Here is a 72,089-nt window from a genome sequence, read left to right on the forward strand (position 1 = left end):
GAGCTGGCACAAACCTAGAACAATGGTAATTTAAATTGAATTTGCATATACAAATTATATAAAAACTGAACTACTGGAAATGCAATACATTAATAAATGCACTGAGCATTAAGTTGATTTTTTTATTAGCTTTGTAGGTACTACTATGTAGGTAACATAAACACTGCTTTTTAGGAAACATACTTTTTCTACATAACTAGTCACTAACAGCATTTCTGTGGACAGTGATTATTTAGAAATCCTGTAATCTAGTATTAAAAAATTTGTTGTAATAATGATTTTATAAATTTTATGGCCCCTGTGTGTTTTCTAGGGAGTCAAGCCTGGTCCTGTCAACAGAATGCTGGTTCTGTCTGCAAGACCTAAAGAGAGGAAGCTTGCTGAGGGGTTAAGGTACAACATAAAAATTCTTCAATGTAGTATTTTACTTATATATATTTTTTTTTACACGTTTACACTTCAAAAAGTGTAAACAATAATTAAACCATTGGACGCAAATTGATTTTTGTTGAAATCTTTTACTATTACAGCAACTATATTATTATATTAGAATTAAGTATTGCAGATAGCCGTAAGGAGCAATATTTGCTTAGAATTGATTTTTAACAGCATTTTAAGGGCATGTTTTTTTAATCGTATAAAAAACACTTACATCTATTCATGTCAAATTCATCAGCTCATACTAAAGAAGATTAATATAAAATGAAACATTTGAAAAATTTACATTTAAAAAGAAAAATATGAAAGATTAGACTGATTAAAACTAAGGAAATGTATTTTTTGCTTAATACTTTTATTTTTTTATTTCAGGAGTACCCTTTACAAGGGTGTCACCAGTGAGCTGCCTGACCTCTCAGTCCTCCAAGTAGCAGAGGCATATAAGGACTTTGCCAGTGCTGTAGCCCCTTTGGTCACCACTATGGAGATGTCGAATGATGATCCTTTGGTTGATTCTGCCTTTGGCAAAGTTCAGTATGGAAGTGTGCTGTCATACCAGCAGCCAGCAGCAACAACACCCAACATTACTCTCCATCAGGATGCCCCACCACCGCCACCTCTGCCACTAGATGGTCACAGCCTTGACTCATCTGTTTGCTTGTTTGTCCATAGTGAACATGGACAACTACACATGAAGTCACTGGCAGTAAGTTTGGATATGGCACATAAGATAGAGCATGCCACCAAAGAACAAAGTGCATCACTTGATTGGCACTCTGTCCGAAAGCCCCGGGTAACAGCGTCACGTTTTAGGGAGGTTTGTCATGTGCGTGGCCAGAGCTCAGCTGAACACCTGGCTGAAAGAATCTACAAGGGAACTCGCCAGACAGCAGACATGAAGAGAGGTCTTGAAATGGAATCTGCTGCAATTGAGGAATACTGTCTGCTGCGAGAAGTAAACTACCACCCTTGTGGATTCTTAATTCACCATGATGCACCTTGGCTGGGGGCCTCTCCTGATGGGATTATTTTTGACCCTAAAGAGCACCATGTTTTTGGTCTTTTAGAAATCAAATGTCCAAATGTCAAAAGTTATGTGGACTGTCCTTACCTTAAATTTAACAATGGCACACCAGAACTGAAACAACAACATGCATACTATTGGCAAGTTCAAGGACAAATGCTGATCTCAGGATTGGACTGGTGTGATTTTGTCATTTATGCACAGGATGACATGATGGTCCAGCGCATCTACAAAGACCTCAAAATGTTTCAGAACATTCGAGAGAAAGCCGACCATTTCTTTTTTTACTTTTACCTGCCAAGATGCCTACAGATGTAAACAAAAAAAAAACAAAAAAAATCTGACAATCATTTAATAGTGTTTTAATATGTATCAAAGTTTTTTGTATTAACACCAAATCACTGTACAGGAAATGTTTATCAAAGTTATTTATATTTACATGTTAACATTACTGCATTGCAGGCATCACTGTACAAAAGTTATTTATATTTACATGTTTACATTACTGCATTGCAGGCATCACTGTACAAAAGTTATTTATATTTACATGTTTACATTACTGCATTGCAGGCATCACTGTACAAAAGTTATTTATATTTACATGTTTACATTACTGCATTGCAGGCATCACTGTACAAAAGTTATTTATATTTACATGTTTACATTACTGCATCGCAGGCATCACTGTACAAAAGTTATTTATATTTACATGTTTACATTACTGCATTGCAAATGATCAAAGTTGTATATATTTACATGTTACTATTTGAACAAGAATAAATCCAAATTCGATCCCCAACCAATGTTATCTCATCTTTAATCCTTTGCCCATGCTTTTACTAAGGGGCCATTTTGGTAATTAACAAGGAGGCAAGCAACAGTGTACAGCTGGTTGATACTCCCTGTGATGGAAAGAGGGATGACTGTGTCGAACAGCTTGTGTTGCTTCACCCTGCGGATGAGACGCTCAACGTGGACCCTTAGCCGAGCAATGGACTGTGTCTCCCTCACTTCATCGGCTGACATCTGTTCCCGCTTCGACAGGTAAGCAGGTCTGTAAACTTTGCATGGCACACAGTCATCAACAAGAAAACCTTTGTCAACCATTATCGCCATTCCATGTTTCAACAGCGACACAATCCCAGACTGCTTAAAAAGCTCTTTGTCACTGACAGAACCTGCATACAGGGATGAAACAAAGGTGATTGCACCATGTGGTGCCATGCCGATTAATCCCTTGAAGGTGCAGTGGGACTTGTAAGTGGAGAAGACTTCACTTTGAAGCAGGAGAGAGGATGGAGTTTGGCAACGCAACTCTGTGCAGTCGATCACCACTTGTGTGTCTGGGTAGTCCTGGAACTCATTGGGAAGATGAGCCTTGACTTCCACCTCAGACATCCAGATGCGGACAGACCCAAGAATGGTGTACAAAAAATTGGCCCAGGTTGTAATAATTCGGCTAACAGTGGACTGATGGATGTTGAATCTGTGGGCCAGATCCTGCTGTTTTAAGCCAACAGAGAGGTGGACCATGAAGAGGAAGAACTCATCAATGGGCTGCAGAGACTGACCCTGTAAAAATAACAAGATTTGACATTTATTTACATATAATGTGTTGGCTTCCACTGAAAATGTAAAGTTAAGTTTTGTTCTTCTATTTCTTTATTTACCCATGCACTGCCTGTTGTTCCAGCTTCACTCCTTATTGCTCTTGCTCTTGACACACGAATCATGTTGTGGGATGCAGGCTCAATGAGTTTCCAGAAAGCCATTAAATGGCTGTAAGTCACGAACCTAAATGAGATGTAGGACTTTTTTTTTTACATGCATATAAATCATAAAATCACAAACTAAAATGAATTACTTGAAGGAGAACACACACACACACACACACACACATATATATGGTTATATGGCTTTATTTTAAGGTGTCATTGTTACAGTGTAATTATACAATATTAATAGTAATATTAATTAACAACATGTACTTACTATAGTACCTAAATACTGCATAATTTACTGTTTTTACTATGGTAAGTACATGTAACGTAACGACCCTGTAAAATAGTGTTACCATTATATATGTATGTATGTATGTATGTATGTATGTGTGTATGTATGTGTGTATATATATATATATATATATATATATATATATATATATATATATATATATATAGACACATACATATATACACGTATACACACCCACAAATATATACATACACGTCATGCGTCATATATAGTTATATCATATAAATCACAAATTAAAATGAATTACTTGAAGGAAAACACACACACAAACACACATATATATATATAGGGTTTAAATCGTACCTAGTGTAGAACCTTACATCATCGTCGGAAGCAGCAAATCGCCCCAAACAAAACCTTTGACTGACCGACAACTCCTCCACCTGTCTCCTTAGTCGGTCCACCTCTTTACGGAGATCCTCAGTTTGATCCAGTGCATGATCAACTGCCGCGGGTTGTGGAACTGAACAATAATCATGTTCCAGATGCTGGGCATCCATTGGCATAGGGTCCTCATCCACTGGAGTGTAATCCTCCCTTCTTTGCCATACCCCGGTGCGCCTTGGTTCAGCAACGGAGTAGCCGTTCCACTGGAATAAGGTTGGTACAGCTCCCTTCCTCAGCAAGCGGCGCCCTTTAGGGGTCGATGGCTCGATCAAGTCTTCACTTATAAAGTGACGACTGCAGACCCTTGTATGAGAAGTGATGTTAAATCGCTCACGTCGAATGCTGTGAATCCACTTTCTGCGTATTTCTTCGTCCACAGGAAAAGTGTGGAAACTTAGTACAGAGTTGAACTTTGAGGAGGCCACACATAACGGGACACAACAATGGTCAGTCGAACTACTGTCCTCACGACGTTGATATTTAAACTTTCTGAAAGCCATTAGTAATGCTTAACTATATGATACTATAATATAATATAATATTAATATAATATAATATAATACTTAAATTATAAATCGCCGTTTTATGAATGAAAAATTATGAATGAGTTTTGCCGGTAGTACACTTCGTTGTAGAATGCGCTAAGCGGAAGTAAAGACCCGGTCTGAGATTCTACCGGAAATACGTAAGCAGAGTTCGTGCATAGAGTCAATTATATTTATCTGGAAATGTGCACAACAGTGATAGAAGTGTAGATGATTTAACCGGATCTAATGATCCACACAAACAGGAGTAAATCAGATCCTGCCTGTGGATTACGCACACACGACTCTCTGCTGTGAATGAGATGAAAGAGGAAAGAGCTCGTGGATCAAGTTCATCTCGTCTTGTTTGTGAAGCTGCTGCTCCACCACGTGCAACACCCACCTCCACCCCCTCGAGTTTCCCGCCACGCCCACCGACCCACGATTCAACAGAGCCCTGACGAATAAAAACACAGACCCTGAAGAATAAAAAAATTAATCATGCACTGTTCAATATTTTATTCAGATGTTTAAATTGAAAGTGGTTGAAATATTAGTTATCCTTACATGGGTTTCCCCAACAATTAAGAAAAGGGTCCTGGAAAGGTTCACTATAGCCCTCCCGCTCCTCCCACTTTTACCCACGCTACACGTCACCGAGCGCTCCGCCGATGACGTCACCAGAGAACGCAGATCTGATTGGTCGCGCGGGCTCCGCCGGCTCTTCAAAGCCCGAGCCGAGCGCATTGTGCAGCGGTGGGCGGTGAAAGGCTCCAAAACAGCCGAGGGACTTATAAATCCAAAGACCTTTCACAGGTGATGGCAACTTCACTTCTTGGGGTGAGTATAGGTACGGCTCTTTAGAACAATCTAACATTGCTTAAACTTTATTTGCTTTATATTTTCTTTAGGCTTCAAGCGTGTTTGTGCGTAATCATGCGTAATGCTGAAATGCGCTCGAGGAGCAAATAGTAGGCTACAATCCTAAAAATAAGTGTTCTTTGAAAATAATATTCAACAAAGAATCCTGTAATTATAAAGTAATAATTACTGATGTTTCATTAGGTTATTCAGATCAGATCGGTGTTTTGGTTCCGGGGTTCTTTAAAAACACCAAAAACATTGAAGGTTTAATTAAATGAAATGGCATTCTAGCTTCTATAAAACGGTGAAACTAGTTTTGGTTCTATGTGGAAGCTTTATTTTTATTAAAAGGACTGCTAATGGCAATACAGATTCTGAACAGTTTGCAAGAATATTAGTACAACGGATTGAGTTTAAACAAGTTCAACTATATCTTAAATTGTCGCAAAGAAAATCAATTTAATGCAAAAGGTAAAATATCAGTTCTTTATGATTATATTACTTCGATTGCATTGCTTCCGTGAACAAATCAATTGTCTAGGAAAAGTTTAAGGAAAATTTGCCAAACGGCCTGCGTTTAAAGTATTAACTCTTTATTTCACGTGTAAAATTGACCATATTTAGATATGCATGCGGCAAAGGGAAACGTCATTGATCTCCTATCAGCTATAAACAATGTGTTTGGGATTATGACATTTATTGCTCTTCTTTTAAATATCGCCTTTAGTGAAAATGTGAATGTTTTTATGGTCACAGGAGGAACCGAGGGTTGGATCCACTCCATTGGCCATGTTAGCAGCGACCTGTAACAAAATCGGGAGCTCGAGTCCCTCCTCGGACAGCGGCTCGTTTGGGAAAGGAGGTTTTCACCCGTGGAGACGCGCAGCGCCCAGCAGCTGTTCTCTCTCTCCGTACGGCGCGCAGCGCAACGACTCGTTCAGCGCCAACAGCTCGTTCTCCTTAACGGGCACCAACGCCTCCACCAGCCCGTTTGGAAACGACTATCCTGTGTTTCAAACTTCAGTGGCCAACAGTTCTCCGGACGCGAGTGCGCAGTCGGTGTTCATCTCCAAAGTGGACACTCTGCAGGGGATTTACCCGAGGATGAGCGTCGCGCACCCGTATGAGACGTGGTTCAAATCCGCGCACGGTGGCATCTCCGCCGGGGACGTGAGCGCCGGTGGCGGCTCCTCCTGGTGGGATGTGGGCACCAGTTGGATTGATGTTCAAAACGCGAACGGCGCCGCGCTCCAGAGCTCTTTGCATTCACCCTTGGGTGGATACAACTCAGAGTATTCCTCCCTGACTCACTCCGCGTTCAGCACCAGTCCGTCTCCGCATCTCCTCACAGGAGGCCAGCACCTGATGGACGGATTCAAACCGGTTTTATCTGCCACGTACCCAGAAACCAGCCCAGGTCCTAACGGCTCAGTGCTAGCCGGGTCTCCGCGCTCATCCAGCCGGCGGTACTCCGGCAGAGCAACCTGCGACTGTCCGAACTGCCATGAGGCGGAGCGCCTGGGGCCCTCGGGGGCCAGTTTGCGCAGAAAGGGCCTCCACAGCTGCCACATCCCGGGCTGCGGAAAAGTATACGGAAAGACATCGCACCTCAAAGCGCATTTGCGTTGGCACACCGGCGAGAGGCCGTTCGTCTGTAACTGGCTGTTCTGCGGGAAGCGCTTCACCAGGTCCGACGAGCTCCAGCGGCATTTACGCACACACACCGGGGAAAAGAGATTCGCCTGTCCGGTGTGCAACAAGCGCTTCATGCGCAGCGACCATCTCAGTAAACACGTGAAGACGCACAGCGCGGGAGAGCCCGGCTCCAGCGGGGTCAAGAAGGGCAGCGACACCGACAGCGAACAGAGTGTACCGGGCAGCCCAGCCTGCCAGTCACCCGCACAGAACGGCCTCTGAGAAGAGATAGACATAACACGTGTTCTTAAAGATAAAGGTTCCCCTAAATAGCTTTTTATTCTCAAATTCCTTCGAAAACGGGTATTTTAAAGAACCCATAACACTGATCTGAAAACTTATGAAACATGCCTCCAAAAAAAAAAAAAAAAATACAACCCACCATTTTTTAGAGTACATAAACACACTTAATAAAATGAAACGTTGCAAATGGTCTGCGATAGAACCAGAATTTTGGGTTCTTCAAAGAACCTTTCAGTGAAAAGTTCTAAAAAGCATTTTCTTCTTAGTGTAAAGAACGTTTGGAAAATCTAAAAGTAGCCTATTTTTTTCCCATAACAAACAACATTCTGCGTAACGGATGCTAAAGGTTCGTTTTGGAACCACTGATGCCAGTAATGAACTTTTATTTTCAAGAGTGTGGCAACTCAAGAACTGAAGTGTTTCTTGTCTTCAAAGAACCATGAGTGTTCATTAAAGAAGCTGTGTTTTTAAGAGTGTGCACGTGTGAACACTGATCTCAGTTTATCAGACGCCACTTTTGATTATATTTGACTACTGATTTGAATATTTAGACTGAATTCTAGACTGATTTTTAAATCAGCAGAAGGTCTCTCTCAGGTGTTCTTGTATATTTGAAATAGTCCTTTCTGGATAATAACCTCGTCTTGCAGATAAAGATGAAACAAACTGCAGAACAGCGATACTCGCGCTGCATCTACAGATTCATTCACACATGTCTATTGAGGCACTTTATTAACTAATTAAGAAAATCAATGGGTTTTATTCCTCATCAGCTGCACACGTCTTATTATTCTGTACTTGTCAACTGAACTGGTTTATTTTGTGCTTCTTGATTTGGAAACGGAGAGTCTCTAATATTACGCCTATTTTGGAGATAAAAAGTGTGTTTTTGTACATTTTAGTCGTGCAGTTGATGTCTATGACCGTGAATCTGAACTCTTCTCAATGCAAAGTGAAATTGTACATAGGATTATAATGAAACTCTATTTATCATCGAGTTTGATTTGTGCTTTGAAGTCTATCAGAGTCGCTATATTTATAATTTCAGGATCGAGTCGAGTCGATCAGGTATTGGTTTATCTTTTTTTATTATTATTATTATTTAATTGAGCATGTGTGTTTGTATTTACTGACCGTTTACTTTAAGATAATAAAGTCAAACATGACTTGGCTATTTGGACTGTTTTTGGGGGAAGTATGTGTAAAAATAATGATGGTTTGCCACAAAAAGTGTGTGTTTTAACGCTGTTGACGTGCACATATTATACAATACGCAAGGTATGAGATAATTAAAAACGTACGTCACATGCTGTGAAGAAGCAAAGCAAGGATGTTGATTGTTTTAAATGATTTAATAATTGAAAACAAACAGAAATGATTAGAAATGAACTTAGACATTGTTTTCTTTTTAACATAATTAAGTAAAAAAAAAAAATGCATTATATATAATATAATAAAATTATTTATTTATAATTATGATCCACTTCTACCAAAGTTTAAGTTCTTTAAAAATAATCTTGATCTAAAAGAGGCTGTGCATTTGGAAGCGACTTTACTTCAGAACATACTCACACTACAGTAGTCATTACTAACTTAAAATAAATTCCTAAAAAAGATTAAAGTTTTAGTTTCAAATCTCTCATCTCTGACATTTCATTTCATACAGCAGCGCTTTTATTATTATTTGGCGCCTCTTAGTGGTCTCTGGCGGAATTGCAGCTCTAGTTTAATTAGTCTATTATTTATCCTCTGCTTTACCAGAATACAAATGAAATCTGTTAGGAATAATATTAGGAGACAGTATTTATCGTGTTCACCGCTTTTTTTCAACGCGGAAGCATATTCTGTGAATGTGCGAGACTTCCGATTCATATGCTAAATAGGCTAAATATCAAACAAATTGTTGTAAAATTATAATACAAACCCATAGGTTCATGATTACGACAGTAAATTAAAATAAAATGACAAGAAACACCAGTTGGACTGCTTTATAGTGAAACCGGAAGTCGTGCATGTATAAGAAAAAAATGGCGCTCCCGCTCTTACGTTTAAAGGTGGTATGAAGATAAAAGAGTAGCAAAACTCGAGAGTATGTCGAATTAAATGTGGGAACGATATTTATACGTGTATGCTGAAAATTAAATGTAAATATTAGTAATTATACAAACATTTATTGATCAGTTTTTCACATTCAAATCAATGCTCTGTTTTGCTAATCTTTCACCTTTCATGCTGATTTTAAAAACAATTTTAAAAAGGTCAGTATTTTTAGACTAGGTACAATATGTCAAGATAAATCAATTGAATAGGGTACCTTTTAAATAATTTGATATGCAATCTTATTTTATTTTTATAAACTCATGATAATGAACTTGAATGATGGGAGCATGCAACTGAAGAACAGTGTTATGATTTCTATTTATTCATTTATTTATTTCATTACACAGGCTACAAAGCATAACCAGAATGGCTGGTGTGACGTTTGCTTTACACAAGTACATTCACATATCAGTCAGAAATGTGCGGGTACACATGCTAACAATATTGCTCTGTAGGCAACCAGGGGTGCATTTCCCAAAAGCATAGTTGCTAACCTGTTAGCAACTTAGTTGGTTGGCAATGGGAAATTGTATTGCAACCAACAAAGTTGCTAACTTAGCAACTATGCTTTTGAGAAATGCACCCCAGATCTGTTCAAAAACAAAAATTCTAACAAAAGAGAAAGTAAAACAAATACTAAAAATAAATATGTTCTCCCAATGTAAACAGTGTGTTAAAACAGGATTTATTAGAGCCACAGGAATGCTATGGATACCTCAAGGGTTCGTACCATCACTGCGTTACAGGGCCGCTGTCCGGGACACAAGGGCCCTCAGTAGTACACGACAACAGATTTAAATACCGACCAGCAGCTAAGCACAGATCTGCACATACAGTAAACTAGTGTAGGAAGAAACTTCCTCAAAACTCCAGTTGTATAAGGAAACAAATTGAGCTGGGAAAAGTGCTGGAAAATAACTTAGGCTACAGTTCTGGGATATCTGCTTAAATATGAACACATTCAATAAACCCCCAATGCCATGTTCACTACAAAATAAATAAATAAAATTAATCAGAAAAAAACCCTGCTAAAGTTGTTAGAAATGGTTAAGCGTGTGTTGAACACTAGATGGGGTACTAATCCCAGTCAGCATTACATGGTTTCCTAAACACTATGTTCAGAAGTGAGTACTGCATACTGCATACTATACAGGATCAGCTCGGCGCGCCATTTTTAATTTGAATTTGCGAGACTTCCGGTATCAGTCGCGTCCGGTTATTTTAGCTGTATTATTGCTTATCATATTATTTTAGCGTATTACTATAATCATAAACACTATTTTGTAGGCTAAAAGTTTTACTTTTACTGGACTACACACATAAAATAGTTCATTTCCGTGTCGCAAAATAAGGTGCATACTGTGAACATTGCTATTAAAACAAAGTAATATAATAATAATCTGCTCAAATTATAATTACAGAATTTAAAGTATCCTACTAAAATAAAATATAAAAATTAAAAAAAGAAATGTAAAATAACTTCATTTATATTTAACATTTCTATTTAGCTTTCATCTATTCATAAACAAACATAATAAAAGCACGTAAAATTACTAAATTGTAAACTGAAATGAAAATGATACAAATCTACAAATTATTTAATTTGATTACATGATTAATTGATATTAAGTCCAAACAAAATATCATTATTCTAGAAGTGTAAAGCCTGTTGCATTGGTCTGTGTATTTCCTGCATGCATCCTGCAGAAATATTACGCACAGTGTGCAAGTACTCTATTCTGAACACAGCCATATAGACGAATAAAATAAAACAAGTACAAATATCACAAACACACCTACACATCCGCTCACAGACACAAGCAAACAGTAACTCAGCAGAAAACTGGCCTATTGAGGTGAACGCGTCATTAAGGGTTTACCGTACCATCTCTTTTTCTGTGTGGCTTCAGGACAAGAGATTTAATGCCATTCAACATCACAAATGAGAAACTGAATGAAAAACACCGTCAGAAAACCCACGCTGGATATTGCTCTCGTGAAGTAAGTGCTTAAAGAGAAAGATTGTGTTTTCATTCAGGTAGTGCTTTGGTTCTAGACGACCTTTGACCCTGGTCATCACTGCCAGGCGTCGCTCGGGGGCTTCTTGGGCATGTGTGAGTGCATCTCCACGGGGAGATTCGGCAGACTGTCCCGCCTGTACGTGATGGTCTTCTCGTTGGTCGTGGGGACGTATGAGTTCTGCATTCAGACAGGAAGAGAAATGCATCTTTTATTAAGGAAGCAAGCATTCAATTGATCAAAAGTGTCAATAAGGACATTTATAATGCAACAAAAGATTTATTACAAATAAATGCTCTTCTTTTGAAATATTCATCAGAGAATCCTGAAAAATTAAATCGATCACACAAAAATATGAAGTATCAAACTGTTTTCAATACTAATAATAATAATCAGAAATGTATCTTGTGCAGTAAATCAGTATATCAGAATGATTTCTGAAGATCATGTGACGTTGAAGACTGGAGGAATGATGCTGAAAATGGAGTTTTAAATCACACAATAAATTATATTTTAAAATATATTCACATAGAAAACAGTTATTTTAAATTGTAATAATATTTCACAATTTTACAGATTTTTACTGTGTTTAAATGAAATAAATGCAGCCTTGGTGAGCAGGCTTTTGTGCTCCACAGACACTAAAACTAACACAAAGTATTCAAAGGTTTTTTTTGTGAAATAATGTATATATGTATGTATGTTCAGCTGGCAGTACAAAATATAAAAAATGTATAGAAGTAAAATTTAAATATGTAAATTAAAGTGAAATAAATATAACAGAAAAAAGATATTACATAAAAAAACTTATAAAATGTAATTAGAAATTAGAGATGAATTGTGTGCAGTACTAAATTAATTAAAAAAACTGAAATAAATATAAGCTTAATAGAATAAAACAGAAATAAAAAATACACTAATTGAAAATAAGAAATAAATATAATAAAATAAAATATAATAAAAATAAATAATAGAATAGAATAAAATAAATAAAAAAACTAAAATTACTTTGAATAAAACTGGAAAAAAAAAATATATTTTATACATATACTAAAATAACATTGATTAGGTCAATATATAAATATTCTTAGTTTTTTTGGGCGGGTGAACATTTCTTTAAAATTGAGCTCTGCTGTGGTTGTCTCTTACTGAACACACACAGATGAACTCACATTACCTTGCGGCTGTGGTCAAACTGTGGATCAGGGTTGGACTGCCACGAGCAGTTTCCAGCTCTCAGCAGCTGTCGGACGACGGCCAGCATACCGATCCCCAGCGTGACGGTCAGAAGGAAGGTGCTGAGGAACGTCTTTAAGTACCGCCGACTCCAAACACACACTGTTACACAACAGAGACCAGATTATAAACAACACCAACATCAGCCAAAGTCCACACATGACTGCACTGTGCTCATCTCTGATCCCACAGGAGAACATCCTGCTCAGAAGTCGCCCTTCAAACAAACCATCAGTTCTCGTAAAATGTTAGTGTTTAGTCAACAGCAGACATACAGTAAGAACGAACAGAGGAAGATAAATAAATGTGGAGCAGATTGGATGAGAAATGCTTGAGTTGCCGCATAGAAATATAACAGAATATAACAGAAATAGAAAAATGTTAGACAAACTTGAACGTAAAATTTGAATGAAAATTAGAAATATTTTGCTGGCAATACTAAAGTACTCAAATTAATAAAACTAAATGAAAGCTGAATAGAATAGGATAGAATATAGAATAGAACAGAATAACAGTGTTAGAGAAACTTAAACTTATACAACTTCACTGAAAATTATTAATCTTTTGCTGGCAATACTAAACTACTAAAAGTAATAAAACTAAATTAATGATAGATAGAATAGAATAGAAATGTTAAATAAACTTTAACATACAACTTCACTGAAAATTATTAATATTTTGCTGGCAAAATTAAACTACTAAAATTGCTAAAACTAAATTAAAGCTGAATAGAATAGAATAGAATAGAATAGCAATGTTGGAATAAACTCGAACTTCAAATACAACTTCATTGAAAATTATGATTATTTTGCTGGCAATACTAAACTACTAAAATTAACAAAACTAAATTAAAGTTGAATAGAATAGAATAGAATAGAACAGAATAGAATGTTAGATAAACTTCAACTTATACAACTTCACTGAAAATGATACATATTTTGCTGGGAGTACTAAAGTACTAAAATTAAGAAAACTAAATTAAAGCAGAATAGAATAGAATAGAAAAGAGCAGAATAGTAATTTATAAAGCTGACTAGACTAGACTAGACTAGACTAGAATAGAACAGAATAACAATGTTAGATAAACTCAAACTTCTAATACAACTTCTCTGAAAATTATAAATATTTTGCTGGCTATACTAAAGCACTAAAATGAACAAAACTCAATTAAAGCTGAATAGACTAGACTAGAATAGAATAGAACAGAATAGAATAGAATGTTAGATAAACTTCAACTTATACACCTTCACTGAAAATGATACATATTTTGCTGGCAATACTAAAGTACTAAAATTAATAAAACTAAATTAAAGCTGAATAGAAAAGGATAAGATAACAATAGCAATTAATAAAGCTGAATAGACTAGACTAGACTAAAATAGAATAGAATAGAATTGCAATGTTAGATACTGAACTTACATAACTTCACAAAAAATTATAAATATTGCTGGCCATGCTAAAGTATAAAAATTTATAAAACTAAATTAAAAGGAAATAGAATAGAATGGAAAAGCATAGAATAGCAATTTATAAAGCCGAATAGACTAGAATAGAATAAAATAGAATGGAATAGAATTGCAATGTTAGATCTTGAACTTATATAACTTCACTAACAATTATATATTTTGCTGGCAATACTAAGGTACAAAAATTAATAAAACTAAACTAAAAGGAAATAGAATAGAATGGAAAAGAATAGAATAGCAATTTATAGAGCTGATATACTAGACTAGAATAGCAATGTTAGATCTTGAACTTATATAAAACTTCACTGAAAATTAGAAATATTTAGCTGGCAATATTGAAGTACTAAAATGAATAAAACAATTAAAGCTTAATAGAATAGAATAGAAATGTTAGATTAGAAAGGTTTCACTTACAGTAATAAATCATTAAATATAATAAAAGTAAAATTGAAAAAGTTAAATTACAGATAAGTAGAAATATTCAAAAATAATATTGAAAATTATAGAAAAGACAAAACAAAATATTTATATCTATACAGACAAAATGCCAAAAAAATTAATAAATATTAAAATGAAAAGAGAAATGTAAAAATATGATCTAATTCAAAATATTAACAAAAATATAATTGTCACATCAAAACAATCCATACTATTAAAGCTCATTAAAGCAGGATGGATTCTTATCGGCTCTCAGTGTTTTTAATTCTCTTTCAGCCGAAAAGAAAAAGAAACATTTTGAAAAGATTCCAACGATATCGTTCCTGTGTTGTTATTGTTTATAGTTGGACGTGGACGTATATACATGGACGCTTCTGAAAGGTTAAATGGTCCTGGAAAAAAAACGTTGTACTTGTTGTTTTAGTGACAAAAATGAGCGTATCGGAAATGAATAGGAAGCCAATTTAATCTAGTGGAAGCATTTGGTACTGCACCCAAAACAAAATCTTACTGAAAGCTGATTTGTTTGTCGTATCAACCTCAAATTTGTTTTGATTCATGGGTTTGACTTTCATGCCGTTTCAGAGTAAAACATGATTTGGAGAATATATATTTCATATAAACCTTGAAAATAGTAGCCAAGTGCCTTCTTTAAAAAGAGACCAAACTTAAATCAGTGCATTCAGGATTTAAGTCAGAAATGTCATTTACTATGCTCAAAAAGTGGCTAACATAATTAAGCTAAAATATAGTACATTAATTTTATTTAAGTAAATATGGGTTATTTTTGACCACCACGCGAGCAGCACCTGAAGTTATAATGATCATCTGTGATGTGAACGAGGCTTAATAAAGCAGTAGACTCTCCGTTTAATCACATTACTGTCACATCAGAGCAACAGAGACACTGTGGAGATCTCAATAGTGTTGTTTTGCTCTCCTGCACATTCTCTCTTATAAAGCCTCTCTTCTGAATGGCGTTTGGGACACACCAAACGCCCCCTCAGTGCTGCACTGAAACAGCACGAGCCTTTGTGTGTGTGTGTGTGTGTGTGTGTGTGCTGCTTCCAGATCACCATGGAAACCTGTTAAATGTCAGTGTGTGAGTGGATGGGAGCCACTGAGAACAGGAGGACTGGATGTGTGTAGTTCAGCTGCTGCTGATGTCGTAACAGCACACAACAGAAACATCTGGCCGCTGTTTAGCTTAAGAATGAATTATTGGATGCTTTTGTCCTAAACAAACCCTTTCCCTGAACCTCTGTATCTGCCTGACACGACTGAACCAGCACAGTGAAGAATTTGAAAGAAATACATTTTTTAAATGCATTAAAAATGCATCTGCTTAATATATCAGAAGTTCTTTCTAGACATCAATGAGGACTCCTTTTGGCAAGAAATCAGCATGAAGAAGAGTGAATCTCCTGAATGTTGCCACTACAAAAATTTAAATAAAAATTAATAGATAAAATACAAAATTAATACAAATTTAAATAAATAAACAAAGGAAAACACAAATTAAATAAATGAATGATTAAATAAATAAAGGTAAATTAATAAATAGTTATATAAAATAATAAATAAAAATAAATTTACTTTTGACTTTTGAAAATTCACAAAAAAACTAATAACTAATATTTTAATAACTAATAAATGATAATATACTAATTAAATAAACAAACCATAAGTCATGAAAAAAAAAAATAGCTTGTATTCATCATAAAATAAAATAAATCAATACATTAATAAATTAAATATAAATAAATTAAAATGCTGAATAAATAAATGAAACATAAAAATATTAAAGAAATACAATATAAAATACCAAAAAAAAAAAAAAAAAAAAATAGCCTACACTTTCAGTAAATCACTTTGATTTACTACAAAATAAAATAAATAAAAATAAAAATAAAAATACAAATAAATCTTAAAAACAATGAAATAATCCATTAACTACAATTAGGAAAGAAATTCCAAAATTCCAACAAAAAAACATTGTACTACTGTATTGCAAAAATTCACTTTTAACATTATGTAATGTGGAAAATAATGACTGTAAAATATTTATATATTAACATAAAACTGTAAAGTATGTATACGTCATGGAAAAGCAATCACTGTTGAACTGCATTTGATTAAAATTTAAATAAAATGTAAATACCAAAAAAAAAAAAAAAAGGATCAAATGAGAAAATCAACTCCTAACTTAAACATCAGGACTCGACACATTAGAGCAATGAGAATTAGATGGGAAAATGTGCTGAAAATAATGTCACAAACAGTCTTAAAATAAACTTTCATTTTCACATTCACTGCGAGTGAAACATGATTTCTAATTTGTCAGTGCTGTGGAACAGAGAAGGGAAAAACGGAGGAGGAGCGGATGCAGAGAAGGACTGATTTCCTCACCAGGATCAGGACTGATGTGCAGCTGAGGCCGATCCGAAGCCAAGTCCACCAGGAATCGGTGCTGACACTTCTCACTGCTGGGATACAGGCAGTGTTTCCCCCGCAGCAGATCTGAACAACAGCACAGTTCATTCAGACGCACCGCAGCCTCCTGTGTTTCTCTCTGTGTTTGTGCTGTAGTACCTGAGACGTCGTCCACATACTGCACCGCCGGAGCACAGCTGTGATTACAGAGCTGCAGAGCGTCTGACCCCAGGCCCTTAGACAGGTGACACCTCACACAGCTCCTGAGGATTACACCATTATTAGGACAGAACACTTTTAGGATGCAGATAACACAGATTGAACACTCAGCCAAGCTGCAACTTGTTGCAGAAAAGTAGAGTAGATCATGTACAATTATAAAATTATTATTTCATATTTAAAGTTTTGTAACATATTGTTTGCATTTTTTAAATAACCTTAAATTAATAAATAATAAATTAAGAATTATAATTAATTATATAAATCAGGGTAATTTGCTAAAACTAAAAAGGTAAACCAATAAAACATTTTTTTCTTACTTGAATTAAAATAAAGAATAACTAAAATGAAATAAATAAATAAATGCATGTTTTTTTTCAGCTAGTTGCTGAATTAAAATTTCTTATTTTAATTTAGTCTAACCAGATGTAATAAGATGCATTTATTAAAAATTAATAAGAACTATACAGACATACATACATAATTATTTTGTTTATGCATATATATATATATATATATATATATATATATATATATATATATATATATATATATATATATAGTTTATAGTGTATATATGTGTATATATAGTGTATTATAATATTGTGCATTATAATTTAAATGTTTTTATTCATGATGTAGTCTTAATCCATATGATGCATGTGCTAAGTGAGCGATCATGCATCCCTAACAATTTTCACGTGACCGACACTTTAGATTATGTTGTGAATTTAGGCAATGTTCAGAGCGGCTCAATCTATTTCTATGACATTTGCCAATGTTTGGCATAAAGCCAGAGCACACTGCACTGAATACAGCATCCCACAATGCAATGTGATCGATCTGACCTTCAACTTCCAGTCGGAGGAACGAGCTGGGAACGTTATCAGTGGCTCATTATTTCATTTCAGCACAAACAGTGGAGACATTTAACATGTATTATAAAGAATACTTGGATTTTAATTCAGAAGATGGGTGATCATGCTAAACTTTAAGTATGCAAAAATATTTAAGAATTTAAATGACACATGCAATGTGATAAGGTTGTGTACTTGATTGTTGAATACTGCATACTATTTTACTTGCAACTCTTAAAAGTTATATACATTAAATGCTGTGCATTCTGTAGTACACTAGTATTCTTCACGTACACCAAATGCAAAATCAATAATAGCATACAGCATGTACTGCGCAGTATACAGTACACTTGTTTCCCATTAAGAACAAAACCTAAAGTGCCAGTCCAACAAAATTCAGCATGAAAAATTATTTTATACAAAAAATATGGGCAACAGGATATGATGTCATATTCCCTGTCTGTTTTTAATAAATATAAAAAATATTATTAAATTAATTTAAAATAAAATAAAAATTTAAAAAAATTAATTATGATTGATATAATTAATTATAATTATTTTTTTCTTAATTATTAATCAAATACAGTGTAATAACAATAAAATGTGCATCGCAAGTAACCCAACAAATGTAGTTAATTATTACCTATATGTATAATTACTCTGTAACAAGGACAATTTAAAATAAAGTGTAACCATTCATTTAATAAAGCTTTAAAATAGTTTAATCAATAAATATCTCTGATCTACTCAATTTTTCAGGACGGTTACATCCTCTATTGGTCAAACGTGTTTTTCTTTATAAATTCGCAGTTTAACTCTGGTGTGCAGCTGAAGACAAAACCTTTTCTCTTGCATTCCTGCGTTCACATGCGCATGAATGAAAGTGAATAGAGGGCAAAGTCTAGTGTGAAGCCCCTTTAGAAAGGTATGCAGCTTCAGTGCGTGTTTAACTGTGTGATTGACAGCTGTATTAGCCAATCAGTGCGAGCGGTTACCAGTGTGATTGACAGGAGCTGTAGCAGATGGGGCATTTCTCACAGAAGGCTCCAGATCGCCGAGCGTCGTCACACACACACTTGCCGCACACACACTTTCCCCAGCCGCTGCAAATCAGGCCGTCGTCCGACACGCAGCTCTCGGTGGAGACGGGACAGTCGCAGGACTCGCCCGTCCAGTCAGAGAGACACACACATTCACCCGAAACACACCGGCCGTGTCCTGAAACGTCCAAAAGGAAACTATTTATATGACGTATATGCGTATGCAATGTATGCACGCGGATACGTTTCCGAGCCTTGATCGTGTAAGGCTGTCTACGTAGAGTCAGAAAGCTCTCGGATTTCATCAAAAACATCTTAATTTGTGTTCTGAAGATGAACAGAGCTCTTACAAGTTTGTAATGACCGAATATTGCTTTTTGGGTGAACTAACGCTTTAAACCGCTCACCTCCACAGACCCGGCCCGTCACATACGGACAGGAGAAGTCGTCCATCTCACAGAACTTCCCGTAGATGTGTCCCAGTCTGCTGGAGTCACACACACACGTCCCACACTTACAGAGCCCTCGTCCGCTGCAGACGGCTGCGCCCCGGTGCGCTCTACAGGAGCTGGTGTCCGCGGGACAGTCCGAGGACGAGGGGTCATCCCGACAGAGGCCCGTCTGAGCACAGCCGCAGACACAGCTCTGACGGATCCGGACGCTCACCGACTCGTTAAAGCCCACGGGTCTGACGGACATCACCACATCTCGATCGCCGCCGTCCTCCGGACACCCGATCATGCCTACAGTCACCTTGAAGAAAACCTTGAGACGGGACAAACACAGAGCAGACCTCACTGACCACAGTTCAGATCTCATTCTGACCTACACTCTTACAAATAAAGGGGCAATTCGTAAGATACTTACAGTAACATATTCAAAAACCACTATATATTTTGTCCAGCTGATTACTAACGATATCTCTAATGTTTTAAACTAATTTTAAATCATGAGAAAATTCACATTTTAAACAGCGACACGGGGCAGAGCAGTCGCCTGTCAATGACGTTAGTTCTTCTTCTTAGTTTTATGGCAGATTGCAACCATGGCTTATTAGATTAGATTAGATTCAACTTTATTGTCATTATGCAGAGTACAAGTACAGAGCTAATGAAATACAGTTAGCATCTAACCAGAAGTGCATGAATATAGTGTTTTATATACATAAAAGTGCAGAGTAAGTAAATATACAGAATGTACAGTGGAGTTGCTATATACAGTATTGAGCAGAGTATATACAGAATATAAATATGAATGCAATGTAGGGATTGTATGTACATTGTGGGGTGTAATAGCGCAAAATGAGAATGGATTCACTTTCCACCGCTTTCCTGCTTGGAGGCGCGACCACTGAGACCATAACATCTGAATATTCATTTATATAGCTTAAGTCAACATTGAAAATAAGGGAAATTACTCAGGTTACTCATCCAAAATACTTTTCTTTTTGTTGCTATCCCTCTGCTGACAGCAAAAAGTCGTACTACAAAACTGCTGCATTAACTAACGTTAAGCGATTTGTGAAGCTAGGTCTAACGTGACTTTAGTTACAGATTCTGAACCAAGTGCACGGAGATTGCCAACCGCCATTAAACACCAGAAGAAGAAGAAGAAGAAGAAGAAGAAGTGCACGGAGACTAACAGGTGCGATTGAAGGGCTAACGGGATATTTTACAGGAAAATACTAAAACGGGAAGACAGCGGGAAAAGAGCTAAAATACATGAGAACCCCGGAAAAAAATGGGAGGGTTGACAGTTACTAACTACACTTTTGAAACACAATTAAAAGTACATGTGTGAATGGTTGTTAGCACCGACAGTTACTAAACTAGCAGCTAGGTGGAGGGCAGCTTACCGGATTACTGTATAACGTTACTGTTTGCCGCTGTTCCGGGGTTCTATGATTTGCAGCTCCTGAACCCATCCATTTGTGAACTGTACATGAGACTTCAATGACTAGTAGCTTCGGAACTATTCTGAAGTGTAGGCGCTCACAAAACAAACACGTTAGCCGAAGATATCTGTATTGCAAAAGTGCGGCAGCAAGTCTCCGTAGGTACTCCACTAACGTTATATGTTGGGAATTTCATATGGATCCAGACCGTTAATAGAGCCGGTTTTGTCCATATACCGGCCCCTGGCATCCCTATTTTAGCGTATCCCTATAAATCCCACAACCTTTTCGCGATTTAAAATTTTTTTTCTTTCTCCCAACTCTTCTCTTCTTGTTCAACTTGCTGTATGTTTACATTCGCGAGGCTAGCAACATGGCCGCCACGCCCCAGAATGCAACTCGGCGCCCAAGCCCTGACTGGCTGACTCAAATGATTCGCGAACCCGCTACAAACTCCCGAACTGATTCAAATGATTCGCGAAGTCACTCCGAACTGAATCAAATTATTTGCGATCCCCAAACTGACTCAAATGATTCGCGAACCCGCTACGAACTCCTAAACTGATTAAAATGATTTGCGATCCCCAAACTGACTCAAATGATTCGCGATCCCGCCACGAACTCCCGAACTAACTCACATGATTCGCGAACCCGCTCCAAACTCTCGAACTGATTCAAATGATCCGCGAAGTCACTCTGAACTGAATCAAATGATTTGCGATCCCCAAACTGACTCAAATGATTCGCGAACCCGCTACGAACTCCTAAACTGATTAAAATGATTTGCGATCCCCAAACTGACTCAAATGATTCGCGAACCCGCTACGAACTCCCGAACTGAATCAAATGATTCGCGAACCCGCTACGAACTCCCGAACTGACTCAAATGATTCGCGAACATGCTACGAACTCCCGAACTGACTCAAATGATTCGCGAACACGCTACGAACTCCCGAACTGATTCAAATGATCCGCGAAGCCACTCCGAACTCCCGAACTGATTCAAATGATTTGCGACCCCCAAAGTGACTCAAATGATTCGCGATCCCGCTCCGAACTCCCAAAGTGACTCAAATGATTCGCGATTCCGCTCCGAACTCCCAAACTGATTCAAATAATTTGCGATCCCCAAACTGGCTCAAATGATTCGTGATTTTATTTCATGATTTGTATTTTATTTCACCTTTATTTCGTTTGAAAAAATTCATTTTAATAGTTTTAGCATAAGTTTCAGTTAACAATAACACAGATCTGTATTATTTTCTTCTGTAAACACAAAAGGAGGATTTAAAAAAAATGTTTTGAACGAATGCTTGCTTATTAAAAGTGTTCATTTCTTTAATAAATGCCCAAACTTTTAAATGGTACTGTATGTAAACCAAGATTTTTCAATATTTCTTGAAGAAAATGTGAATTGTGTTTTTCTGTGCAAAACCCACCACCGAGATGTTAAGAGTGTTTTCTTCAGAAAATGTCAAAATCTAACTGTGATGCAACAGCATTATATTTGGGTTTGTGGCCTCTCTGCTATGTTCCTAATGTGCTGGAGATTTCAACACAGGTCACATGATCATATAAAACAGTTTATAAATGTGTGGCATTATAAACAGTGCAGCACACAGTAATTACTTAGCTTGTACTATTTTCTCATGGGACAAAATAAACCGAAGATACTGTAAACCTTTACTTTAAACTAAACATCTCCAAGGCATGTATAACCTTAAAATGACAGTTCAAACAAAAATACTATTAATAATATCAATTATATCATCATCCACCAAAACCAACATGATGTTTTCCTTTGAAACACAAATGGAGATGCATAAAGAAGGCTGTTTTTCTCCATGCAACAAATGTAAATAGGCTGTCAAGCTCCAAAAAAGTACATAAAAATAGGAAATATTATTATGATTTAAAATAGCAGTTTTTTATGTGAACATATAGCAAAATGTAATTTATTTCTTTGATGCACAGCTGTATTTTCAGCATCATTCCTCCAGTCTTCAGTGTCACATGATCTTCAGAAATCATTCTGATAAACTGATTTGCTGCTAAAGAAACATTTCTGATTATTATCTGTGTTGAAAAAAGTTGTGCAGGTCACTATTTTTTTTTAACTGTGATACATTTTATTTGTCAGATTCACAGATGAATAGAAAGACCAAAATAACAGCATATATTTTAAATAAAAATATTTTTGTAACATTATAAATGTCTTTACTGTCATTTTTGATCGATTTAATGCACCCTTGCTGAATAAAAGTATTTGTTTAATAAAAGAAAATAACATGAAATAAAATAAATATAGTAGTGCATGTACTTTTTTTTTTTAGCTTTGATAACTGTTCTTCACCATGGCGTTTTATAAAATAATAAATTAAATTAAATTAAATTAAATTAAATTAAATTAAATTAAATTAAATTAAATTAAATTAAATTAAATTAAATTAAATTAAATTAAATTAAATATTCACTATCTTATGTTACAGCCACTGGTCACCATGAACCTACATTGTATAATAATAAAATAATAAATAAAATATTTCCGTCACTTTTTTGGTCTTGACAGCTACCATGAACTTTCATTGCATGAAAACATTTCCTTTTAAAATGAGAGAAAATTAAAATCATACGGTTTTGAGCAACATGCAGGTGAGCAAACATTATTTTTGGCCGAGCTAAGTCTTATAATTGGAGCACATTTAATCTCTGTGCACCGTACTGAATTAGACGTACTGTTTGTGTGGGCCGAACGCCGGAGCACTTTGTGTTTCCAGAGACAGTGGATCCGTCGGGACAGAGAGCCGAGACGTTCACCTGGAAGCGCTGAGCCTGGCCGTCCTCCAGCCCGATCTGCACCTCCACATCCGACAGCAGCCTCTGCAAGAGAAGAACGGAGAACAGCTCAGAAAGAGCCCATTGTCTCCAGAAGAGGCCCTTTATAATGCAGGCTTCTGTTCGCTGGGATCACAAGATTTGGGGAAGGAGAATGCATTGTTGTGCTTGCTCTTGTTAAACACATGTTGGAACAGATTCTGGCATTACAGCTGATGCTTTTCCCGTTAAACCGAAAGCGAGTGCTCTGAAATGTTTGGGACCTCTTGCACTTCTAATCAAATTGTCCTTGAGTGGACAGAGATAGAGAGAGAGAGAGAGAGCGGAGCAAAAGAGAAAGTCAAGCTGTTTACCTTGTAGGCTTGCACTACTAAGTCTTTTAGATTTGATGCTTTGGAAACGAGTGGGCCCACGTAACTTCCAGGAATCAGGTCCAGCAGATCCTGTTCAGAGGAAAGATGAAGCATGTTTAAAATACAACTCGACAGAAAACGAATACTGAGTCATGCCTCTGCTGCTCAAAACAAATGTGCTTACAGTAATCGAGTGCATCTGTGCCACCCACTTACTCAGCGCCGTTGGTTCTGTTTCTATTAATTTTTCACCAGATGGATTTAAAAAAAAAAACTTTGTTAAAGCGTTATGAGTTATGAACTGAACCAACACGCTCTGAGGGGAATCACAGCATTATGAACTTTGAACGTCATGAAGCAGAAAAGCATGTGAAAATAGGATAAAAGGACAAGACGGCTTTAATGAGGGAAAGAACTACAATCCCATTAAGCATTACAAAGGACATAACTGAATTAGACATGATTTTGAAATATAAAACTATTCATTTAAAGCTGTAAGTAAATACTTTTTAGCATTTTGAGTTTTGAGATGGACTCAGTTACATCGTTAGCAGCGTTCCTTGCCGAGCTCTGATTGGTGGAATTGTCTTGTACAGCATCATAAAATAAATAAAATAATAAATAAATAAATAAAATAATAAATAAATAAATAAATAAATAATAAAATAATAAAATAAAATAAAATAAAATAAAATAAAATAAAATAAAATAAAAAAAAAAGTAAAAATAATACTTTTATGTTCCAGCCACTGGTCACCATGAAGTAAATTGTCTAAAATAAAATAAAATAAAATAAAATAAAATAAAATAAAATAAAATAAAATAAAATAAAATAAAATAAATAAAATAAAATAAAATAAAATAAAATAAAATAAAATAAAATAAAATAAAATACAATTTGTATATTACTTTTTTGGTCTCGAAAACTTTCATTCTAATACACTAATTTGCTGCTAAAGAAACATTTCTGATTATTATTAATGTTGAAAACAGTTGTGTTTGCCTCATATTTTTGTGGAAACTGTGATACATTTTATTTTTCAGGATTCACAGATGAACAGAAAGTTTAAAAGAGCAGCATTTATTTGAAATAGAAATCTTCTGTAACTTTACTAATGTCTTTACTGTCACTTTTTATCAAGTTAACGCATCCTTGCTGATTAAAAGTATTTATTTAATTAAAATATATATAATTTTTTCAGCGAATGGTCACCATGAACTTTTATTGTATAAAATATCTCTATTTAAATGAGAGAAAAACAAAAGTTCATTTGGTTTTGCAATATATTTTATACTTATAGCAAAATAGATATTTTTTAATAAGAATTTTTAGAATTTATCGAGACAGTTACATAATTTGCAGCATTCCTCGCCGACCTCTGATTGGTGGAATCAATGCTGCACAGCATCATGGGTAATGTAGTTTTTTGTGTGTTTTTTTTAACATAAATTCAGGCGCTAAACAGAATTCTACTAAAAATAAGTCGAAATAAAATAAGCAGATGCACATGGCTTTAACAGCAGAAATGTGAAGCTACTGTATTTTATTTTTTTTGTTTTTAAACATGAATATATGAGGAAAATCAAGTCAATCTGAGCTGTCAAATCATTATTCATAATAATTTCGAGGTGGAACCATTTATTCATGAACCTCTGGTAATTCATTTGGGTGGAGTTTAGCATTTTTTGCATTTTTTGGTATGTGCACATTAATTAGCAGTTTTACTTGTAATCACAGACGTTGCATTTAATCCAGAGCCTTTAGTTAACTCGAGCATCTTTCATGCACATATTTGTTAAACCAGCGCTATAATCACGGATTGAACCAGTCGCTGTGTGTGTTCCCATAAATCACTGCCAGCGTTCTTGAAATCACCGTTGCAAAACAGACAGATTTCTGTCAGAAACACCCAAACTCATGGTGCGGGAGAGACATTACCTCATACCAGCGATATTGCACCTGGTCCACTGCAAAGATGGAGTAAACGCTGTTCTCCAGAAGCTTCTCGGCCAGCTGAGCGATTGTTGGGTGCTCCTAAACAACAACAACGACAACACGTCTGTACAAACATCATGTGCATACTGTGGTATACTACAATAATAACAATGCAGCTGCTGAATTAACTTCTGGTTAATGGTACCATGGTGGTGGTTTGGGAGTAGATGTTATCCTCGAGATGGCAGCGGCCGTCGTGAGGAACCACGATCCCAGCCAGTTTACTGTCCAGAGCCAGATGAGACGGCTGGTCTGTCATAACCAGCAGCAGACGCTTCGCTTCGGGACGCCATCCCACGTCTTTCTGCAGAGAGGAAGCAAGCATTACTAACCTGCAGGAGAGTGTGTTTAGCTGTTCAGATGCCAGGATGAGCAATGCTTGGACTGATCATCCCCTAATTCAAGCTTTGAGAAAAAGAGTGCAGAATTACAATTTTTCCTTGAAAGAGATGATAAAGCATGCAAAAATAAAATCAATAAATAAATACAAAAAATTTAATAAAAGCAAAAAATTAAAAGGAAGATAAAAAAAAAAAAAATAAAAAACACAAACTGGGAACGAAACAAAGAAAGAATAAAAAAAATAAAATAGAAAAAACACAAAAATATAACATGCAGAAAAAAAAATACCTAACCTAACTAAACAAGATAGAGTATATATAATATCTCTATTTAAATGAGAGAAAAACTAAAGTTCATTTGGTTTTGCAATATATTTTATACTTATAGCAAAATAGATATTTTTTAATAAGAATTTTTAGAATTTATCGAGACAGTTACATAATTTGCAGCATTCCTCGCCGACCTCTGATTGGTGGAATCAATGCTGCACAGCATCATGGGTAATGTAGTTTTTTGTGTGTTTTTTTTAACATAAATTCAGGCGCTAAACAGAATTCTACTAAAAATAAGTCGAAATAAAATAAGCAGATGCACATGGCTTTAACAGCAGAAATGTGAAGCTACTGTATTTTATTTTTTTTGTTTTTAAACATGAATATATGAGGAAAATCAAGTCAATCTGAGCTGTCAAATCATTATTCATAATAATTTCGAGGTGGAACCATTTATTCATGAACCTCTGGTAATTCATTTGGGTGGAGTTTAGCATTTTTTGCATTTTTTGGTATGTGCACATTAATTAGCAGTTTTACTTGTAATCACAGACGTTGCATTTAATCCAGAGCCTTTAGTTAACTCGAGCATCTTTCATGCACATATTTGTTAAACCAGCGCTATAATCACGGATTGAACCAGTCGCTGTGTGTGTTCCCATAAATCACTGCCAGCGTTCTTGAAATCACCGTTGCAAAACAGACAGATTTCTGTCAGAAACACCCAAACTCATGGTGCGGGAGAGACATTACCTCATACCAGCGATATTGCACCTGGTCCACTGCAAAGATGGAGTAAACGCTGTTCTCCAGAAGCTTCTCGGCCAGCTGAGCGATTGTTGGGTGCTCCTAAACAACAACAACGACAACACGTCTGTACAAACATCATGTGCATACTGTGGTATACTACAATAATAACAATGCAGCTGCTGAATTAACTTCTGGTTAATGGTACCATGGTGGTGGTTTGGGAGTAGATGTTATCCTCGAGATGGCAGCGGCCGTCGTGAGGAACCACGATCCCAGCCAGTTTACTGTCCAGAGCCAGATGAGACGGCTGGTCTGTCATAACCAGCAGCAGACGCTTCGCTTCGGGACGCCATCCCACGTCTTTCTGCAGAGAGGAAGCAAGCATTACTAACCTGCAGGAGAGTGTGTTTAGCTGTTCAGATGCCAGGATGAGCAATGCTTGGACTGATCATCCCCTAATTCAAGCTTTGAGAAAAAGAGTGCAGAATTACAATTTTTCCTTGAAAGAGATGATAAAGCATGCAAAAATAAAATCAATAAATAAATACAAAAAATTTAATAAAAGCAAAAAATTAAAAGGAAGATAAAAAAAAAAAAAAATAAAAAACACAAACTGGGAACGAAACAAAGAAAGAATAAAAAAATAAAATAGAAAAAACACAAAAATATAACATGCAGAAAAAAAAATACCTAACCTAACTAAACAAGATAGAGTATATATAATATCTCTATTTAAATGAGAGAAAAACTAAAGTTAATTTGGTTTTGAGCAATATATTTTATATTTATAACAAAATAGATATTTTTTAATAAGAATTTTTAGAACTTATCGAGACTGACACAATTACATAATTTGCAGCATTCCTCGCTGACCTCTGATTGGTGGAATTTTCTGCACAGCATCATGGGTAATGTAGTTTTTTTTTGGAGTTTAGCATTTTTTTTTTTTTTTGGGATGTGCCCATTTATTTGCATTTTTACTTGTAACCACAGACGTTGCATTTAGTTAACTCGAGCATCTTTCATGCACATATTTGTTAAACCAGTGCTATAATCACGGATTGAATGAGTCGCTGTGTGTGTTCCCATAAATCACTGCCAGCGTTCTTGAAAATCACTGCTGCAAAACAGACAGATTTCTGTCAGAAACACCCAAACTCAAATATATATATTTGTTAGTAGAAATAAATAAAAATAAAATAAATAAAAAGAATGTAAACAAATACTATCAAATGAACAAACTATACGAGTTACTAATACAAGACAAAGTGCACTAGCTGAGGGTTTTTCTGCCAGGATGAGAAACGACTGAATTAATCATTCCTTAAATCATATCTTAGGGATGAAGTGCTTAAATGACCTTTGCTTGACAGATAATAATACATAAATAAATGAATTAATTAATTAATACTTACAACACTAACGGTTATATACAATAATCATTAATCCAAAAAATAAAAGGTCATAATTTCCCTCATGAGAGGCTGTGAGTGGACTCTTGTGACCTGAGCCTGTGTTACTAATTAAACACGAACCGTCCGAGTCCAGTGTTTTCAGCTGCCAGGAGTAATGAGTAATGTTTCACTGAAAACCCCGACGAGATGCCGACAGGAGCTATCTGTTAAAGCTACATCTGTGTAAGTCATGCATGACGACAAGCGCTAGTTCACCTGAGAGCCAACGCTTGGTTTCTCTCTGACTCGCCGAAGCACATACGAAGACTGAAACTCAGTCAAGGTCACAAAACCTTTCAAGCCCACGGCTCAGAAAGCATCCGCTTATCATTCCCGGGAAACATCCCAGCGGCCGGATCCCATAAAGAGGCTTTGTTTTGCTTCAGAGCTGCTCTGTGCTGAGACGAGATGAGATGAGATGTGTCATGTAAAGCACCCTGCGCTGTCGGGCCTCAGACTTTAATCATTCTTCAGATCTGACTTTGATGATTTATAATTTTGCTTGGTTGAAGAAAAAACATGCATGCATAAATAATTGCAATAAAAAAAAAACAATTAAAAAGCTATTAATTAATTAATATTAGCCATAATACTACCATAATCACTATATTATTATTATTATATCATGCATGAAATATTTTAGGGTGATTTAAGCCAGTAAAAAAAAATTCCAATCAACCACTATTAACAAGAAAAAATAAATAAATTTATTATAGATTAATTATTATTTTCTTTTACATAATATATGCATGTGTTCTGTGCATATTTATTATGTATAAATAAATACACACACATGTATGAATATTTCAGGAAGATATGTTATGTCAAAATATATACTTTGTGTGTGTATTTATATATACATAATAAATATACAAATAACACATGCATATTTTATGTAAACAAACTTTTATTTTGCATGCGATTAATAGTGATTAATTGCTTGACAGCGCTATTAAATATATAAATGAACCAAAAATGAATTAAATGAAGACAACCTTGCAATCACCATTAGCAAATATATTATACATTTAATATATTATTTATATATATATATATATATATATATATATATATATATATATAATAAAAATGAATAAATCCATCATAATAAAATTTCAAGAAAATACTAAAAAAATATAGAAAAATAAAATAAAAGGTTATAATACTAAAATAAAAAATAATAATAAAATGAATAAATAAATACCAAAAAGTAAATAAATTCATAATACATAAATAAATAAATAAATACTAATATAAAAATAAATAAAACTGGAATATGATCCAGCAATCACCATTAACGACAAAAAAGAAAATATCATTACAAAACAAACATAAATAAATATATAAATAAATAAAATAAAAACATAATAATAAATAAATACATAACAAAAAACAAATAAACAAACGTAATAAATTACTAGAAAAACTAAAAATAAATAAATACACAACAAAAGCAAATAAAGTCATAATATTAAAAAGAAATGATAAGTATATGCAACAAATAAAGGCTCATTTAAAAATAAGTAAATCTATAATATTACTAAAATGAATACTAGCGTTTTTTACTCAAGCGAGTAAGGAATGTTACAGCAATCACCTCTGACAAAAAAAAGTGTAATTATTATTAAAAAGATAAATACTAATAAATAAATACATAAACAATTAAACATTTTAAATAATCACTCATAAAAGTGAACTCCTTTGATTTGAGCATCTCAGAACTAGAGCTCAACTGATGGATAAAAGGAGAAGCACGGTTTTGTTTTAGTTTTTTTTTTCTCAAACAGAGATGACGGTTCTCCCATAACAGCTTACTAAACACATGCTAAAAACCACCCAGTCAACATTAACCCACCAAACTGCAACATGCTACAAAACACACAGAAACTACACAGCAACGACCTGCAATCACCCAAACCTCACCAGTGTGCGGTGTATGTCTCAGGTGTGTTTACCTGGCAGACAGCGGCCTGCAGCATGGCGTCGAAGCCTCCCTCCGGCGTGTCCATGTTCCCAGAGATCCTCTGCTCCTGGATGACCCTCGTGAACTCCGTCATGTTGTGTGTGATGGGGAGGACGTGGATGAAGCCGTGAGCCGGCCTGCAGTTCACCTCGTAATCACTGAGACACACACAGACAACTTCAGAGTTATCATCAATCTGCTCTACAGCTTCTACAGCACAGCACAGTCAGTTCTGCTTCCTGTGAACTAAACCTTGATCATTGAAATAAAACATGACCATTAGATGGAAAAATGATGAAGTACTAAAACCACTCGAGCTAAAACTGCAATAAAAATAAAGCAAAAAGCTAAATGTTAAATAGAGAAATGTAAACAAAAAAGAACAAACAAAATCCCCCTTTAAACAACAAATTATAATTTTGTTAATAATAATAATAATAACAACAACAACAACTAAAATGAGTAGAATTAAAACTAAAATCTAAATAAAATAGATTATATAAAAGCGAAAATACAAAATAAAAAAAGCACCACTAAAAACTAAAACAACAAAATGCAAAAAATAAAAATATTAATAACAATAATAACAAATAAAATATATGAAATAAAATAAATAAAATACTAGAAATACTAGTATTATAAAATTATATAATTAAAAAATGATAATTATAAATATATAATTATAAAATTATATAAATAAAAATAGAAATACTAAAGATATAAAGTAATAACAAATGACAAAAACACAAACAAAATTGAAAAGTACTAAAATTACTTAAATTTACGTAATTACGTAAATAACAATATAAATAAATACTTGAGGAATATTATCACTATTATTATTATTATTTATTTTTTGTATTTGTTTTTGTATAATTATGTAATTATGCAATTATAATTCAATATTATTATTATTATGTAAATATAATTATGTAATAATAAAAATGTATACAATTGTTGTTTTAGTCATTTAGTACTTCATCATCATCATCATTATTATTATTATTATTATAGTACTAAAATGACTAAAACTGAAATGAATTTAATTTGTCCGTTTATTTATTTTTCTGAAGAGTTTTAGGGGAAATATTTGCGATAAAGTAAATACTCATAAGCATGCATATCTTGCGCAGTTTATTCAGAAAATAAATATTAAATATACTGTTGGATTTTTCTATTTGCACTTTAATGAATGATTTTTAAGGTCAAGAGCTTCCAGGGAACAAAGATATAATAATAAATAATAATACAAAAAACGATGTCCTTCATAAAAAGGCAACAAGAGGTTTCACAAGAGATACAATCTGGACAATGTGGACAAAACAACCTTGTTCTCCTCCAAAAAACTGAGCTGTGTGATTCTGTGCCAATCTCAGTTCAGAAACATGAAGTACACAGTCACACTGTTTACAAAAGAACTCAAGTATCAGCTCGCATGTTCCTCCTAAAATCCCTTTCCAAAAGAAAAAGTAGACGCATACGAGTCAAAACTGAAGAGAATAGAGCTGTAAAATACTGTAGCTGTTTAGATGATTTGTTAAAGGAACACTCTCCTGGAGTTAAACAGTTGAGTTTTACCGTTTCTGAATCCATTCAGCCTATCTCCGGGTCTGGCGCTAGCACTTTTAGCTTAGCTTAGCATAGATCATTGAATCTGATTAGACCGTTAGCATCTCCCTCAAAAATGACCAAAGAGTTTAGATATTTTTCCTATTTAAATCTGGACTCTTCTGTAGTTACATCGTGTACTAAGACCGACGGAAAATGAAACATTTTCTAGGCTGATATAGCTAGGAGCTATAGTCTCATTCCGGTGTAATAATCAAGGATCTTTGAGTGCAGCAGGCGCAGTGATATTACACAGCGCCTGAAATAGTCCCCAGCTATTTTGTGTAACTTTTATTTTGTAACATCACATCACAATGTAACTAGAGAATAGTCAAGTAGTTTAACTCTAGTGGAGTTGGAAAATTAGCCTATTTTCAAAAATAGTGGAGTGTTCCTTTAAGATTTTTTTTTTACTGCACATTTAAAATCACTCCGTTTTTATTATTTAAATATAATTATTATAATTCAATATTAAAATTTATAAAAAAGTAAACTATTAATGTAATAAAATTTATATTTTTTCAATCTTTTATAATTTAATAACTTATTTAATCATATATTATTAATAATAATAATAATAATAATAATAATTAATATTATTATTATCATAATTTTTTAATTACTAATTATTAATTTAAGTACAATTATTATTTTTTATTATTAATAACAATAATAATTATTTGTATTTTTTAAAATAGATTATTAATTTATTACTATTTGATAACATAATATTTATTAGTTAAATAATAATAATAATAATAATAATAATAATAATATTAATAACTATTATTATTATTATTGTTCAACTGTTATTAATTTATTTCTTTTTTATTTTCTCATTAGGTTATATAATCTTTAAATAAATATTTGACTTAATTGCATATTTAAAACACACTATTATCAGGTGAAATTACTATTTTTTGTATTTTTATTATTTAAATATAATTGTAATTACATAAAATATTAATTTTATCAATGCATTATTATTTAATAACTTATTTAATCATGTTAAAAAATATATTAAATTTACAAAATATAAATATACAAATATAAAAAATATTTAAATTCATTTTGAGAATAGTTTTCTCTGAATTATTACTATTAAGTCGTCATTCATTCTTTGGCTTGCTGTGCTGCAGTTTTGGGTCGGGTGTGTTCACCTGCAGGGGTTCAGGAGTTTGGAGGGATGGACGTCGATGTAAGGAGACAGCGGTTTATCCACGAACGAGCCGAAGCCGACTCTGAAGTCGCTGGAGTGTTCCTTCATCAGATGAGACAGAGCCAGACCCGCCGTCTTCAGCCGGTCCAGATAAACCTGCATGGAGGCCGAGACGTCCACTAGATAGTACAGATCCACAGGATAGCGCTCCAGCTGCTGCACCTCCACCACGAACGACGCCTCGCCGCCTGACACAGGAAGTGACATCATCACAATGCGACATGAACTATCTCTAAGGTGTTATAGGTCGCTAGTGTGCACCCGTAACGATCAGACGTTACCTGGTCGTAGGTGGATGTCGATCTCTCTCGGTGACACCTGTGAGCTGCCGACAGTGGCGTTTACTTTCACTTTCACATTCGGGTTCTGGATAAAAGCCTCTTCACAGCCCCGCACTCGCAGGTCAGACACAGATCCGCATCGCTGACTCACATGAGCCCCGTCCAGAAACCTCTGTCAGTGTAAACAAGCCGTCAGACAGGTCAAGGGTCACGGCTAATGCCTGTTTCTTCAAGAAACAAGGCGACTGTTGTGTAGCTTGGCATTATTGAAAGCTCTTTAGATCAGAGATGTCGGTCAGGGATTAGTTTGACTGGTGCCGAGCGCCGCAGACACTTAATGATCTGAACCACAATCCTGGGAATCCGCAAGACTTTTTATACAAAGAAAACATTTAAATCAATTGTGCGTCCAAAACTTTGACCAAACCACGGACTTTAATGGACAAGTGTTTACGTATTTCATTTACTACTTTTTGGAAGGACTAACTTTTGATTAATAGTGTGAAAAAATTATTATTATTATTATTATGGTATTAATTCATATTTATAATTGGCTTTTAACTTTAAAATTGATCTTTTTCAGTTTTAATTTTAATTATGTTAAATATATATTTTTCACTTTCATTTATTTTATTTAATACATAATGATATAATGTTAGTACTTCTTGACAAATCCACAACCGTACTTTACTGAACAAGCATTACAGTATTTAATTTACTAATCTTTGGAAGGACTTTTAATTCTTTTAATTTATAAAGTGAAAATATTTTATATAATCACTAAAATATTTATTAAATACTTTTCCTTGTTAAACCAGTGTCATTTTAGTATTATTTAAATACTATTATTTTATTTATTAATATTTTTGAAATAGTTCTATATTTTAAGGTTTAATAATTTTGTCATGTACTTTTATAATTAAAAACAAATAATATTTTGAATTAGCTTTTATTTCTATATTCTAAGTTTTAGTCATTTTGTTGTTTTTGTGCTACACTTCTAATTAGCTTTAATCCATTTTTATTTGAATCATTTTAGTACTTAAACTTATTTCAGTTTGTTGCCAATGCAACTTTTCAAAAAAAAAATTATTTTCTGTCCAATACTTATGTTTACATTTTGCAAGTCATTTTCACTACACTAAAAAGGTACAACCCTGTCACTTGCATGTACACATCAGTGACTAATGTGTGCTTTCAGACTAGTATTGGGGTAAATAGGGCACAAAGGATGTTTTATGGGTTCCCACGATCACCGGTGCATTCTGGGGATTAGGGCTCTGGTGCTTTATCACCAATCAAGGGCAATTCACACACTCAGACCTCGAGCAGTGTGTCGAGATACAACAATAGCAGCTGAGCTCACTCTCTCTCTCTCTCACACACACACACACACACACACACATTACCTCCTGAGAGCACCACGCACATTCAGGGCCGCGTCTCAGACAGTCTTCACATGTGAAGATGAGGGATGACAAGCATCGGTTATCCGCTGAACACAGAGACAGAGACATTTACACATGAATGAGCGAGCGTTCAGGTCCTCAGCGCTCCTTTGTGTCCAACACAGACCCTATCAGGACAGAATAGCGCTCTGTTTGGAAAGACACGGCCTCAGAAACATCACAAATAACGAATAAAACTAATCACGCCACTGAATATTAACCTCAGTTAGAATATTAACATGTTAACAGAACATGTATGCATACAGCCTATTAAATGCCATTGGGTTGGTTAAGACAAACTTATGAATAAACTTAACATTTTTTTTTTTGGCTGGTTTTAGCTGGTCTGGCTCCAGTTGGTTTAGGAATCTGGTTATAGAGGGGGTTTGACTCCTTCTTTAGCAGGTCAGTCTGGTCTTAGTTGGGAAACCTGCTAATGAACCAGGTCCTCTTGTGCCACTATACAGTATGGGGCAAGTTGTCACAATAGGAACCTGTGGGTTACTGACACTGATCATAAAAATCCCACAAACATAATGGAGCACAACCAGTCTTTAGTCTCTGGGATATATTTGTAGCAATAGATTATTTGTATAACAATTAAAAAATGTTATACAAAAAAATAATTATGATATTAAGTGTTCTATGATATTATGTTCTATATTTTGAACATTTCCTACCGTAAATATATCAACACTTATTTTTTGTTTAGTAATATGCATTGCTAAAATCTTCATTTGGACAACTTTAAAGGTTATTTTCTCAATATTTAGATTTTTTGCATACTCACATTCCGGATTTTCAAATAGCAAATATTGTCTGATCATAAAAAACCATACATCAATGGAATGATGATTCATTCAGCTTAACACACTTAAGACTTTGTGCTCCAGGGCCACATATACTATTACTAGCTATATGTATTTAAATTGTATTATAGGTTATTAAATGCTTTTAAGAAGCTGAGAGCGGCGTGATAACTTGCCCCGTGTGTAAACCCCTGACTGACATTTCCATTCATTCCCACGAGCTCGCGATCTCTACACCATGACAACATGCACACAATGAAACGCACAGTGGACGGGTCACAATCGACGGCCAAACTCACCCGAATCGGACCTGACACACACGAGCAGCACCGAGATGAAGAACAGCAGCAGCAGCAGCTTGCGAAGAGCAACCAGATCACAATACAGACGCATGCAGGGAGTCATAGCAGCATAGAGAGAGCGCGTGTGTGTGTGTGTGTGTGTGTGTGAACCGCGACTGAAAGTCCCCCTGGAACGCGTCAGACCCTCATCCGCGCGAACAAAGGAGGGCAATTCGCTTCACCCAATAACCTCCTGATCCTAATTTCCAGATTCAGAAGAAGCGCGGCGGAACCGCAGTGCGCGCGCTTTTACGCATCGGACGCGCAGGTGACGCGCCGCGTTCGGCATGCGCGCTCTCTCTCCTCGTATCCTCGCGGAAAGGTCACCGTCCGCGCGTCATCCCTGAAAGGTGCTCGGCGACGTAAAAGACTGCATTCACTGCTGTTCATTGCAGTGATTTTGAAAGTGGAGCTGATGAACGCCCACCTCTGTGTGAACTGAGTCACTCAGGCAGTGTTCTGGTACTGTACAGAGGAGGAGCAGGAATTCCACTCTTCCCCCCTTTTTCCCTTTTTGAGAATGAGAGGTTGTTGAGGAAAACTCTCGACAGGGGTTGTATTGAACGTCTCTACGTCAGCCTGGAATTTAAACAATGACGAGTGCATGGCTTTTTAGACTTTTTCCCTCACAATTACGACGTTTTTCTCTCGCAGTTACGATAATTACAATAATATAAATGTTCTTGCAATTACGAGAAAAGTCAGAGTTGTGAGATAAAAGCTTGCAGTTAATTCACAGCAGTCAAGGAAGGTAACGCCGTTGTTAAAAAAAAAAAAAAAAAAAAGATTATTCAGAAAAGGAAGAGTAATTAGTAACCACCGGAAGTGCGAGACGGAATGAGATCAGGAAAGGTTCACTGCTCGGGATTCGAACACGGGTCAAAAGAAAACAAAACCCCTATAAAAGAGTTTTTAAAGTAGTGAAATAAATGACCAAAGACTATATGTATGCAGAAACAGCTCACTCTTTTCACTTATGAATGGGAGAAACTGCAACGGAATAGTCCCGCCTTCTGAATAAAACAGCCAATCACTGATTAGTAATGTCATGTGATACTGTTTCTGCCATTAGAAATATGTTATGTGAGCGGGAACAACATTTATGGGGCAGTATATTTCAGATTGTGTTGCTGATTTGAAATATGTAATTTAATTGTGAGTTCAGCAGGCAGTTTTTGAGATGACAGAATTCCCTCAAGGAAAGGAATGGCTCGCTCAGAAATCAACTTTCTGTCATTTCCTCACCCTCATGATATTCCAAACCCGTTTTACCAGTTTTCTACCCAAAATGAGATGTTTAGTCTAAAGTTGATGATGCTCTTTGTCATACAGTGTAAGTGAATGGGCACTCGTGCTGCCGAGCTTAAAAAACAACAACAACATGATCTTCAGGAATCATTCTAATATACTGATTCGTGTACTGTAGCTTTAAGAAAAAGGCTGTTACTGCAGTCTCTTCAGAAGCATGTAGCATTGCATTAGATTGCAATACCCTTCCAATTAGATGTGTCAGTACGAATACAGTCAAAGGTATTCATGTTTTCATTTAACAAACAGATCAGACGTCATTGTGAGACATTTATTAAGCCCAGGCACAACTGTTTATTTCACTTCTACACAACAGACTGTGAAAAACCAGGACAACAAATAACAGCCATCTCTCCAGGCCACATTGTGTGTTTCACCAAGGGTGGAGGAGAAGGACAATGGTGTCTCCTATTCTCCAGATAACAGCTCAGTAGAAGGATTGGGACGTGTCCCGGCGGAGGGACGCCGCGGCTGTCACAGAGACAAACTGTGAGGAACAGAGAGAGAGCACGGTAAATCTGATCTGATATCACTGTCAGCATGCTGTAATGTAGGTCATGACACTGATGATGCTGTCCTTGTTTTGAATAAGTTTAATTAGGATTTGTGCTACACTTTTCTCCAGCGCATGGCAGATATATACAGTGTATGTTTTCCATAATTGTTATATCACTGAAAAATAAGAATCTGGCCATTATTTACTTGCTCACATGTTGTCCCAAAATCAAAAAAAGAAATATGTGTGTTGAATAAAATATAATTTCTCTAATATTATTGTATATTTATATAGTAGAATAAAAATTTTGGGGTCTGTAAGATTTTTTTTAAATATAAATGTTCCTGTTTTAACTGTACTTATGTATTTTTATTACTCAAAAAAAAAAAATGCAGCTTATGTATTTTAATAAAATATGATTTCTATAATATAATAAAATTTTTATATAATAGAATTAAAAGTTTGAGTTTTTTTATGTTTTTGAAAGAAGTCTCTTCTGCTTACCAAAGTTGCATTTATTTGATCATAAGTATTTTAAAAACAGTATTATTGTGAAATATTATAATTATTATTTAAAATAACCGTTCTCCATGTGAATATCTGTTAAAATGTATTTTCAGCATCATTCCTCCAGTCTTCAGGGTCACATGATTCTTCAAAAATCATTCTAATATGCTGATTTGCTGATTATTATCAATGTTGAAAACAGTTGTGCTGCTAAATATTTTAGTGGAAATGTTTTTACTTGCTGAATAAAATCGTAAATTTCCTTAAAGACTAACTCTCATATGGGTTAAAAACAACGTAAAGGTAAATAACTAACTGGAAATTCATTATTGGGTGACTCTTTTTTGACAATGCCTGACAATCATACTTTCAATACTAGTTCTGTTTAGTTTTTGTGTCTTTTATTCCTCTAAAATGTGGGCTGTATTAATAATGAGGACTGGCAGGCCGTGTATCCAGTGTGACTGTAAGGTTTCCTCCCCCATCGTATGTTCTTCTCTGACCGGTGTTTTTCTTGCTGGTCGGTTGGGCTTGAGGCCACACTGGTCTGGTTTAATCTTCCTGCCACAATATATCACGTTCCCCTGCCTGGACCGCGGGTCTCTCCGCTCGGGCTGCCCGCTGACCCAACGGGGCTTTTTGTCAAACTCCCAAACAAACGCTTCTCTCTGGATAGCATCACAGTTATTTTCTCTGCCGTGACATGTTTTGGTTAAAGCCTTAAAAGGCCAGTGACAACTTCAATATTGGACTTGCTTTGCATGCTGGAAAACACTTTTTGGCATGATGACTTCAGTAAATCAGACGCTCCATTTTAAAAGCTAGTGAGCTGCCTACTTAGATACCATTTGAAGGCATCATAGCAACCATCAAGGTTTAGGAATTCTAAAGCATTTTCGAATGCTTTTGATTTTTAGAACACAAAAGGATTTAGAATTTAAATTTAAAATTTAGAACTCTCAATTTTAACTTCAACTGACTCAATTTAAAAATGCAAAAGCATTCACAATTTAAGTTTTTAGAACTCTCAATTTGACCTCAATTAAATTTAAGCATTTAGAATTTAAATTCGGGAATTAAAAATACTCAATTTTAAATGTACTTCTTCATTTACATGGGAAACTACCACTAATATGGTTCAGTCTAATAAAAAAATAGACCACTTTACTTAATATTTGTGTATGCTCATTGGAGCATTATCAACATGCTAATGTCACACTCACACACTAAGTTTTGGAACAGACAAACTTAAGAATGTTCTACGTAAAGGTCAAAGGTCATTCTAACTCGGCTGCCATACCTCACATGGCGGATGCATCAGAGGTCACTGGACTCATCAATCAGGGGTCACAGGTCAAAGGAAAACTGCTGCAGGTTAACGGCATAAACACTTGCTAAAAAAGCACCAGCCATCTCTAGAGGCTTCTCACAATTTTGCACATCACTTAAGAGCTTTTATAAGCAAAAAGTTACGTTCTACTGGTTTTAAGTGTGTTGCTAAACATTTGTTAGGATGTTTTAGTTAAAGAAATTAAGTAAAGTAAATATTAAGATATGAATTTATTTAATAACAATTGCCATTTTAAATGGCTAAACTGATGGATAAATGTCTGTTGAAGTGTTATGTTAGTATAACTGAGATACTACTATAGTTTTTATAAAAAAGTTTGTTTCAGTTCTTATTTAAAATTCTTCCACTTTAAATATGTTTATATAGTTTTTATAAATTATTTAATTTTAATTGTTTTAGTATTTCAAGTTAAGCTAAATGTTGCTTTTTATATTTTATTTCAGTTAACATTTATTTTATTTAAAGTAACAATTTAGTTTTTTTAATACATCAAATTAAATTAAAATGAGAAATATTGGCTTGGCAACTTGCTGAATATTTAATTTAATTTAATTTAATTTAATTTAATTTAATTTAATTTAATTTAATTTAATTTAATTTAATTTAATTTAATTTAATTTAATTTTATTTTATTTTATTTTATTTTATTTTATTTTATTTTATTTTATCTTAAGTTGACTATAATAACCCTGAGAATAAACGTATGGAAATAATGAATAATGAAAATTATGAAAATAAACGTAATTTGATTGCATTAGATGTTTTTTTTCTGATAAAATACACATATAATATGACACAATTATGTTTATTTTCATAAACTGAGTAATAAATGTAATAAATGTCTTTTATATTTTTTATAAATATAAACAAATTGTGTTTATTTCATATTAAACATTGCACCAAACATTTATCAGCAAATTCAAAATATTGCAAATTTGATTAATTACCGATAACTTAATATTTATATAAATACACTTGGTTGCATTAATATGCAGATTAGCAGCGCATCACAAAGAAAATGAATTAGCCATGCATCAGTAAATCTAGAGGAACCTTTGTGGCATTTTGCTTTCCTTCATGTGGCCTTAAGATCAAGTTTGCATCATCATTTTAAATGTTATCACAACCTTTCCACTTTACCTTTAGAAAGGGGAAGATGTACTGAATTCCCCTAAGATGCTTCTGTGTTTATCAAGCTGTGAAACCATCTTAACACGTATTTATAGTTCTGAAAATGGAAACACCCACGCAGCGATTCTTCTCTAGTGATTGATTAAAGCAGCGTCACATGGTTTCAACAAGTACGAATATAGTCTCAGAGCAACAAATGTCACATTACACCTCCTATTCAAATGAAATTATATTCTGCATTGAGAAAAGAAAGCCTTTGTTACTATAACATTATTTTTATGCCATTTAAGCACATGCATGTTCCATGTCCAATGCATGTCTTATAAATGCAATGTCTGTAAAAACCTAGTGTTTATATAATTTAATTATGCAATTATTTTAGGCTTAAAATCTGCAACTGTACTGTCCTAACAAATCATTTTGGATTTATCTACATATATTTTTTCTTACCGTTTGTATCTGAAGATTTTACTTGTTTTTTTAATCTCAATGCAGACTTTTTCACTTATATTATACTGCACTGCACAGAAAATAATTTAAATCCTATAACAACAATATATTAGTAGTTTTTTTTTTTTAAATACAGTAATGATAATGATATCATTTCAAATAATGTGTTATTAAAAATAATTATTGAGAAAACCATGTATGCAAAATAAATGAATAAAACAAATATTATATTAATATCAATTCTGATTTGATTTTGGGGTGAAATATATATATGTTGTGCAGTATGGTTATTCTATTTATTTTATTTTTTTACAATATGGCAAGAATTCTTGTTGAGAAAATAATGTGACAATGCAAAACAAAGCAAAACAATAAAAAAATAAACAGGCTTTAAAAATTCTTAAATATAAGGCAATATTAATATAAATGATTTGATTTTGGGGTGAAATAAGACCCAGACATGACAAATATAATATGAAAAAAATTGTAGATTTGTTTTTTATTTATTTTTTTATCACTGAAAAATGAATTATGTTAAGATGACATGTGACCCTGGACCACAAAACCAGTCATAAGGGTCAATTTGCTGAATAAGCTGAATAAACAAGCTTTCCATTGATGTGTGGTTTGTTAGGATCGGACAATATTTAGCAGAATAAAATATATTTGGTTAAAAATATTCCAAATATTGAGAAAATCACCCTTAAACTTGTCCAAATGAATTCTTAGCAATGCAAATTACTAATAAAAAAAAGTTCTGATATATTTACAGTAGGAAATTTTCAACACATCTTCATGGAACATGATCTTTACTTAATATCCTAATTATTTTTGACATAAAAGAAAAATGTATAATTTTGACCCATTCAGTGTATTTTCAACCATTGCTACAAATACACCTCGGAGACTTAAGACTGCTTTTGTGCTCCAGAGTCACATGTTTAAAGATATTTTCCAATAGTGAAGCACATCTGTAGGTTGTTTTTCATATTTTCAGTGTCTATGTCATGCTGTAATCTAATGTCACAGAAAAGTCCCAGCACTGCATCCACTGCAGAAGTGTTTTGTGGCAGGGATTTAGCATGTTTTACAGCGGTCTAACCACACGCTGGACTGTGAGAATAACACAAAACCACTCCTTCAGCTTTCATTGAGGTCTTCACGACTGCATACCGTCACATCATCAGCGTGGGCTGAGCGGTCAACCGTGCTGCACTTTCTGGAATCACTGCGATTTCATCACACTGTGACGTGAAAAATAACAGGTTTTCTGCTGATGTGGCCTTGTAAGGCATATAATCACAGGCCACAGAGAGGTGTGACGGTGCTCAGGAGCAGCTCGAGTCCTCAGACTGAACAAGAAGATGAACTGAGTCAGACGCGTAGGCTTTCACTCAAAGAAATTCCCCTCAACTAATTAAACAGATGCCTGAGGCAAATAATGCTGAGCTATAATGAAGAATCAATGACATTTAGCTTTGTTTTTTTCCTTACCAGAATGCCTGAGCGCACAAAACACACGCTAAGAGAGACTTTGAGATCAATACACATGATATTTTCTGTCTATAAATAAGAGCCATTTAAGGCCAGTCTGTGTGACTTTCAATGGTTTATATCCGACTGTACCATGACTTATGATGACTGTTTTCATTTGTGGATTGCTTGTTTTTGCAAAGTAATTTCAAGAGCACAGATGTGAAGATACAAACACACTTGCCATTGGTTACTGCACAAGTGTTTTCAACATTGATAATAATCAGAAATGTTTCTTGAGCAGCGAATCAGTGTATTAGAATGATTTCTGAAGATTACTGAAGACTGGAGTAATTAAGCATTTCATTACAGGAATAAATTCAATTTGACTATATATTCACATAGAAAATAGCTATTCTAAATAGAAATAATATTTCATAATTTTACTGATTTTATTGTGTTTTTAATCAAATAAATGCAGCTTTGGTGAGCCGAAGAGTCTTCTTTAAAAACATTAAAAATCTTGCCATCCCCCGAATTCGTGGAATTCTTTCTCATCCCATACACTTGAAGAAAAGATTAAAAGAGTATCACAGAATATATAATTTCTTGATGGCAGTAAACTCTAACCGGATTTTCTTCAGAAGTTAAGGTAGTTTTGTTATTGCAGTTGCTGTGCCCACTAATGATGCAGAAATGATACACTGTACCTTTAAATATAGTGGCTGAGTTGTGTGATGAGTTTTGTTTACAGTAAAAGCAGACGCTATCTGGAATCATATACAGTATGTTGTGCACTGTAACACTGTATTATAGATAGAGAATTTTCTAAATATTCCCCTGTTGACCTCAAGACATAAAACTAGACGTGTGGACCTATAGCTGGGACTGCTGGAATGCAAGGTACCTTTTTCTCAGGAAGCCAGTGGCTTTAAATCATAAAGTGGGAATTCACAGTCACCGCAGTGAGGCGGATGATATTCTGCTGGCGTAGGATTACAGAGCCTGTGGTCACAACACAAGACAGATATAAATATTGATTTGTGTGAGGAACACACCCAAGGTAAAGGCTTCACTATTCCAGAGTTCAGACCCACTGAAATAAGCTTGAGAACTTATCTATCTACCACAGACCTTATCTATCGCTTCTGACTAAACCAACCTTCAGCTTTACTAAATATTCAAATGGCCACCTTCTTTGTTTTTAGAATGTTAGAACTTTTCTTTTTTGTTTTTTTACAACATTCTACATTCTACATGACTTTTTTTCCCCACCAAATGATATATTTTTAAATGTTTATTTTTTATGTTTATTTTCATGATTAGAGCATTATTTAAAGGTTCCTAAAACATATATATATATTTTTACAAAGTTCTACTAACTTTATTTTCACCATTATTTAAACATTTATTTGTAATATCCTAAGAATGTTCAAATGTCCAGTACAAAAACGTTTCTTAAACAATTCTCACTTTGTTTTCACCAAACACACTCACTCACACACACACACACACACACACACTCATGTTTGTTTTTGTGTAAAGTGTGTTCATCCCATAGGCGTAATGGTTTTTATACTGTAGAAACTGTATATTCTATCGCCCTTCACTAACCCTACACCTAACCCTAACCCTCACAGGAAACTTTGTGCATTTTTACTTTCTCAAAAAAACTCATTCTGTATAATTTATAAGTGTTTTGAAAAATGGGGACATGGGTTATGTCTCATAAGTCACCCTCTCCTTGTAATACCTGTGTCATACCCATGTCATTATACAGAGTTGTGTTCTGATATGACACAAAAACATGCCCACACACACACACACACACACACACACAGAGACACACACACGTATATATTTACTTGATTTGTATGTTTATTTTTAATATCCTTAGAGCGTTAAAATGTCTAAAAACAATGTTTAAAGGCTCCTAAAATGCTTCTTACCACATTCTACTAACATTATTTTCTCCCAAAATATAACATTATTTTAACATTTATTCACAGTGTTCTAAGAACATTAAAAAATGTATAGTTTCCCTGTGATTAGAATGTTATTTAAAGGTTCCTTAAATGTTCTACTAACTTTATATGCACTAACACATTATTTAAACGCTTATGAAACATTTTCTCTCAACATTGTTAGAATGTTGATCAAGTACAGATCCCATCATGTGGACATTCTGAGAACGTTGTTATAAGAAAGTCCATGCACTATTAATAAAGTTATAATAATGTCCCGTATGAATGTTTAGTCCAGACAATCATAAAAACATTACAGTGAACATTCCCTGTTAGCGGGGTTCTGGAAATGTCTTTCTTCAGATCCTCTTTGATCTTCCTGAAGTTCTGAGGAAGAAACAAATGTTTTGGTTTTTCATTACTGTGTAAGCTCTCTAATCTCGGTCTGATTTATTTTGGGGATTTCTGTGATTCTTGCGCCAGCAGGCACACGCAGGAGTCTGAGGGACTTTCCTCTCTCGGTGTCGATCCCTGACAGCACCTTGAATGATTCCTGGTTTCCCGGACACCTGTGCATGTTTGAGGAGCGAGCAGCGGTGCGTGTGGAGCTCTGACCACTAGAGGTCTTTCACTATGACACATGCGTGGAAGGGGATTCACAGCTTCACCCAGGAAGGAGACGACTGGACACTTCATCAACTTTACTGCTAATGACATTACAGTCAAAGGTCTGTAAGATTCCACTCTGCATTAAATAACTGATCAAATTACAGATCATTTCCCCAACATTAGACCGATCTCTGCATAGTTCTATTCATTTATATATATATATTAGCTAAAAATAACTGATTTACAGTTTTTTTTCAACTGCTTACATTTTCAAATTATTATTTTTTTTACACTTTACACACAAATCCAAGAACTGCACCCACAAAATGCAAAAAGCCTCCAATTTCTTGCAAAATGAAGCACTGCATAAAAAAAAAAAAATCACAAACACATCTCAAAAGCAAACACCTTTGCCAAATTATTACAGTAAATCCTGTTAGATGTTTGTGTGTTTTGCAGAAAGTGTTTTATGAGAGTGAAAACCACGAAATGAGTGTATGGTTTTGCAGATTTGGTGTGTGCTTCTGCTGTCTGAGTGTCACCTTGCAGAAACTGTTTTACAAGTAAAGATTTAGTGTGTCAGCAGCTGAAAAACTGTAGTTAAGAGAGGTATGAGCGCCATCATGTGGTGAAAACATTGTTTTTCTTGTTCTGCAAAAGAGCAACATCACAAAACTGTGCTATATGTACACACACACACACACACGCACGCACGCACACACGCACACACACACACACGCACGCACGCACGTACACACACGCGCACACATACACGCACGCACACGCACACGCGCGCGCACACACACACACACACACACACACACACAATAAAGTGGCCAGCGAGTGCGTGTGTAAAGAAAATAATATGGTTTATTACCAAAATATATGTAACAGCCTTCAGCCTATTTATTAAACTCAATCAGACACACTTCAGTATGTCTGTTCTTTAACTAACCTCTGTTTTGTTCCAGTTCTGTCATCAGTGTTTCTGTGGAGCTAAATAGGCCACAAACGTCTCGCTTACATCCAGTGAAATATAAACCACAACCTCAGACGCTACACAGATCCGTTCATCACGATTTCACCCGAACCGCCTTAGTGGGCACTTCCTGCGCTCTCCGGAGACCTGTGGGTCACTCTTCTCTTCTGTGGGGGAATAAATAGTTAATGAGGGCCTTGTTTACTTCGGCGAGTGGACACTGACACAGCAGATGTCACCTGAGATAGTCTGAGATGAGACAAAACGGCCACACACACACACACACACACACACACACACACACACACAACAGTAAGCGTGTTTGCCTGAGGTCAGGGAAAGTGAAACACATCCCGTCTCCCTCTGGAAGAGTTTGGATGCCAATTCCCGGCCGTTGAATTATTAACGACAGCTTCATTCATTAAACATCCAGCTCTGGCTGAAATCATTAACCCTTCACAAACACAGAAACATCACTAATGGATGCCTTAAGCTTAGTTGAGTCACACATCAGATTGCCTTCAGGGAAGTTCAGTCTCTGGGTGAACGCTTGTGTAAATTCACTACTGTAATCTGTCACGCTGCAGAGAACAAATCCAGTGTGCTACGACAAACACCATCTCCTCAATATCTCAACAGTTTCTCCTAGAGACCACTGACAGAAACGTCCTGCTTCTAAGATGTTTCTCCTGAGATCTTACGAGTTTCACAGGAGAACTCAAGCAATTATAGTTTTTTCCTCCAGGTTTCTTTAGACTTCAAGCTATCATCCTAAATTCAATAAAGCACCTGCTTTTACCTCGCAACGTGACCTTATTTAATAGATAATTAAAATGTCAGTGCTATTTATAATGGCACATTGTGCTTTCTAAAGCGAGCAGTTCTGTGGCAGTGCTAAAGTAAGCAGAAAGGAGCTGTAAGTGCTCCTGGAGTCTCTCCGCAGAGCTTGATCGTGTCTGATGTCCTATTGATGAACACATAGAGACGGCTGGTGATAAAAGTGAGTTAAAGCGTGTTGTGGCAGGCTTTCATAGCTCAGACCGGTCTGAGGAGAGCAGTATCGATAGGACAGTCATTTGCTGTCAGAGACTGAAGTTTATGACTGCGACGTGTGTTTGCATTACAAACAGACCACCTGAATCAGAAAAATAGTGTGGAGTAGACAGTTGAATCACCTCGTTTTTGTGATTAAGTCCACATTAAAACTGGAAAAAAAATTGAAATAGCATGGCATTTCAGCTTCAAAATTTTTATGCATGAGAAATGTTGGTTTTGAAGATTAGAATGGCAAAAATTAATAAATAAATAATAATAATTGCATAATAAATACATATTGAAATATAAATCATTAATAATTAATCGAGCAGCCTAATGGTGCAGTTTTATCAACATGAATCCAAAACAATGAGATATTGAATGAAAGGAATGAGTGAAGTTTTTGAATAAGTTGTTGTTTTGAAAATGAAAAAAACAAATGGATTGGGTGAAAAAGTACGAGAAAAGAAAGTTGTGAGAAAACCGTTTGGAAAAGAAGTGGGAAGAAAGAATGGTGGAGGCAATAGATTTGGGACAAATGAGAAAATATATAGGAAAAAAGTGCATGGGGAGAAAGAAAGTGGGAGAAAACAGTTTGGAGAAAAATGGGAAAAAAGTGGGAAGAAAGTAGGAAAAATGGATTTGGGAAAGTGAGAAAAATGCAAGTTGGGAGAAAAGTGGTTTGAAAAAGTAGGAGAAAATGGGGAAAAAGTGGTAGAAAACCATTAAAAATTGGGGATATTGGGCTGAAAGAAAATATAATAAATTGGGGAAATGAAAGAAATTGGGGAAAAGGAGGGAAAGTGGAAGGAAAGAAGAAGTTGGGAGAAAATGAATTGGGGAAAGAAATGAAGAAAATGGGAGGAAGAGAGTGGGAAAGAAGAAAAAAGTGGGATAAATAAAATTGGGGAAAGTGTGAAAGAAAGTGGGATATAATGAGAGAAAAGACAGAAAGAAAATAGATTTAAAAAACATCAGAAAGAAAGAAAGTCCAATAGATTAGTGGAGAGGTGGAAAGACAGGAGGAGAAGTAGATTAGGGAATAAAAGTGGGAGAAAATAGACTGAAAAACATGGAAAGATTTTTATTATTAATATATTTTAAATGTTTAAATTAGAAATCTAGCGTAAATAATACCTGAAATAAAGTAAGTTTATGGTTTTTCTTACCATTTTATTTTAGTCCATGTTTATTCTATTTCAAGTTATTAATTTTTTTGTAGTTTTAGTTTTAGTTAACAATAATAACCCAAAATTGATTTTGAAAATGAACAGCAATCATGCTAGTTGCTGTCTGAAATGTTTATCATTTTTTGCGTGTTAATATTTGATTCTGATCTGAGGTCAGCGTGAGGAAGCCCTCAGTCATTAGCCGTTCATCACCTTCAGTCCATGTATTTAATACCTGTCTGCTAATTAATTACAGCTCTAAAGGGCTCATTTGAAGCGTGGCAGGCGGCTGAGGATCTGTCAGTGAGTCTCAGTGGGCTGAAGCCGTCCCGTAGAGCGCAGCGGCCCCATCTCAGTCCTGTCATTAGTTCATTATGAGCTCCTGCTGAGACGAGCCTCTGCACCTTCCTCACCTTTGTCACAGCGGGACAGGCGCACTTGCTTGCTCTGTGCATCCAGACTGTGTGAAAAGTGTGATGCCAGCATTATACTGCCTGCGAGAGGAACAAATGTGCTCACATTTAGAGATGATACATCAGCAGTCTCGTTACGGCTCAGAGGATCACTGACGAGTGTTTACGGTGCATGCATCAGTTTTATTCATCGCTGGATGTTTTTAACTTTAACCTTAAAAATGCTTTCATATACAGTCCGAGAAGGAAAGCTTCACTGCTGTTTAGACTCTGGGTTTGCTTTTTGAAACCGTTTTTAAATGGGTGGCATGTAATTGGTAACTCTGCAGAGTTTATTTCCTTTTCTTTTCCTTTGTTTTCTATGCAATGCATTTTTTTTACAGAAATGGATGTGCATAATGAATTGAGCTCAGTTTCATTCAATTCATTTCAGTTTTTACAGTCTCAGGGGTGACACATCCTGAAATTTCAACATTTGTAGTCTATATGTTTTAAAATGTAAATTATTAAATTAATAAAAATAATAAATACTAGCCATTTTATTTTACCTTGACTTACTGATTTAATATGTTAATTAATTGTAGTATTTATTTCAGTAATATTATAGTTATCTCTCTGTCTTTCACTCTCTCATTTATCATTTTATTAATAGGAATTATATTTATTATTATTAATTTTATTTTATCTCATTTTAATGTTTCATTTCAGTAGCATTAAAAATCTAACTGACTTAAAATCAATTTTTTAAGCTCAAATTCTTTCATTTAATATTATTTTTTACAGTCACAGCAGTGACACCCAATATTTTAACTATTACTACCATTTTATTTCATTTTTATTTATTTTATTTTATTTTTTAATATATATTTCACATTGCAACTAAAATTTATACAAAATATTAGCTTTTATTTTCAAGCAATTCAGTTTTTCAGAAATAGATGTGCAGATTTGAACAAGAGTGTTTATGTAACTTTCAAGCTCAATTTCTGTCAATAGGCATTTTATTTTATTTCATGTTATTTATTTCAGTACCATTACAACTCAAATTGACTGAAATTGTTCCTCTACAGTGGAAACCTCTGTTGTGTCTCATTGTTTAATCTGAAATGTTTGTGAGAACCCGTCCTGTCATCTCTCATCCATGACCTAAAATCTTTTTATAGTCACCAGAGACCTAATCAGGTCTACATCTCATCTTGGATGCGGGGAACAGTCTCAGTGTTGTAAAGGGCCGCAGTGAATCAAACAGACGGCGACTGGCCCACGGCCGACAGCTGAAGTCACAACCTCCATCTCTCCAGACTCCAGTGAGCAAATTAGGACAGCATTTTCTCCAAAAGGCCACCGACATTCACAGAAATCAATAAGGAAGCTATCAGAACAGATGCCATTGACTGAATCTCCTGAACCTCTGCAGCTGCTGGATCCAGAAGCCAAACTACTGTGTGTTAATAAATTGTAGTTATAATAACATTTATTTCTCGTTTCATTCTGAGCTGTATATACTCAGTATTTATCTAATTATGTATGCAGTTCATTATTTATGAATTTATCCTTGCACATAATCAGTTATACATTTATTTCCGCATTTATTTACTTATTTTTGCATTTGTGCATTTATTTATGCATTTCTTTATTTGTTTATACATTTATTGATTGGCTTATGGATTTATTTTTGCACAAATTTTGCACTTATGCATTTAATTGTACATGTTTTATGCATTTGTTTTTGCACTTATTTATTTTTTCACTTGTGCATTTATTTATACATTTTATTTATTTGTTTATACATTTATTGATTCGTGCACTTATGTATTTATTTATGCACATATTTATTGATTATTTTTTGCACTTATGCATTTATTTTTGCACTTGTTCATTTATTTACTGTATGCATGTATTTATTTGTTATTACATTTATTGATTCATACATTTATTTTAGCGCATGTACATTTATTTATACATTTAACTATTGAGTTATTTTTGCACTCATTTATTCATTTTTTAATTTATGCATTTACTTTCAAAATCATGCATTTATTTATTAGTTGATTTATTGATTTTATGCATTTATTTTTACATTTACTTGTTTTTGCACTTACGCATTTATTTACACATTTATTTATTGATTTATGCATTTATTTTTGCACTTTTATTTGTTTACATAAATAAATGCATATGCATGTATCTGTGATCACTGATCGGTGGAGGAAACCATTTCAAACATCCTCTGATCAAACTGTGCTGTTTTGATTTCTCTCCTGATTCAGACCAGACCACTTTCCAGCGTTATTATAGATTAAGGACTTAATTAAATGATGAAACATGATTAGTTCTTCTGTCTTCTCAGGATATTACCTGAAGGACTGGAGTGGTGTGGATTACTTGTGGTTTCTTGTGATGTTTTTATCAGCTGTTTGGACTCTCAGTGCTGCAGTTTGGTAGTGGGTCGCATTGACTCAAGGCCTCTCTGAATGCAATCACTCGCACTGCAGAGCCAAGGATGTCATGGACAGGACTTGTCTTCTGCCAATCTCGTCTCTTCTGGAGCCTCAGTGTCTCAATGCATCAGCGAAGTGGCACAGGCACGTCACGGCGTTGTCCTTCAGAAAGAGATTGTGGACGAGGCCGTGAGCGAGCAGCACGTACACCATCCTCCTGCTCAGCACTTCTGCAGGTTACGTGACACCGATCATGTTTTGACCATGTCAGGTTGTGTTTAATGCTTCCCGCAGTTATATGAGATGGACAAGATCAGACAGGACACTTTAAGGTCATTCTAATGTGCGCAGTTAATCTGTGTCTGCATACAGTTATGATGTTTTGAAAGTACAGAAGTAAATCCTGCATAAAAGTTTGGATAATCTGGAACATGAAAAAAAAGAGTCATTTTAGTTATTTTATATAATATAATTTTATAATATAATATAATATAATATTTATATTTAGTAGTACTTCATTTTTTTGTTATTCCCTACAATGCTATATTTGCAGCAGACATTTTATTGATTGAAAGAAGTCTCTTCTGTCCACCAAGGCTTCGTTTATTTGATTAAAATTATAGTAAAAACAATAAAATTGTGAAATATTATTAGAATTTAACTGAACGGATTTCTATATGAATTTATGTTAAACTGTAATTTATTTCTGTGATGCTCAGCTGTATTTTCAGCATCATTCCTCCAGTCTTCAGTGTCACATGATCTTCAGAAATCAGAATAATATGACGATTTACTGCTCAAGAAACATTTCTGATTATTATCAATGTTGAAAACAGATGTGCTGCTGAATATTTTCTCAGAAACTGTGATGCATTTTATTTTTTCGGATTTACAGGTAGTTCAAAAGAGCAGCATTTATTAGAAATATATATCTTTATGTCTGGACGTCTGCTGACAGGACATCAGCTCTTTCTTAGACTGCCATTTCACTGCCAAGAGATCTTTGGAAAGAATAAAACCAGGTCAGATAAAATCATATCACTGGCTCACATTCACTTCGTCAAGAAAAACGGCAGTATTGACTGTTTCTCAGATGTTTCTCATGAGGAACACCTCTCAATCTGCACAGATATTGCCAAGAGAGCAAAGTCTGCAATCTGAGTCAGAGATCTCGGTATAAAATGAAATATTTCTAATTATATGATCAACAAAACAACAACTGACTCATGTGTACAACTCATCCAGCAAACGTGGAACATTTCCATAACTTTCAATGAAAACGTTCCAATAAAGTTTTTTAAAGGTTATGTAAACGTTAGAACAAAGGATTCTTAAAATGTCTATGGAACATTATTATAACATTATTAATATTCAGTTTACATTCTCCTAGTGTTGAGAGGAAATGCTCGTAGAACAATATTCTCAGAGTGTCCCTATGATGTTAATAATATTTGCTCAGTGTTTTTGTAATGTTAGCATATAATAGTGTGACAAGTTCACTGTAAAGAAATATTCATAAAAATAGGGTACAAGGTTTTACCTCATTGATTTTTTTATTCCATTGTATTTTTTAGGGTTAATGGAAAGTCAATAAAATTAAATTATTATTATTAATAAACAGTATATGATGTTATTCTTGATTGTTATATGTTCTTATAATGTAAATAGAAATGTGTTTTTAGAACAAAATTATTATTATTGTATATTATAAATAACTGATGAGCTAAATCTTGGGTGAAAACTAAACTATTTTTTATTAAAAAAAAAAAAAAAAAAAATTAATTATTAGAGGGATCAGCTTTAATGGAATGTTTTCAAACTGTGAGAATGGAATGTTCCTCTTACATTTACACAACCAAGAAGAAACATTTTCGTACCTTCTCATAACTTAAAATATTTGTAAAACATATTTTTGTTAGCTGGGTTGGTCTTTGTGTTTATATCTGGCAATTCTGACTTCTTTTCTCAGATTTGTGAGATATAAACTCGCAACTGCTGTTTAAAAAGTTGTTGTGAAATAAAAAGGTGCAATTACCTTTTTTTGTTATTTAAAAGGGTTTAAACAAAACGAACAAAAATATATTCTAAAGAACATTTTATTAACATTCCCATTAAACTATGAACAAAATTCAGCATTTGTCTGAATGTTCAAAATGTCCTTTTTTTTATTTAAATAAAAAAAAAAAAAAAAAATTATTTTGGTTATGTGAAAGTTAAGGGAACATTCCATTTTAGAATTTTGCAAACATTCATACTGTAATGTTTGAATGTTCTGAAAGAAAGTATAGTAACATTTAAAAAAACCTCAGATGAACGTTCAACCAAAACTTTTAGAAATAAATCATTCCATGAACGATGATAAACAATATTTTTGTTATCGTGTTATTGTTCCTAACCTTGCCGAAGTGTTGTTTGTTAGCTGGGAAAGCAGTAGGAGGGTGTTTTAATCTGGGTGTTGCTGGGATTGATTTTGGCCCATCAGAGACCCGAGTCATTGATCTCTGCCATCATCAGTGTGTCTGCGGCGTCTCTCCTCCGTCTCAGGTTAAGTGACTTTCTCCAAATCATCAAACACAGAGGCTTCTGTAACTCAACACTCCTCCTCCTCCTCTTCATCCTCTCCTTCAGGAAGAGTTGTGTTACATCAGATGGAGACGCCAGAACAGTTTTCTCCAGAACAATCCCAAAAGTGATCCTATTTACTTTCTTAATGCACGTTACTGGTCTTCTATGTGACATTTTATATGTTTTTTTTTGTCATTTAAAATAAGTTTATATATTTTTATTCATCAGTTTTAGTTTATGTGCATTATATATTTTTGTGGTAATACCATAGTACTTTTTCATAACGCTTGTGTGTTGAAGAGTTTTATGTCTTCTCAACGTTGTTGCATTAATTATGGAAACTGTCAATGGCAAGCTGGGATTTTCGGTCAGAATCTGCAGATGCAAGATATTTTAGCATAATTTGCTAATGCTGACAAGAAAGTCGAGCTGAACTTGAACAAAACATGCACAGCTACAGCCTACAGATTGAAGGCTGGACTCTATTAAACACTGCTCAAGCTTGTTGCATCATTCTTGCAGTATACGAATATGTTCAGAACAGCATTTGCACATATTTTTTTATTATTATTATGTTGTATTATGCAATGATTATGTGGGGTCAAGTTTGGCTGGAAAACTCGTTGCTTGCTTGTTGATAAAACTACCCTGCTGGAAAAAACAACAAAACAACAATAATAATCGCATACTTGATATTTCAAAAGTCAATTTGAATTCAGAAAAAAATATGTAGCCTACATCATTATTTCAAAGTGAATTCGAGACTGCGACAGCTTCCTGAAAAGTTTTAATTATAATTATTATTATTATGAACTTATTGACTCTATTAGGTGATCCGGTTGAACTGGTGTGCAAAATGCATTAAATAATAAATCATCGGTGATTCAATGAGTCAGTCAAAGCGAGTCTCGCGTCATCAATCAAAAAGAAAATCTGTATTTAAAGTTCACATTCGTTTCATCGTTCAAATCGATTCTTCAGTGAACCGGTTGATCTGGTTCACAAACAGCCGAGCACATAATGATTCATTTGCGAATCGATCTGATTAGTGACTCAGTGAATCAATCTTAGTCGACTCACTGAATTGGCCATGCTTAACTCATTGAAAATGAGTAGCTTATTATTATTAAGCGTTATAAATGACTACAAGTCTTTTTTGTGCTAATCATCTGAACAAGAGCGATCTGTTTAGAAACTCATTGTATGCATGTGATTATGACAGATATACATAACTCATAATAGGCTAATCACTTTTGTTCTTGGAGCCAAGTGGACTTTTACTGGAGTATTGTTTCAACAGTGGATCTGTATTTTAACTCTAGTACAGTGTTTGTGTTGTCGTCCACCACTGGGAGTGACACAGAAATAGCTTCACTTTATAACGAGGCACTGACAATCATGGATTGCACACACCAATACAATACACCAATCCATTTTTCACTAAAATTACAGTTACAACTCTAAGCCTGGTTGTTAGCAGCAGAGAATCATTATAACCGGGTCCCATGCGTTCACAGGCGCTGATGTTCTCACTATGTGCCAATAACACCACACTTTGGCAGGACCCCTTCGGATTCATGCACTCCCTTGTGGACCATTAAACAGGGCTCCAGGGCGATCCGTGACATGGGCACATTTCCAGCCTGACAGAACTGAAAATCAGCTCTTGTATAATGATGCAAAGAGTCCAAACCAAACATCATGGGGATACAGTCAAATAATGTGACAGTGGGCACATAACCATATTTAGACACTAAAAAATATATGGATGCTATTGCATTAGATGATAGAACAAAACCAATACAACATCTGCAAACAAATGATTGATAATCAGCTTTATACATTATACTATCCAATATAATCAGTGTTTGGCCAAATGAATGAAACCTGCATAATGTGTAAAGCATGTTAGATGCTTACAAAAATGATTAAATAAATAAATCAATCAATCAAAACTTAATTTAAATGTATATAACTTTTAAAATTATTTTTTTTGGAGTTTTATAATTTAATAAATATATATATATATATAACAAAAATGTAAAAATTATTGAACCGCTGTAAGAAATATTTTAAAATAAATATTTATGGATATTAATGGCAGTATTTTTTTCTTAATTTCTTCGTGTTATAAAAGACGAATTACATTTTTTAAAAGATGAATAAATTTGTATTTTTAATCTGATTTTTATCTCTATTTTTCTCACATTTCTGAGAAAAAAATTTTATAAACACAGAAATGCGAGGAAAAAACAGAACAGAAACTTCTAAATTATAGGTACAGATTCACAAAAAATACTTTTTTATTTTTTATTCCATGGCAAAAACAGAAGTGCAAGATAAAAATGACAAATTTTAATAAATTAAATTAAATTAAATCTGAATTTTTATATTAAAAATTTGCATATCCTTTTTTTTTATTCCGTGGTAGAAACATGCTTCCATAATTTTTATAAGTTCTTTTAATTAATAAAAAGTTACAATCTCTATGAAAATGTTATAAAAGTTATATTTTGTATTATTTTTCTTTAATCGTGTTCAATGTAGGCCTGTTTAACATCCAAAGTGACATAATATCAGTATCGGCAAAAAATGTCAAATCCATGCATCCCTAGTAGCCGTCAATAAAGACAGCAAACAGCAAGGCAGCTCAATGTTTTGGAACGGAGCCGAGTTTGCAAGTGGATGGGAACACAGTGATTTATTCCAGTATGAGAACCTTCCACCTCACATGAAGAGAAAGAGCGAGGAAGAGAAAGGACTGCCCTGCTGTGGTTATAAATAGACGGAGGACGTGAGAGCGTGTGTATAGGAAGCAGCTCTTCTGCAGTGATGCTAATGGAAGGTAATATGGTGCAAAGAGCCAAACTGAGACACAGGAGGACAAACGACACGACAGGACTGCCACAGGAGGCAAATTACACCCTCCCAAAAAACATTCTGATCTTTAGCACTGTAAGGGATTCCTTGTTCTTTCTGAAGAGCAATCATGCTGCCTTCAGCTCATGCTGGAATTGATCAGATTGCAAGTGAACACCAGCACAATGTTGTTTTAGGAAGTTAGAAGATTAGTGATTAATCGTGCCAGAGCACAGCAGTTTGTGCCAGTTAGTGAGGCAACAGGCTTGCACTGCTTAACTACATTTCCCATAATCCTTTGCTCAGTTCTCTGCACAAGAATGTTAAATGCTGTAACCACATCAATCGGGTTATTAAAAGCAGTGCTGTGATTTTTTTACTAAAACTAGAACTATTAAGATCCTGTTACTGTTTCGATTGAATCATGTGATCTAATTGAACTTGCATTGATTCATGAGTTCACAAGAGATCGATCCCCCATGGCGAACCACTACAATTTCGAAACAGGTGTTACTTAATGAAGCCTGGTTTGCTGAAATCACATGACTTTTGTAGTTTGATGGCCTACGTGCACCGAAGCACTGCTTGGAAACTAATGATTTAAAGCTTCACGAAGCACTGCTTTGGAAAAGCATTCATCATATCTCAAAGTAAAGAACTTGCATTCGGTTGTTAAAGATATGACTTTATAAACATAAAGATGAAGGCATTTGTCAAGCACATTTTTACAGATAGGCTAAATGTGTAAAGTAGTCTAAAAACAGCTGATATTGATAAAATAAGAAAAAGAAGAAATCTGAGTCTAATAAGAGGGGATAAACACAGGACAGAAAATAGCTTATTACTTCTAGATTATGGGGTTTTGTGATGTAAAAATCTTGATTTTAGAAGAACAGTACAATATAAAAAATCAGAAGCAGTTCATTACCCTTTTAAGGCATTGAAAATGGCAATTTGACTGAGAAGAAGTGATCAACTATTGAACAGTACTAGCAGAATAGTACGGAGGTTTACCCGCAGTGCAAACAATACACCCTGTACTTTCCTCCTTCTTTATTCATGGTCACAGGTCCTAAAAATACCTCCACCTTTTCTTTCCTGCTATTTCTAGATCTTGAAACTGACAATCAGTTCAGCTCTTTCACTTTCCCCCGAACCCTGCAAACACGGGAGAGAGGGAGAAAGACAGGGAAGAAGCAGTAGTTTGATGACTCAGCAGACGGACGGGGGCGTCTTGTTATCGAATCAAGGGCGAGATTACAGACAGCTGATGTTCTCGAGCTGATTCACACACAATGGATTCTGTGCGGTGCGATGAATTATACCACAGGAAACAGATCAGATATCCTGACAGCACGATCAGCATTTCTGAACTGAATGAAACCTGCGTGATGTAAAGTCTGTTTGATGCCTGCAAAATAATGCAATTGTAAATAGATTATATACATTTTTAATTTAGATATTTAAGTTGTATATTTTATATATTTTAATATTTTAATTTAAAATGTACACCTCTATGCTAATGGCAAAATAATTCCATTGAAATTGTATATGTATATATACTGTGTGTGTGTGTATGTGTGTGTGTGTGTGTGTGTGTGTGACATATCAGGACACAACTCAATGACATGGGTATGACACAGGTATTACAAAGAGAGGGTGACTTATGAGACATGACCCATGTCCCCATTTTTCAAAACTCTTATAAATCATACAGAATGAGTTTTTTTGAGAAAGTAAAAATGGAAAGTTTCCTGTGAGGGTTAGGTGTAGGGTTAGTGAATGGTGATAGAGTATACAGTGTGTACATTATAAAAACCATTACACCTATGGGATGAACCCACTTTTCACAAAAACAAACTTGTGTGTGTGTGTGTGTTGCACAGTGTTTTTAATGCTTTGTTTACTATTCTTCCAAAGTTCTCCATATGAAACTTGGTTATAAATTAATTAGAGAGGCACTATAGCTGGGTACATAGAATAATGATTATTTTTCCACAATAAAATCAATTTCCTTTTCCTGCCTGTCGGTGAGGAAGTGATATTGTAATACAAATAAGCAAAACATTTACTGTGAGTTTGATCAATGCTCTTGATCATGTTCATTATTGCTCTTGGGAATGCACTGGAATGCTCGGCTCTACAGCAGTTTCCATCAGCTTTTACAGAAATCTCTGGATGGTCATGTTTCTTGGTCAAATGTCGCTGGAAATGATTTTAGGAATTTTTTTTCCCGTTGGAAATTCCACTAATATAATCACAGAGCATCCAAACATTGCAAAAAGCATGCTTTACCCTATATAAATAACTTTTATGCACACTATTAAGGATTCGTTCCACTCAAAACCTTTCTAATAAAATGTGACTGAGTGTCTTAACGCGCTGTGCTGGCATGTGCCGTTATGTGTCCATCTCTCTGGTTTAATGCAATAAACTGACCGGGGCGCGTTTACCACAATCAGCGCTTTTACGCACCATTGCGCATAACCGCGTCATGACACCTGCTTCGCTTTCGTTCAGAATCGCAACTTTTCCCGCCAGATTAGATTTGGAACATTTGAAACAATTACCGTTCTAAGGAATTCCGTCAGGTATATGATCAAACGACGATTGTAAAACTATTTTAGAGCCATTCTACTGCAGCACTGTAAAAAATAAAATTCGATGGTGACAGTGGGCGGAGCTTTTCCTCCGTCAGACTGAAGGAAACCGCATGGAGCAGGAGCAGGAGCATGGTAAACAGAGTGAGGAGGAAGGTAAAGTTAAACTGCTGGAGAACACATCTGTGCACTGACTCATGAACTACTGGTGTGTTTTGGAGAAATCACATAAGTTGATGTTCATCTGCACACTTTCCTGGATTTTATGCGTTTGGTTTATCTGTGAAGACATGGAGTGAAGTGTTTGCGCACCGGTCAGGAAGGATGTCCGAGCGAAGATGTGCTCCAGCCGGAAGATCATCTCGAGTTTGTTGGTTCTGTCGGTGCTGGAGATAGGGCTCGGGGTGTCCAGCATCGCCCTGGGCACGGTGGGCATCTTCCGGGTGAAGGCGAAGCACAAGACCCAGCAGGGCGACGCTTCTCCGTTATGGAGCGGAGTTTGTGTACGTCACACTTTTCTAGTCTTATCCAGCATAAACAACTGATCCGAATCAAGCAATGAAAGTTTTGTGCAGCATTTATTTAAAAATCTTTGTATTTGTATTAAAATGTACTACCCACCTGATCATTTTTGATTCTCAGAACGTCCTGGGAAGGTTAGTTTCTGGTTACAAAAATAATCTACAAACAACGTTGCCCGGATGTTCTTGTTTGGTTTAATAATGAACGTTAGGGGATAGTTCTGTGGGGACATACCTTTGAGAAAAAAACAACAACAGTAAATCATACTTTAGCATAGGTCGGTTGCACTTTATTTTACAGTACATGTAGTTACTTGTACTTATAGTGTACTTAATTTTAAAATTAGTACTTATGTTAATAATGTGAGAACTACATGTATTGTTTTCGGATACATGATTTTAATTTACATTAAATGCATTTTTGACCCACTTAAATAGGACTTATGTTTTTATATGTAATTTCATGCTTTAATTGTCTTTGAAATGTTATTATAATTAATATAAAAAATATAATAACTATAAATGTAAAATCAAATAACATGTAACAAACAACAATTTGACATTACAAAGTGCACTTTATTTGAAAGTGTACTTAAGTATGTTAAGAAACATAGTGATGAAAGTGTTAAGTCACTTAAGTGGCCTTTTATTTCATTAATATTATATAATCTGCAAGTTGTTTAAAATATACTTTTTAAGATTTGAACTACAAGCGCACATTCAAAACAATTAAGTACACTTTCACAATTTTAATTCCATACCATTCCATACCTCGATGAACCATGGAAATACCATAAAATGCATTTTTATATCTGCACAGTATTTATTGTAAAAAAAATCAGATATTTTGTGAATATGTCACATTTTCATTGTGCATGTGAGATCTTTGCTTCATTGACTAATACAGTATATAGCGTAACCTCATTAGTGTGTTCAGTTCAGTTCAGTTCATGTCAGATGTGACTCTGAATCTGAACTCAGTATGACTGGGTCACATTTCCCCTGTTTTCTGCATGTTTTTTATTCAGTTCATTTCTGGTAAAACGTTCAAATATGATGTTTTCTGTTTCATAGTTTCTTGTCTGTGGACTGTGTGGCATGCTGTGTGCACGGAAAAGGACGGGACTGATTGTGAGTATGCACTTAAGTATCGTCATACACACATTCTGCTGTGCAAGTACGTATACTCTACTCTAGAGCACACACTGTACTCTAGTACCCTCCTAAAATGGTACCAAAGGGGTTTTGTTTGCATAAGTACCATAAAATAACCATTTTTGGTTTACTATAAAGAAACTTAAAAGGTTGCATGGATGTTAAATGTTGTTCACTGCTAATAAAGTTAAGATTGTAAACTGTTAATGCACATTCTCTAGTCTCCTACACTTACTGTATATGCTATATGATGTTTCATTATATTTTAAAGGTTCTTCAGATCAGTGTTTAGGTTTCTGAGGTCTTTAAAGCATGAGAACATGTGTTTTTTCTAATAAAAAAATTGAAATAGAAGTTAAACTGTTTTTGGTTCAAATTAAAATATTTTAAAATGTAGAACAAAAATACAAGATTTTTAACTGTAGTTTAAGATCTAAAACATACTCTTAAGTGTACTTATGCATTTCACCACACATATTCATGATTTGTTTGTTTTTTTATGTAAAATGTAAAAACTCACATTAAATGCTATTTTAATTTAGAAATAGTTTTTGGTGGCCGTTTGAGACTATTTTTGTAAAATATAAACTGTTAACAACATGCATTCTTTATTTCAAATTTCACATTAAACAGTATGAAACAAATATTTTAAACAGTAGTATGCTACATTTTCTGTCAAGACCTCAATACATTGCATGTTTAATTCAATGCAAAAAATGTCAGGTTATGTTGAAAATGAATACGGTTATTTTGTATTTAAATTTTTTATTTTAATCTTCATTTGTGATTTTAATGCAAGATTTTCATGCACTTGTCAATTTTGAGATTTCATTTTCTTACCATGCATTATTTCAGAAAAGTGAAAATAAATTATCCAAAATAATAATGTAGGTGTTTATTTTCATGCACATTTGTTTACATTGCATCTAATTTCAGTTACATATTACTTTTAGCATAAAAAAATAATAAGATATGATAATCCAGTTTTGTGATTTAAACTGTTTTGATTTATGGGGTGATAAAAGTACATATCCAAAATCCCCTCATTGAAAACCTTAATAGATGTAATGTAATAGATTAACAAAATTAAACAAGAATTTTGAACCTGGTTTATATGTTTTGATTTTTGTTCTGTAAATGTATACAAATTAGTGCATATTTAACTAGATAAATGCATGCAAAATGCATGCAGTTACAGCTCACAATGTGTGTGTGTGTGTGTGTGTGTGTGTGTAAATATCCCAGGATACTTCACTGGAGAGATGAGATTCAATTAGCCACCTCCGAGTGGAGTGAGCCGCCCCAGTGGAGAGTGTTAATAACAAATCCATACTGAAGTGAAACACTAGTCTGAGAGGTTTCACGTTTCTCCCATCATACTCTCCATTTGTCTCTTTTCATATCATTCCTTGTTTACCTTTGATTTCTTGTATACAAGCTTTCAGCTTTCTCCTCAAACACGCTTTACTGTTTCTCGTTTTATCTCTCGATCTCTCCTGCAGATTGATTTTTGTTTCACGGGCCTCTATGCCTTGCTTGTAATGTTATTGTACGGCTAAAAGGAAACTCTCCCCGTCAGCCTGTAATGGTTCTGAATTCCTGACAGTAACGTCAGGAGCTACTCAAGAACACTTTACGTATTTTATCTGTAGTCCCAGTGGACAGTCTCATCTCAGCAGGGTTTAGATACTTAAACAGCCAACATACTGTAAAAAGGGTGTTTTGGCTGTTTCTCTTCAGTGTGTAACATGATATGAGCTGCTGTATGAATGGAATACCTTCTTAATAGTATGCTGAGTAGGTTCTGCATACTATTTTTTTTACAGTAAAATATGAGAGATGGTATGCTGTTTTAGCAGAATTGATAATGCAGTCATTTAAGGAAATGACAGAATGGTGGAATGAATATTCTTGTTCCCTTATGTAATTTAAAACTGTATCTGAAACATTATGCAATAATTATTTTCAATATATGCAGGTTATATGCATTTCAATTTTTTATTTTAATCTAATTTTGTGATTGAAGGCAAGACTCTACATGCAGAACCATTGTTATTTTGGGCTATACAGTATTTCTTCCAGAACATGTCTTATTTCAGACTAATGGAAAGAAAACATACAAAGCACGCATTTAAGTGTTTATTACACTTGACATCACTTTACATCGCTTATTTACACTCTTTACATCTGTAGATTTCAATTACAATGGATCTTTTTAAAAGTTGTTTTCTTAAAGCAGTACTTGCACTCACCAAAATGTACAGTTTTATTCCTATTTATATTCTAATGGTTTTTACTGAGGGATTTGTTCATATATCAATCTGCTACTTTTATTATTGCACTTCATCTATTTGCATCTTTAGGTTTCAGTTACAGTCCATATCTTTATAGTCGGTTTCTCAAAATGAGTTTTATCTCCACTTCAGTAACACTTACATACTCCAAAATTTACAGTTTTATTCCTATTTATATTCTGTAAGTTTTTACGGAGCGGTTTGTTCATAAATGGTTTACCTGATTTTATAATTGCACTTTACCTGTTTCGCTTACAGTGTATATCTTTATAGTCGATTTCTCAAAACTAGTTTTATCTCCACTTCAGTAAAACTTACATACACCAAATTTTAAAGTTTTATTACTATTTATATTCTGAGAATTTTAACTGAGAGGTTTGTTCATACATTATTTACCGGATTTTATAATTGCACTTTACCTGTTTCGTTTACAGTGTGTATCTTTAAAGTCGGTTTCTCAAAATTAGTTTTATCTCCACTTAATTAACACTTACATACACCAAAATTTACAGTTTTGTTCCTATTTATATTCTGTAAGTTTTTACGGAGCGATTTGTTCATACATTATTTACTTGATTTATATAATTGCACTTTACCTGTTTCGCTTACAGTGTATATCTTTATAGTCGGTTTCTCAAAATGATTTTTATCTCCACTTCAGTAAAACTTAAATACACCAAAATTTACAGTTTTATTCCTATTTATATTCTGAGAATTTTAACTGAGAGGTTTGTTCATACATTATTTACCTGATTTTATAATTGCACTTTACCTGTTTCGGGTTACAACGCATATCTTTGAAGTTGGTTTCTCAAAATGAGTTTTATCTCCACTTAATTAACACTTACATACACCAAAATTTACAGTTTTGTTCCTATTTATATTCTGTAAGTTTTTACGGAGCGATTTGTTCATACATTATTTACCTGATTTATATAATTGCACTTTACATGTTTCGCTTACAGTGTATATCTTTAAAGTCATTTCTCAAAATGAGTTTTATCTCCACTTCAGTGACACTTAAATACACCAAATTTTAAAGTTTTAGTCCTATTTATATTATGAAAATGTTTACTGAGGGATTTGTTCATACATTATTTATCTGATTTTATAAATCCACTTTACCTTACCACTTTACCATCATTACTAGCTTTTTTGTAACATTTATTCCAAAAATATGGTTAATGTATATTTTTGTAGTATTTTCCCATTAATAGAGTAATAAAAGGTAAAGTAAAAATCATTTACTCTCAGTTGTCAACAAAATGAAACAAGATTTAATCTGGCTTTATAATATTAATGTGTAAATTACAGTAAAAGACACATGTCAACAAAGAAAACCGCAACAAATCCAGTGCTCAGACTTCTGGTCTGGAAATGTATGCAAATTAGTTCATATTTATTGATATAATGCCTAATTTGTTATATTTTTGTAATGCAAAATAATTATCTTAATGTACTGTGATATTTACAGTATTAGTTTAGATTTTACTCTATTTACCTGTAGTGCCTTTAAAAGTCACAAATAATGGATGTTTACAATATAATCATTGTAAATGATGAGCTGAACGGCCTTTTATATGAATGGAAATGCAACTGCTTTATTATAGACCTATAGTGCACTGTATATACTTCAAAAACAAGTGGTATGATGGTATGCTATTTTGATCAAAGTGTCTACCAATACAACAGTATATTTAGATTTTAGTAATTTGCCCACAATTATTATTGTAAGTAATTTATCATAGGAGCCAACAATTTCTGCAGTGCACAATACCGAGCAGTGACAGTTGGAGTTATGGCGCACTAAAAAGGGGTGTGCCATCCAGGAATATCGTGATAATGTGCTGAGGAGTCAAAAGTCTCTTGTGTAATTTGAGGTCAGATATGTCCTGAAGTGTTGAGGTGGCAGTTTTCTGCAGGCAGATAATGTCACTGTCTGGATGAGGTCTGACCAATTATAAAATCACAGAGCAGCACAATCCATTCTCCCAGTACACAATGGTTTCATCTTCATCCACCGTATACAGTATTTCTGCTGTGCTGTACGCTTCTCGATTAATATACTCTGACCTTTATGAGCATGAAAACCAATCAGAGCACCTTAGCAAATGAATAGCAACGCCCCTAGCACTTTGTTTGTTACTTTTACACAGGCATTTTTACTTACTGATTATATTTTACTTACTGATTTCAGACCACCATGAAAAAGTTAAACCATTAAAGCATTTGTTATAGTGTATAATTATATATGCATTATTTTAATGATGAATGCTTGAAATATGCATTATTACTTTCAATTTTAAATGCATGTTTTATGTGTTTTTTTTTTATATTTTATGCATGCAATATACATTATTTCAATGTATGGATGCAATATTTAATATGCAATATTTTACTCTATGAATGCAATATGCATATTTGTTTTGATATTGCATCCATGCAATGGTGTATGTATGCAATGTGTTATTATTTTAATGATGCATGCAAGCAATATGCATTATTATTTAATTTATGTTTTCAAGCAATATGCATTATTATTTGAATGTTGTATGCACACAAAATGCATACACAAACAGCTTACATTATGTATGTTTTTCTCTCTCATGATGAGTGCAATGTGTTAATATTTTGATGATAGATGCATTCAATATGCCTTATTATTTGAATGTTGTAAGCATGCAATATGCAATATTATTTTAATGTTTGCATGCAATGTGCATTGTTATTTTGATATATGCATGCAATATGCGTTATTATTTTAATGAAATAAGCATGCAATATTATTATTTGAATATTGTATGCACACAATATGCATACACTAACAGCTAACATTATGTATGTTTTTCTCTTTCTCAGATGATATTATTTTCCTCCTGCTGCATTTGTGGGTTAATCGGTGGAATCCTGAACTTCCAGTTTGTCCGTGCACTGGTCAAGCGTTCAGATGGCATGCACTCTCTTCATTTGGCCATCATGTCTCTAGCATGTCTGGGCGTCAGCAGCTGCACGCTTTCCACATGGTTGACCTGCAGACTGGCCAGCAGCGAACAGCAGCGCATGTTTCTGGAGAGAGAACATTCACTGCATCACTCACAAGAAATGGCAGAGAAGGTAAGCCAGGAGCTGGTATGTTTGTGCGGTCTGTGTGTGCCGGTGTATCTCATACCCCCACAGTCAACATTACATCAAAGCTGACTCAGTTTTCATACTTAATACAGAAATATGAACATTGAATGAAGCCAGTTTTAAACATCTTATTTCGTTTGCTAATGTAGATTAATGTAGAGGAGTTTGTTTGTTTTTCTTCATCAGATTTGGAGAAATGTAACATTGCATCACTTGTTCATCAAAAAATCCTCTGCAGTTAATGGGTGCCGTCAGAATGAGAGTCCAAACAGCTGATAAAAACATCACAATAATCCACAAGTAATCCACACCACTCCAGTCCATCAGTTAACATCTTGTGAAGCCAAAAGATGAATGTTTTTAAGAAACAAATCTATCATTTAAACATTTTTAACATCAAACCTATTCAAAATACGATTCTATAACCCATAATAATGTGTGAAAAAAGTCCATATCCTGTTGTCTCTCACCTTAAAATCCACACACGTATTTGTTTAGAGCTGTTTTGGACTGTGTTTGATCTGTGCAGATTTCTCTCCTGATTCAGACCACACCTCTTTTCCCCTGGAAGATGAGTTATTATGGATTATAGACTTTAGCAGGAAGCAATTGTTTGAAATTAAAAATGTCTTCATGATGACTTTGCTTCTCACAAACAAATGGCCTCTCATTCTGTCGGCACCCACTCACTGCAGACAATACATTTGTGAGAAGTTATGCAATGTAACATTCCTCCAAATCTGACGCAGAAACAAGCTCATCTCGCTCATACAGTAGCTAAAAATGGAGGTTTTCTCTCTCTCTCCTGTCTGTCTGAATGTATCTCATAGCGAAACCTCCTCACAAACTCTCCCGTGTGTTTGTCTGTTTGCAGGAGGTTTTGGATAGCACCAGCAATGGCATCTCTCAAGTCTCCTACAACGGACGGAGCGCTTCGCCATGACAGCTCGCTTCCCACTCACTCTTAACAGCACAGTTCTTCCACCTGATTGGCTGAGTCAGGCTGACAGTTCTACACTCTGATTGGTTGAGTCGGGCTGACAGTAGAAGCACAGACGGCGTTCACAGGACATAATGTAGACAGAGCGTCAGATAACAGTATTGAGCAGACAGACAGCCAATCAGTGTCCAGTTACCTGATGACCTCAGGAGAGGTCAGAGCTGATGACCTTGATGACCAGCGTACAGAAAACAGATATATGAGTACAAAAAAGCATGCAAACGATCTTCTCTCTCTTTCTGTATCTCTTTCTCTCTCCCTGTATCTAGATAAAGGGAATGTTGAATCTGAAATTGTAATCCTGATATTGTATGGTATACTGAATGCTTTTTTTCCTGATCGTATAAATGCACACTGCAAGATGCCTGTAAAGATATTTACTAATTGACAGTATTTTTATATAGAGGCTTCATATTAAAATGAAATAAAGATGTCAAATGTAATTTGTGGCATTATGACTGATGATTAAGTCATTAACACACAGTAACACTTTTAATTCACACACCAAAGATGTTTGTTTTAATATAGCCTACATCTTTAAAATACAATACTGTGCAAAAGTCTTAGGCCACTAGTATTTTCACCAACAAAAAATGGTTTTAAGTCAGTTATGCATATGTAGTGCATTCTGTAGTGTGTAGTTCTGTAGTGAGACAGACTCAATCCTGAAGAACTGTGGCAATGTCTCCAAAACGCACAGTAATGTAACTGAAAAAAACAAACAAATCAGAAGTGATGCATTATTTAATTTAATTCAGTGTCCCCTTCATCCATTTTTTTATTTATTCCATTAATAAAAAGAAAAAAAAACATTTAAGTCCTTTCTTAGTTTTCTTTTTCATTTTTCTTTTTGATTATTTATCATTGATTGAAAAATATATTTAATTTTAATTATTCTTTATTTTTCTTTTAAATAATTCCTTACTATTAACCATGGAAATAATGTAGCTTCTTATCAAAAACAGCCGAAATAATTTGTATTGAATAATATTTGTACATTTTAGTTAATTATTATTCATAAAGTTAATTAGTTTTTTTTTACTTTTAAATAGACTCCTACTATATACAAAAACGACAGAAAAAAACGAAAAATCACGAGACTAATTTTATTTAGTTTTATTTTTTTGATTAATTATTTATAATTTATGTTTAATTATTATTTATTTTATTTATTTTAATTAATTATAATTATAATTAAGAAAGTTAATTATTAACTTTTAAATAGTTTCCTACTATTTATCAAAACAACATAAAAATATTGCTTACATTTTTATTTTATTTTAATTAGTTATTTATATAATAATAATATTTTTTTTTACGTTTTAGTTAAGTGTAATTAATCAAGCTAATTTGTAATTTTTAACTTTTAAATAGTCCCGTACTATTTGCAATATATTTTATTTTATATTTTATTTTATAATTATTTAGATTTTGTATTTTTTATTGTAATTGTTATTTTCAGTGTAGTTAAATACAATTATAATTAAGAAAGTTAATTATTTCTAACTTTTAAATAGTTCCTTACTATTAACCAAAACAACATAAATAAATATTATTTTAAAATGCTTTTATTTTATTTTTCTAAGTGTAGTTCTCCTCCTCTCCGCCAGTGGTCGCGCATCACTCCGCACTTTTCGAATGCGAACCAGCGAGCGAACGCACCATGTGCTCCTCCACAAGTACGGCATGGCGAACTGGACGCAGGAGGACGGAGCACCGAAACCTGTCACAAACTCCTCGGATGTCTCGACATCCAGTGGAAATGTCGGAGCCAGAGGTGACGGAGTCTCCGCGCAGGTTCCGTGTCTCATCCCGTCGTTCGCGGACGCGGTGAAGCTGCTGAGCGCGCGATACTCATGTCTCGTGCTGGACTCGCGCCGCAAACACATCGCGCTGCCGCCGCAGTACCTGCAGAAGAAACGCACCGGAATACAGGAGGAACTCAACGCCGAGCTGCTCAAATACTCCAGCAGGTAAAAGTGTCTTTCAGTATTATGATACAGTTAATAAAAACATAATACATAAAAAATAATAGTCTACTATGGTACTGTTTGTAAACTTGTCATTGTGTGTCACTGCTGTAATTTGATATAGAAGTTCTGTAGGGGACCAAAAGTGTACTTTTTGCGGTGCAACAGCTTGTCATTGGAGCAGTACCTTTTAAAAGCACATAACTGTACCCTTTTATTACCTTAATAGGTACACATTAGTATTTTAGAGAAGTAACAACACGTACCAAAGGAACTAATATGTACCCAGTAGGGTTAAAAAAGGTACAAATATGTCCTGCTCCAGTGACAAGCTGTTGTAAAGTTACCCCAAAAGGTGCAACTCTGATCCCTTTTTTCTGTTTGTAAAGTTGGCATACTTCTATTGCTGCTTAAAGTTATGAAGTCAACTTCCAAAGACACCAGTTTGATCATGACTTGATGTAGTTTGTGTAGAAGTGAGCAGGTTATAGCTGGCAGATTACAAAAGTACTTAATAATTATGAATCTTTCCTGCAATACATGATGGAAAGTTTTCATTCAATGTTTGTGAACTCCGATAATAATAGACTTTTTCATTTTTTTTTTTTTTGCTCTAGAAAGGAGAGTTTTACGAAATATAAATAGATTCAACTATTATTTTCTCTTGTGGACTATATGTAAACATCTTTTATGTGAAATATCTTAACATATGCAGATATTCATGTCACCACTAAATAAACAATAACATGCTTTTTATGATTCCTCTTATTTTGGGTAAAATAATTAACATTTTGCAGATTCAGCAAGGGGATGTAAACTTTAGACTGCTGCTTTACATATATGCTCTGCATATGCATTTCTATTAGCCTATATATTTTTATTAACCCCTTTATAATGTCTTATATTGTATTATAATGTATTATATTTTTATTTTATTTTTTTATAAATCTGTCGTGAATTTTATTACACCCACTGTTTAAATGTTTATTTCAAATGGGAGTCAAAACATAAATATTTCATTAAAAAGTTTATATATTTCATACTTAAATTGCCTTATGTGTTTTTTTTGGAAAATATGCATTTATTTTCAATTATGCTAGATTACTACTTTTTTATTTTGTTATAGTTCTCATGCATTTTAATCACATTTTTATTCACTAATTTGATTGGTGTAAATTACTATTTTATAATAAACAATCAAATTAGTGAATAAAAGTGTGGTTTAAGAATTTCTTTAGCATAATCTTAGAGCTCTATTGACTGAAATTTTGATAATCAATTATTGTACACAGCTGAAAGTTATTAAACCTCATTTATCAATAAAGATTACAACGAAGGAGAAATCTAACAGCCATTGGCTCATCTCTGTTGTTCTGCAGTCTGAAAGGTGTTCCTATGGCATATGACAACATTAAAGTCGTGGGACAGTATGGAGATATTCACGACGATCAAGGCTTCATTCACTTCAACATCGAGGCGTCGTTCGTAGTCTTCCAACCAAAGAAAGGATCGAAGCTCGTGGTACGGCTTACGAGATCTTCATGTTCTGTGCATTGGCTGATGGTTTATAAGAGTTTCTTCTTTCAAATGAATCCAGTTTGGAGTTATATTAAAAGTCATCCTTGCTTTCCAAGCTTTATAATGACAGTAGGTTTGTGTTTCTGTTAAAAAGTCCAAAAGAAGTCAAATAAAGTGCGTGCATCCATAATAAAAAATGCCTCACGTGGCTTCGGGGCATAAATAAAGGTAGCGAATCCATGCATTTTTGGATAAAGGAAAATATCCATTTTTAAAATTGTATAAATATGGATGCACGCGCTTTATTTGACGTCTTTTGGACTGTTGCACCAAAACACCCAGCTACTCCCATTCTAACGCTTGGAAGAGCCAGGATCATTTTTAATATAATAATCGTCTGAGAGAAGAAAGTCATACACACACAGGTTGTTTTTGAGGGGGAGTAAAACATTTTCTGGGTGAACTAACCTCTGTTAATGTTGTGTGTGTGTCGCTCAGGGCGTGATTAATAAGATGGGAGTGGGTCACGTGGGCTGTCTGGTTCACGGCTGCTTTAACGCGTCGGTGGTG

General features: G+C 34.5%; 4 protein-coding genes across 4 annotated transcripts in view; 3 read left to right on the forward strand and 1 right to left on the reverse strand.

Annotated features, from left to right (window-relative positions):
• The first annotated feature begins 5,214 nt into the window (after nt 1-5,214).
• Nucleotides 5,215-7,304, forward strand: LOC113119646 (transcription factor Sp8-like). Its single transcript, XM_026289259.1, has 2 exons — nt 5,215-5,247; nt 6,028-7,304. Exons 1-2 carry the CDS (start codon nt 5,227-5,229, stop codon nt 7,186-7,188), a joined length of 1,182 nt encoding a protein of 393 aa, XP_026145044.1. The 5' UTR covers nt 5,215-5,226; the 3' UTR covers nt 7,189-7,304.
• Nucleotides 7,305-10,956: 3,652 nt separating this feature from the next.
• LOC113119674 (integrin beta-8-like) lies at nt 10,957-37,101 on the reverse strand. Its single transcript, XM_026289294.1, has 14 exons — nt 36,541-37,101; nt 35,394-35,479; nt 33,985-34,156; nt 33,645-33,891; nt 30,869-31,034; nt 27,665-27,823; nt 27,463-27,558; nt 24,100-24,189; nt 23,648-23,791; nt 19,425-19,782; nt 18,973-19,195; nt 16,878-17,164; nt 12,506-12,666; nt 10,957-11,508 (listed from the first exon to the last, which is right to left on the reverse strand). Exons 1-14 carry the CDS (start codon nt 36,644-36,646, stop codon nt 11,386-11,388), a joined length of 2,418 nt encoding a protein of 805 aa, XP_026145079.1. The 5' UTR covers nt 36,647-37,101; the 3' UTR covers nt 10,957-11,385.
• A 22,971-nt stretch (nt 37,102-60,072) lies between these two features.
• Nucleotides 60,073-68,390, forward strand: LOC113119669 (transmembrane protein 196). The gene is made up of 4 exons (XM_026289289.1): nt 60,073-60,435; nt 61,528-61,584; nt 66,762-67,016; nt 67,906-68,390. Exons 1-4 carry the CDS (start codon nt 60,271-60,273, stop codon nt 67,972-67,974), a joined length of 546 nt encoding a protein of 181 aa, XP_026145074.1. The 5' UTR covers nt 60,073-60,270; the 3' UTR covers nt 67,975-68,390.
• A 1,268-nt stretch (nt 68,391-69,658) lies between these two features.
• The window catches only part of LOC113119649 (DNA-directed RNA polymerase I subunit RPA43-like), a 3,835-nt gene continuing 1,404 nt past the window's right edge, over nt 69,659-72,089 (forward strand). Inside the window, exons 1-3 of the mRNA XM_026289262.1 lie at nt 69,659-70,004; nt 71,381-71,522; nt 72,018-72,089. The exon at nt 72,018-72,089 is cut by the window's right edge and continues 137 nt beyond it. Coding sequence (XP_026145047.1) covers nt 69,670-70,004; nt 71,381-71,522; nt 72,018-72,089 — 549 coding nt within the window. The 5' untranslated portion in view covers nt 69,659-69,669. The remainder of the gene's footprint in view (nt 70,005-71,380; nt 71,523-72,017) is intronic.

Source organism: Carassius auratus, chromosome 19 (assembly GCF_003368295.1).
Source record: "Carassius auratus strain Wakin chromosome 19, ASM336829v1, whole genome shotgun sequence".
NCBI classification, from domain to species: Eukaryota; Metazoa; Chordata; class Actinopteri; order Cypriniformes; family Cyprinidae; genus Carassius; species Carassius auratus.

What these genes read in the sequence shown, in the direction of transcription:
- LOC113119674 (XM_026289294.1), bottom strand. Translation starts at nt 36,646, where the DNA reads ATGACTCCCTGCATGCGTCTGTATTGTGATCTGGTTGCTCTTCGCAAG. An exon ending in CGACATCCACCTACGACCAG is followed by an intron (nt 33,892 to 33,984) that starts GTAACGTCTGAT and finishes TTCCTGTGTCAG; the next exon opens with GCGGCGAGGCGTCGTTCGTG. An exon ending in AGTTTGACCACAGCCGCAAG is followed by an intron (nt 11,509 to 12,505) that starts GTAATGTGAGTT and finishes GTCTGAATGCAG; the next exon opens with AACTCATACGTCCCCACGAC.
- LOC113119669 (XM_026289289.1), top strand. Translation starts at nt 60,271, where the DNA reads ATGTGCTCCAGCCGGAAGATCATCTCGAGTTTGTTGGTTCTGTCGGTG. An exon ending in CGTTATGGAGCGGAGTTTGT is followed by an intron (nt 60,436 to 61,527) that starts GTACGTCACACT and finishes TCTGTTTCATAG; the next exon opens with TTTCTTGTCTGTGGACTGTG. An exon ending in GGAAAAGGACGGGACTGATT is followed by an intron (nt 61,585 to 66,761) that starts GTGAGTATGCAC and finishes TCTCTTTCTCAG; the next exon opens with ATGATATTATTTTCCTCCTG.
- LOC113119646 (XM_026289259.1), top strand. Translation starts at nt 5,227, where the DNA reads ATGGCAACTTCACTTCTTGGG. An exon ending in TGGCAACTTCACTTCTTGGG is followed by an intron (nt 5,248 to 6,027) that starts GTGAGTATAGGT and finishes TTATGGTCACAG; the next exon opens with GAGGAACCGAGGGTTGGATC.